The sequence below is a fragment of the Myodes glareolus genome, chromosome 2, assembly GCF_982192425.1.
Source record: "Myodes glareolus chromosome 2, mMyoGla1.1, whole genome shotgun sequence".
NCBI classification, from domain to species: Eukaryota; Metazoa; Chordata; class Mammalia; order Rodentia; family Cricetidae; genus Myodes; species Myodes glareolus.
The window spans coordinates 99,412,057-99,462,797 of NC_142027.1; the positions used below are offsets into that span (position 1 = coordinate 99,412,057).

A 50,741-nucleotide genomic window follows, 5' to 3' on the forward strand; every position below is an offset into this window, starting at 1 on the left:
GATGGAACTATACAATGGTGACAAATGTCTTCACAACACACAAAAGTTAGGATCTAAATTCCTATGCAGTTTGTCTCAGTTAACAGAACCTAGAAGCCCTGATGGAAAATATTTACTCAAGTTATAATTTCTGGTCTTTTCTTGCCAGAGACATTTTTCATTAGCTTTTCTTTAATTTTTATTGTTTTTATTGTACTATACATTTTTATCCTCTCCCCATCTACCTTCTCCCATGAAACACATGCTCCCAATTTACTCGGATGATCTTGTCTTTTTCTCTGTTCTATTTAGATCCAGGCATGTCTCTCTTAGGGTCTTCTTTGTTTTCTAGGTTCTCTGGGTTGTGGGTTCTAGACTTGTTTTCCTTTATTTCAGTATTTATTATTTAAATTTGTTTATCCTTTTACAAACAATATTTTCTCCTTTTATATATTAACCCATTTCCCACTCCCTTCTTTCCTCCCGCTGCTTCCACCATCACCCATCCACCAGACATCCTCTCTTCAGAAAGGATAAGGCTTTCCATGGGGAGTCAACAACATTTAGCACAACACTTAGAGGCAGGACCAAGCCATCTTATCTACATCTATGTTGATAAGGTATTACTCCAAATAGAATTGGCTTTAATAGGCCATTCAAGCACTAGGGATAAAACCTTGTCCCACTGCCAGTAGCCACACAGACTGTCCTAGCCACACAATTGTCACCCACATTCAGAGAGTCTAGTTTGGTTCTATGCAGGCTCCCTCACTGTCAGTCCAGAATCAGTGAGCTACCACTAGCTCAGGTCAGCTGTTCTTGTGAATAGCCCCATCATGGTCTTTACTCTTTTGTTTATATTATTGGTCCTTCCTCTCTTCAACTGGTCTTTGCTAACTCAAACCAGTGCTTCACTGTGGATCTCTGCATCTGTTTTCATCAGCTGCTGGATAAAAGTTCTATGATGGCAACTAAGCTAGCTATCAATCTGATTACAGGGGAAGAACAGTTCAAACCTCAGGAGCTGAAAATATGAGAGAGCAAATGGATTCATTAGTCAAAGAAAATGGCAAATTCAACAAATTCTTAACACAAAACATCCAGGAAAACTGGGACACCATGAAAAGACTAAGCCTAATAATATTAGGGATAGAAGAAGGAGAAAACTCCAGTTAAGGACACAGAAAATACATTCAACAAAATCAAAGCAAAAAAATTTCCCAACATAAAGAAGAAAATGCATATGAATGTATAAGAAGCTTACAGAACACAAGCGTGTTAATACCTCATACTGGTGTTTAGATTCAACAAGGACTGTAGGCCATAAAGACTAGTTAACATTTACATTTATTTCTAGGATTTCCTCCCTTTTAGAAAACTTGACAAATCCCTTTGGTTATGAAAAGTGTATCATGATTTGTAATTTACATAATGGTAATTACAATTACTTCAAACATATGGCCCAGAAACGTTAAAAAACCCAACAGTCTTCAGTAAATGTCTGATTATACTTGCCGCTCCTGAGGTGCACCTGTTCCTTTGTGTAGAAAAGAGATATACTAGGAACTGTGTTAAGGCTTGATATCCACTGGAAGGATGCTTTATGAACACGTACAGTTTAGGAGTACGTATAAGAAATCATGTTGACTTTTGTTTCAATTCATGCAGATAAGTTTATTTATTTATTATTAGATTTTTTTTAAAAAAATACCATTCCAAATTCCCACTCCCTTCTTTCCTCCCATTCCCTCCACAGACCCTCCCACTCTATCCCCTCCAGTCCTAAGAGAGGGTAAAGCACTTTGCTTTGTGGAAGATCCAAGGCCCTTCCTACTACATCTAGGCTGAGCAAGGTATACATTCAAAGAGAATAGGATCCCAAAAAAGCCAGTACATGCAGTAGAGATAAATCCCAGTGCCACTGCCAGTGTCTCCTCAGTCTGCCCCAGCCATGTAACTGTCAACCACATTCAGAGGGACAAGTTTGGTTCTATACTTGTTCCTTCCCATTCCAGCTGGAATTGGTGAGCTCCCATTAGCTCTGGTAAACTGTTTCAGTGGATGAACCCTTCATGGTCTTGACCTCTTTGTTCATATTCTCATTTCTTCTACTCTTCACCTGGACCTTGGTAGCTCAGTCCTGTGCTCTCTGCCTTTGTTTCCATCTGTTATCTGGGTCTTTGCCTTTGTTTCCATCTGTTGTTGGATGAAGGTTCTATGGTGATATTTAAGATAATCATCAGTCTGACTACAGGGCAAGGCCAGTTTCGGCACCAACTCTTCTATTGCTTAGTGTCTTAGCTGGGGTCATGTTTGTGGATTTCCGGAAATTTCTTTAGAGCCAGGTTTCTTGCTAACCCCATAATGGCTCCCTCAATCAAGATATCTCTTTCTTTACTCTCATATCTGCCCTTCCTCCATCTCAACTAGTATTCCATTTCCTCAAGTTCCCCACAACCCTCCCCTTCTCCCACCCTCTTCCTCTTCTCCCCTGCAGGTAAGTTTAAAATGTGTTTATTTTAATCCAAATAAAACTATTTTAGAAGTCAATTTTTATATCTCATAAGTTTTAAAATTACCTACAAGTGAGATTAGGGAATTTCTATTACTTTAGAAGAATAAAATAGTTCATATAAAGTAGCATGACTAATGAGTTTCTTTGAAATCATAGGAAAACAATTCTCACTGCACTGCTAGAAACTGTCTTTGCTAAACTAAAATCGTGTATTTCATTATTTCGAGGTCATGTGCTGTTGTCTGAGGTTTCTGTCCTGTCCAGTTCTTGCAGTTGTTAAGTCCCAAAGAAATCACACAGAGTTCTAGATTAGTTATAAACTGTTTGGTCTATTATCTCAGACTTCTTATTAACTCTTATAACTTATATTAGCCCGTTATTCTTGTCTGTTAGCCATGTGGCTCGGTACCTTATTTGGCAATGCAGTCACTTCTTGCTCCTTCTGTGGCTAGGTCACAATTGTGGAATAAGCTTTCCTCTCTCCAGAATTCTTGTTGCCCTGCCTCTACTTCCTGCCTGGCTACTGGCCAATCAGCATTTATTTAAAATGTAAGCGACAGGGTACAGACCATTGTCCCACAGCACTTCCCCCCTTTAAAAAAAAACAAACAAGAACTCTGAATCTAATATCCTTTGTTTAGTTTTTCTTCTGATCATTATCCATAAGAACTTTTAACCAACATTCTAAACAAAGGAAAATATCCAAAGTCTGTGTTTTGGAAATGTGAGCATAGTTTTCCAGGCTACTTTCTGCTGGTTGGGGGCACTGATAATCTTATGAGGACCTAAAGAAAATTTAGAATTATAATCAAGTCATGACTGGAGTAAGTATCCAGTGAGGTTTGATCATCTCAGGCAGTAGTCTTGAATCTGCTTTGAATGTAGAACTCAGACATCTGGGCCATCCTCTCTTATCAGAGATTTCCCAGGGGGTCTTCCTTGATCAAATCTGATTTTTCTTACCCAGGAATTAATCCACAGCTTCTCATTTTCTGTGGAAACAAAAACAAAACCTCTCCTCCAAAGTAACATATCTTTTGACTTAAATTTTGAAGTCAAGACATTTATAAAATATTTATGTTTTATTAATCCAGTAGCATTTATATTCAAATATCTCTTAGCAGCTTTTGTTCCTTCCTCAGCATTCAAACAATTCAAAGAGAACATAATAACATACAGTATCCAGACTCTCTGTGATTTTCATCTTTATGTGACTTTATTTTAAAATCTATTTCTTTTCTTTTTTAATTTTTGGCTTTTTGAGACAGTGTTTCTCTGTGTATCTTTGTACTGGAATTTATTCTGTAGACCTCATAATGAATTATGATAGATATATAGAAAAAACCATAAGATATCTAGGAGGCTATTGTAAAGAGTAGAACTACATTCACTACTGTTTTAAATATTTATATAGAAAAAGGAGAATTTCTATAGAAAAGTGTTTCATTTAGGAGATGTAATTGCAAGCCATTTACTTTATTTGTGTTCATCACAAATTTTGTCATGCCATTTTCTTTTGGAGTGTGTGTGTGTGTGTGTGTGTGTGTGTGTGTGTTGTATATAGTTATTGCCAAACACATCATTACTCTTGCCTTCATTCCATGATTTTCTTTCTAGAATTAGAATACATATAATGACACATGTACATGAAATTTTTAAGAGATGATTAAAAATAATTTTTTAAAATTACAAAGAAACTGATGTGAATATCTGGTAATGAGTTTGATGTTTGGGTTCCCAAGTTGAATATTATTCTGTCAATAATATTCTCTAAATGGGGATTGCCATTAAGGCACCACAGGATTAATACCATTGAAAATCAAAAGTTACCTGAAAAAAATTAATACTATTGAAAAGGGTAACATTAATTTGACAGAAAAAATTTAATTCATGTCAATAGGTACTGAGAAATTATCTGAAAGAATTCATACTGTTAAATTTGACAATCAAAATATGTTAAGCAGTTATGATAGGTTAGAAGATAGAATATCTCTCCTGGAAAGAAATCTGCATGCTATCCAAATAATGTCCAAGGAATAGATGTTATCTTTAAAGGAAAAACTTCATACCTTGAAATCACATGTGGAGAATGAGAACCAGAGGCTAGGTGCCTCAATGAAATAACTAAAATTATATACAGGCCAAGAGATTCAGGCTTTAGAAAACATAGTAATAAAAATATTTGAAACAATTGAGGTAATTATTGGAGCTGATGAGTAGGGAAAGAAGATACAAGGACAGGATTTAACATCGCCAGTACCTGTTAGAGATGACTTACCCAGGGTTTAGCTTTCTACACTATAATCAACTCCGAAAAAGCATAAAGTCCTAAATGCCCAAAAGGATCCAAAGGATGTAGATGGATACCTATAGGAATGAATTATCTAAAAGAAATTAAGCAAGCAGTAGTATCTTATGGCTTGCATTCAGCATTTGATAGGGAGATGGTAAATATGTGGGTTTCTAGCAATAAGGCTAGCCCACACAATTGGCTTTAATTAGTTTCAGTGGTCCTGGAAGACAGGCTACAACTACTGTGGAAATGCTATTGGTGAGAAGAGGCAAAAATTTTAGAACAACAGGGAAAAGCAAAAGGACCTGAGGCTTCCCAAGATCAAATTCTATCTTGGTGAGGGCACTAACGCTGACTCACAGGCCTAAGTTTGTTTTTGTATTCTATTTTGGCATTTTCAAAAGCCAGAGATTCAATAAGTACTTGTCTAGTTTCTGGGTCTGTGACTCCTATTTATACATCCTTAGTTAATCTTTGTAAAAAGTTACTAAAGGGTCCTCTCTGGCCATGTTTAACCCTAGTATATTAATTCAATTTGACTTCCTGGTTCTTGAATTCTGTCCCATGCATTTAAGGCTGCTGTATGGCATAGGGGCAATATTTGTTTGTAACAAAGAGCTTGAGCCTGTGGGTCAGCATACTTGCTTAAAGGTGAGACTGTCCTTCAGGGTTCTTGCTTCATGAAGGAGTCTGCCAGACATTCTGCAGACACAGAAGAAAGTGACTGACAGACTGCCAATATAGGTGGAACTATCTTAGAAATTTCCTGCTTCAGGGAACAGTCTGTCAGATACTATGGGTATGTAGGCTGAAGATTGGCTGTCCCAACAGTACAGAAGAACTTTGGGTGACTGTTCAGGCAGCGAGATGTCTCAGACAATTCTAGAATTTTGAAAGTTGCTTACAATGCTCTTCCTCTTAACTTAGAAAATATTGCATGCTTCTGGGGTCTTTGATGGAGTTGAAGAAGAGATACTTATAATTATAGGTTTCCTTAGTTATGATAAAAGATAAACTAGATATAAATATTGTAACTATAATTCTTGCTTGGTAACTGTCTTGTTACCTGTAATTTTACTATGTTAAAGTTAAAACCTTCCTTTTATCTAAACAGAAAAGGAGGTCCTTCTGTATGTGTGTTGCTTTTATTAATTAATGAATAAAAAAATCTGTTTTGGCCTGTGTTAGGGCAGAATAGAGCTAGATGAGGAAAACTAAGTTGAATGCTGGGATAAAGAAGGCAGGTTAGGGAGAAGTTATGGAACCGCCACAGACAGATGCACTGGAAAATTGCCAGTAGGCCACAGCCATGTGGTGATACACAGATTTAAAAAATGGGTTAACTAAAGATATAAGAGCTGTCTAGAAATACACTTAAGAGATTGATCAAGCAGTGATTTAAATAATATAGTTTCTGTATGATTACTTCGGGTCTTAATGGCTGAGAACGAATGAGCAGCCTTCCCCAACACTTTCTCTTTGCAGAGCAAACATGACCGTCGTTTATCCTGCAAGGACCAGGTAGGACTGGGTACAGGAACAGGTTCAGTCACCTCACAGGAAAACACAACCTCAATATTCCTTACTGTTGGATGCTTTTTCTGTGTTGTCAGGCAGCCCTGTCCAAATAAAATAGTTTTCTACTCAAATTTCTAGTCAATTGTCTTCAGTCTGTTTTGAATTGTGGTTTTCAACTCTACAATGCCCTCTCCCACCTGTTTCCTCTTTCCACAAATAGTTAATTCTGAGGTTTGTAATCAGCAGCCCCTCATGGTAGGATTTTCTTACCTGAGAGTGAAAATTCAGATAGTAAAACTTTAAAATTCTAAATTCTAGTTCTTTGTTTTATATATATATATATATATGTGTGTGTGTGTGTGTGTGTGTGTGTGTGTGTGTGTGTGTGTGTATGTGTGTAACCAAAAAGAGAAAGTACATTTTCCATCTTAGTAATCCAATTTTATATCAACATGCTATTTATAAAGTGTGTAGTCTTTCAAAAAGTGTGCCTGTTTTTAGTCTTATCTCGGAATGACATTCTTACTGTTTTTCTTTGTTGGTGTTTTGTATTGGCTGTTTCACTTGTTTGGAGGCTAAGGAACCTTTAGTCCCTGGAGTACTACTAGAGGAAGTACTTCAGTAGGAGTGGGCATTGAGGGGTTTCAATCTTGCTGCACTTGCACTTTGTTCTCTCTGCTTCACATTTGCCATTATATATGGATTATATATGCATGTAACAACGATTAATGTAAAAAGAGTCCAGGAATTTGAAAGAGATCAAGTTGTGTGTACATGAGTGTTTGGGGGTAAGGAAGGGATGGGAGAAATAGCATAATAATACTACAATACCATAAAATAAAAGAAATATCTAAAAAAGAGTGATCACACTGCACAAAACAAACAAGAAAAAAATCAAAACAATTTGATCTCTCAGCTTGTTGCTATGATTGTCTGTGTCCATACTTCTCCCACTGTTAGGGGCTCTGCCTCTGGAACCCAAATCCAAATAGACAATCCTTTCTAGAATCTGCTGTTTATCTGGGTATTTTACCATAGCAATGAATGGTAACAATTACACTATTCCAATCCTCAGGGGCCCAAGACCTGGCTCGAAGATGATGGTATCTATGTTGGCTGCTGTACTCTAAAGACCAACATGTGATACCTTTATGTTTGAATGTGCCCAAGAATGATCAACATACTTTGGACTACACAAATGCCATCCTTACTAGATAAGGTAACACTGGCAATAATCCTAGCAAATTCCAGAGGCAGCATCACTTCCTAGAGGTCATTTTGTAGTGTATGGTGAAGTCAAGGAGCACTGCTCTGAGGACTTCCATGGATCATGTGAACCTGCCAGCAGTCTTGCACAAATTCTCACACACTCATCCTTTCCTTCTCAAACCTTGGGCAGGCACCACATCCTTTCCTTCTTAAACCTTGGGCAGGCACCACAGTGGATCCAATATCCATTACCGTGATGAGGGTTATATCTACCCTCAACATGAAGGGAGAAAGATGGGCCCACTCCTGTGGTTGGATCACTACTCTGTTCAAAGCTATTTGATCTCAGTATGGCTACCAAGTACCCCTTCCTCCACCATCTGATATGATCTTGTGGCCTATGATTTGAATCAATCTAGGATGAACTGTGATCACGTTTCAATGTCTTCTGCTTGGAAATCAATTTGGAGAAAGTAAAGTTTATGGAAAAAAAAAACCCGAGAATATCATGGTGGAGGCAGATGGAGACTACATTGTGTGTGGAACCTTTACTCACCTCAGCAGCAAGGTTATTTTTAGGAAAATGAATATCTATGTCTTTTAACAGCCAGCCACTATGCCCAGGTTGTCATATGAGGTAGAATATAGTTTTTGCAGTTATAAAGACTTCAGTGAGTTATGGACCAATGGATTCAACAACCTGGAAGAGGCAGCCAAGAACTGAACTGCATTCAGACCTCCAATATTACGCTATTTTTGTTCAGTGTTCCACAAAAGGGACTAAATCAAACATTTTTTAATCTGTCATGAATTGAGTCTGAGCTGGGAAGCTCTCAGGGAAAACTGAGCGCAGAGCCTCAATACTACAGGAGTGGTATGACAAGAGTGATTTGGAGGATCTTAGACATCCTGAAATGTTTCAGATAAAATATACAAAGGGAGAAAACTGGCTTTCACTCATCCCCAATCCAATCCCAAGATGCCATCCTTAAATAATCTACTTATGTCAGACACTAAATGAACTCTGCCAGTATATGCAGCAGTAAGGTTTCTGCATTATTTTCTTCATGCTAGAGTAGCAAAATTCTTCCTGTTGTCAATACTGCACAGAACCAGCTCCAGCAAAACATGTAATATGTATAAGAGATTTCCATGTTGAAGAAGTAAAGCCTTGGGAGACTGACTGGGCAGAAGGGAAGAAGTTTTGAGGAAGTCATTGGCACTCCCATGAAGAAAGTCTCTGCCTGCAGGAGAATTGTTTACCCACTCTGCATTAAAGAAAACAGAAAGAGACCATTATGGCATTCTAAAAGTCTGAGTGGTAGGGAGAAAGTAATTGATCAAGAAATTATCAAGATTGACTTTCATTATTTAAAATTTATTGTCCGTGTGAATTGCTTTCCTGTTCATACTGTCTATGCAGTGTTGATATATAAATGTGTCAATTAAAGTGTTAGAAAATAAACACAGGCCTTGTTGCAGAGTAGGCCAGACTCCTCCCGCGCTATGCATTGGCACACTTCTACATGATAGGTGTCTTTGTTTGAATGGAAATGGCCCCCCTAGACTCATAGAGAGTGGCATTTTTGGAAGTGTGACCTTGTTGGAGTAGGTGTGGCCTTGTTAGAGGAAATGTGTCACTGAGGGTTGGGCTTTGCGGTTTCAGAAGCTCAAAGCCAGGCTAAGTGACTCAGTGCCTCTTCCAGCTTCCTGTGGGTCCAGATATAGAACTCTCTGCTATATCTCCAGCACTATGTCAACCTGCAAGCTACCATGCTTCCCACCATGTTGGTAATGGACTAAACCTTTGAACTTCCAGCCCCAATTAAACAGTTTTCTGTATAAGGAAATGTGGTGTCTCATCGCAATAATAAAACCCTAAGACAGTAGGCATTTTGTCTTGGAATAACATATTATAGTTCCAGGACAATTCTTATAAAATTAGATGGGTTTCCTTCTAGAGGCTTCCATGTTGATAAGATCCAGCTTTGAACTGAGGGCAAAGTTGTATGATTATGAGTGAAACAGAGATATAGCTTCTGATTCAAGTCCTTTGTTGGGTAGGAAGATGGACTGGACTGTGAGGAAGGCAGATTTCTCTTTGTAGGCACTGGGCATTTTCTCTCTAAAATAGAGGAACTCCAGTTAAGGACATCAGCCATGTAGGAAATCTTCTAAGATTCATGTGTGTTCTCTCAGTTCCATGCCCTTTCTCCCAGATAAACACCTTCTGCCAGATGCTCCATGGGGACTCTGGGAATCCTAAGCGAAATTCTTCCTGTTGCCTATACAGAAAGGCCTTGTAAAATAGTGCAAGTGATGTTTTAGTGTTTCTCAGATTCTAGAACATGAGAAATAAATTTCTGCAGCTTGGAAGGCATCCGGTAGGGTACATCGTGTCATAACAGTTTGGATGGCTACTTCAGAAGCTCTGCCTATTGTAACCTGAGTAAAGAGAGAAAATAGGCTTATTTGTTATGCTGAAAAGGGAAGAGTAGGCACAGCAATAGCAGATGAAGTGTGTGCCAGTAACAGTATACTTTGACATCATCAGAACAAAAAGATCAATATCTCAGAAGATTCTCCTAAATGACCAAAAGAGTGAATATGCCTAGACAAACCATTCTGCATGATGACAATACTTATATTTACTATGGTATTGGTTCCTTATGAGCTTTTCCTTTGAAATTGAAGCCTTTGAAAACAGACAGGTGCTGTTAATATTGATGATGCAGAGATTGAATGCAGGGATGCACACACAAGGATCTCATTCCATACACCTGGAATAATAATAAGACCTTTAAAGCAAGCTGGAAAATATGGTTGTGAAGTAGACAGGAGGAAGACATTTGTGAGATCATAAACTGTTCATAAAAAGAGAATGCTCTTGCCAAGTGTGGGAGCACATGCCTTCAACCCCAGGCAGAGACAAATGAACCTCTATGAGTTTGAGGCTAATCTGGTCTACATGGTGATTTTCAGGCCAGCCAGAGATACAAAGAAAGAACAAGACCCTGTCACAAACAAACAATACTGGGAACTCCCTAAAGTGCTCTGATTCCAGGCAAAGGCAGCACCTAGGTGCTCTCTGTCTCTAGTGTGGATTGAGCAGTTTTTTTAACTTCACGTGCCCTCAGTACCTACCCTCTCTCTCCGGATCCATAAGGCACATGAACATCACATTCAATCTTCCTTGACTTCACGCATTGAGTAACTGGTACATGGAGGCAACATTTGAATGGGCTTACTCTCCTCTAGTTCAGAGGAGAAGATAAGAGGCCAGGAGTGTCTCGCCACAGTTCTGAACCTAAGGAGAATTGAGTCAGCCATGGCCTGTTCTTCACCTGTCCCTGTTTTTCTGGCAAGTGTCAGGTACAGGCCTCACATGTTTAATGCCAGTCTCTTCTGTCCAGGGTACCTTGCGTTCTCACCGTGACTATATCTGTTTCCAGGTTCCATAGCATAGTCTGTGTTTAATCAATTGCCTACCCTCACTGCCTCTCCTGGAGGACCAGTCAGACTCATTTGTACTCTGAGTAGTGATTGTATTGTGGCTGGCTACTACATATCCTGGTACCAGCAGAAATCTGAGAGCTTTCCTCAGTTTCTTCTAAAATACTACTCAGACTCAGAAACATTCCAGGGCTCTGGATTCAAAGATGCCTTGAGCAATGCAAGGCTTTTATTCATTTCTGGAATTCAGTCTGAGGATGAAGCTGACTATTACTGTTAACTATATCATGGCAACTGTGACACTTACACAAAGCACCAAACCAAGGGAGAAGTGAAATCCAAAACTTTGCATTTGATTTCCTGTTCCTGCTACAATCTCTGGACTAAGTCTAAATTAAGAGACAGTTTATTATCTCATAGAGCGCTCATGATGCCTTAGTAGTTATAAGTATGAGAACATCTACTACCTCTCCTTATTTACAATGCTAGTTTGATGCATTCTTAATACATTTTCAATGTGGACATTTCCAAGTGAACATACATCAGTTTCAGGATTTATTTTCCCTCCAGGAAAATGATAGGTGAGGGCAGTGTGTCTCAGTGTGTAGGTGTGGCTCCAAGTCATCTGGGATCTTACATCTTCTTGTTATTGTGTCCATAGTGTGTCCTGATCATCACCACTGACCATTCCCAAGAGTGACCTAAATTTTCTTGTGTCTGTTATTTCCAATGTGTTAGTGGGGCATACATATCCTTCTTTAAGGAGGCTCATAAGAAGGAAGTTCCTAGTATGAAGCCATCCCCTAACTGATGCAGGTGGCAACCACCACCCCTGACCTGTGCCCTAGGAGGCTCTCCAGGTCTTGTGAAGACTTTGTTAGGACTGTGGACAGGAGATATTAAAGATGTCAAATGAAGAAGATCCATGACACAAGAATTTGAGATAAAGACCAAAAGTATTTAAAGAGTTACATCCCAAACAACTTGTGACTTTTAACAAGTCCACAGTGTAGGAAGCCTGAACTTCACTGGCTTCACTGCATGTTATAGAGTGTAAGCCAGAAGAACCTGCTTCCTGTGTGGTGGTATTATTTTTGTTGCCTATATGTATGGATACCACATATATAGGTACTAGAATTCAAGAACACTCCGGGGCTTTTAGAAAAGGCTCCTCATAAGCACCCTTAGGGTTCCAATTTTCATGTATTAGAGCAGTGTGTCGCCTGCACTCACTTCAAAGAATGGCAAAAGTGAGACAGGATAGCCTCTGTGTGACTCCCACTTTGCACACAGATTTGCCTGACCTAGAGCACGTCTGATCTGATCACATTCAATTGACCTTGCTATAAGCAATGGCATGAACAGATTGGCTTATAAATGATAGCCACAATCTCTCACTTCTCTGGAGACAAAAACGTCCTTAATCAGACCAATGTTATATTTGGTCTGGTGATTGCCTGTTTTCTGATCCTTGATAGGCAGGGCTGGTTAGCACTCTGTGGTTTCTTCTAGAAGTTAATCAGTCCCACAAGAGAAGGCTCTGCTTTCCTGATCTAATTGCTTTCCAAGAGTCTCACCATTTAGAGGTTTTGGTTTTTTGGGTTTTTTTATTTTTTTGTCTTCACAGCTTCCTTTTTCCTGATTCCCATTGTCTGTACCTTTGTGCAAGGATTACATGTATTCTTACAATTTCATGTCTGAATGAGGGGTTCCTTGAATTTAATTGACTAAAATTACAAGATTTTTCTGTCTACTATGAAATGGTAAGTAGGGCTTGACAGGGCTGTGAAACATACTGCCCAAGAAGGCCAACAGCTTTGTGCTTTGGCTGTTTTCAAAGTCGAGATTAGAAGGAAACATTGGTTACCAAGGAGCAGCAGACATCAGTCAAACATATCTTTTCTTTGCTCATTCATGTGTACTTTCTGCCCTCTACTACAGCCTAACCCTCATGTCAGTACCCTAAGACTCGAGAATGACCGGGCTCCTGTCTTCCTCTTCCCAATGTGGACATTTTTGAATAAATATCCCTTTACCGTTTTTCATTCTTAATTCATCTTTTGGACTGTCTTATTGAGGACAGGTAGCTGAACCTGGAGTGTTTGGGCTGACAGGGCCCAGGTCTGCCCCCGACACTTCTGATTATGGGCTGAGCTGGCAAGGCATTACAAGGAACGTTAAAGAGGTGATAGTGAGCGGCCAAATCTGCCTCCAGGACAGTCACAGTGTTTGTGTTCCATTCCTGCAATTTATAGAGAGACTGAGGTGCCTGCTGGATTTTTACCCTGCTGTGAGTCCACATCTAGAAACTCATCCCAAATATACACTTCTCCCATTTCCACAATTTCACTTAACTTCAGTCACGGTGGCTTGACTATGTGACATGAAACTTTCCAGAAAGGAAAACTCCCCAAGTGTGAAGTCACACACTGTTCTGCCGTCTGTCGCCACGCCACCTCTGTGAACAGCCCTTCACCTGGTGTCTGCACAGCCTAGGCTCCTGCTCATTATCCGCTCAGTCACATCCTCGGTGTTAAGTGGACTCACTGGGTGCTTCAGAACCTGTGCTCAGTTCCCTGTGTTTTACTCCTTAGTGATCCCGAAGTTGACACCCATGGATGCCACTTTTCAGGTCTGCTGAAGAGAAGGTGTAATGCTCTCCCTTCAAAGGAAAGTGGGACAGTTCACAAATAGAAAGGAAAGAAAGAAGGAACTTAAGGCTGCCAAGTAGAAAAAGTAAAACATGATTTATACCAGGCTGGGCACACTGACTTCAGACAGTTTTGGGGCGGTTCTACGTTATAGGACCTCCAAGTGTCTCCCCCTTATAAGAATACAGCATGTGCCTTTTCCCCACAGCTGTCTCTGAGACACAGAGTTGGTAAGAAACAGCCTTCCAGTGGGCTTGCACTTTTTCATTTTCTTATCATTAGCAGAATAATCTTGTAGACCTACCGTGTTGTGCACCACTCCTTTTGTACATGCATCTAGTTCGCATGGTGTGGAGCGTCTCTGGACTGAAATCCAGAAACTCTTTGGGAATTAGAAACTGGGGCTTCATTCCTTTGTTAACCCCACCAAATGACTTTTTAATCCCACCAAATACAAGCAAAAGACCATCACTCAAATTCCTTTGTTAAAGCAATCAAGTTTTATTTTCTTTCAAGATAGGGCCAATTCCCTCAAGCAAGATTTGAAAAAGATAGCATCAAACATAGGGGAAGATGGGATTCACATAGTACAGAAGAACTGCACAGCTAGGGGATTTTCAAGATTTGGGGGCACTTCCAGAGAAATTTTGGTTATGTAGGAACTCAGATGAACATTTTAAAATTATTTTTCAGAACATCTTATCAGAATATATTTAACATATGAGTCAAAATACACTGTGTGGAGAACATGTGAAATTCAGAAGCATATTAAAGCATGGTTGACTTGAATTTTGAAACAAACAGCAATTAATTTGTCCTAAACATACAACTAAATGGCTTCCATCCTCAAGATGGAGTCAGTCTGGTCCATCAACTTCTGCAATATTGTATGTGGTAACTGTCTATTCTGTTCATTTTTTTGAGGGGCTTTAATGTCCCTCCCTTTTCCATCATTATCCCGCATTCTGTCTGTTAAAATGCTCGTTTTCCTAGTGACTTCCTGTCCAGGTTCTAGAGGGAAGCCTCCCATGCCTCCTCTGTCTCCTGCAGGTGGCAAGACCAAAGCAGCTTCGTTATTAACCAATGGTATTCACAGCATAAAACTCCAAGAAAAACTTTTCTCTATTAAAAATCATAGATGCAAGGAATGTTGGTGATATGGACTAATTTTCCTGAACAGAGAGATTGCCTTTGAAAAGGGCCTAGTACTTTTACCATCACAGAACAAAAGTAAATCATAAATCAATGCATTTGATATTGTCTACTCCATGGGATCTGGACTCTCTATAGAGAACATTTTAGTTTGGCTTAACTGAGGTGGGAAGACTCATGCTAATGTGTTGTGACACCATGGCATGGACTGGAATCCTGGAATGCATGATAAAGAGAAAGCCAGTTGAGCACCAGAGTTCATTGCTCTCTGCCTCCTGGTTACAGATTACCAAATGATAATCCACTTCATGCTCTGCCACTATGCTTCCTTCACAATGATAAACTCTGAACAGTCACAGCTGAGGACTCAGTGAGTTCACTGAAATAATTGTGGGCGGCAGTAAGAAGGTCACTAAAAGAGTTCTTGACACTATGGAAAGACAGAGAGCACAGGGCAGAGCAGAGGCTCTGCAGAAGTTTAAAGCCTAGTACCAGAGACAGACAGCGTGGTGATAAGTCTGAAGAGAGGGATTTGAATCTCCATAGTAGACCCAGGCTCCCTTGTGATCAATGATTTTAAAGGAGTTTTGAGGAAGAATGGGAAGAGGGTGGTGTGGACAGAAACATCTTCTAATACATAAACTCATCTGCAGGTAAAAGAAAATCATGATTCTTGGAAATGTATTGGCTGAAGATGCATAGGCAGTGTCTCTGCAGGAGCCTGGTGAGACCTGTGAGAGGGGAAGGTCTTCAGCCAGTACTAAGGCCTTAGCAGCAGCAGCAGCAGCAGCAGCAGCAGTCAGGCATGGACTCTATCAGTACAGACTGAGCCATCAATGCAAGCCAAAATGGACCCTGCTTGTATTGCTTTCATCAGGCCTTTTGTCACATTAACAGGAAAAGTAACTTGAATATACTCCCCAAATATGTAAGTGGAACAATTAGTGGTCAAGGTGGACTTTGTGTCTATTGGTGTTTGATGTACAGCATCCTTAGCTTGGGTTGTTCTTTGATTCTGACAACATTCTTAGAGTATTTTTTTCACCAATAGAAGATGTTAGTCCAGATATCAACGTTGACAGTCAAAGGCTAGTGTCTTTGTCATGCATCTATTGCTGGGAAGAGACACCAAGACAAAGAAAACTCTTCTCAAAGAAAACACACAACTGAAATAACAAAATATGACATGCCCCACCAAAGAAACTAAATAGGGCTCATAGGTGTTCACAAAGACGGAAGGTGCAAGGGTGGGCCCTGCATAGCTCTGCACCAGGTCACTGCACGGATTATGGTTTTAAGTTTAGTGTTTCTTTGGGATTCCTAACAGGAGGAACAGGCGTTTCTCTAACTCTAGTGTCTACTCTTGAAACTTTTGTCTTCTGTTGGGTTGCCTTTTCATCCTTGATAGGAAGGCTTTTATTTTGTCTTATTGTGACTTGTTTTGTCCTGCTTGGCAGTCACCTCTTGGAAACCAGCTCTTCTCTGAGGAGGAAATGGAGGGAGATTGGATCTGGGGTAGAAGGGATGTGGGGGAGAAACTAGGACCATTTGTAGACAAAGACCAGTGGACAGCTGTATGCCAAGATTCAGTTCAGCTGAATGGAAGGAGTTTATTGTCATTGTACTCTCCTAAGGAAAGAGGGTGTGTCCTAAGCACAGTATGTCACAAACAAAAAGAAAGGCTTGTGCCTTTCCACAATGCCAGAATTTACAGAGTAACAAATTCAGAAGGTGTGGAAGCTTCAAATGCATGATTCTCTAAGACATTTGCAATTGTCTATGCTGAAGAGAACAGCTTTGTATTGCGACTTCAATTTGGAATATCAGGGATCAAACACATATCACAAAGTAAATCTATCAGTCTTTCAGTCTTTCTCTCCCCTCATTTTTCTTTTCTTTGTTTTTCCTTTTATCCTCCCTGATTCCTCGCTTGGTAGCTAGCTGTTCATGGGATACACAGTGGCTTTAAAGGCTTAAAGTTAGACTTCAGCAGACTTCAGCTTCCAATGTAGGCTATAGAATGAAAATAGAGTCTGCAGTGATAGGAGAAGAATGGAAGTCAAGCTGCAGAGGAGATGATAAAACACCTCACAGACTGGTGTCCAGCTACAGAAGAAAGAAAACAGGAGAAGGTCTAGAAGAAGGACTAGACAGACAGATGGACATCAGTTTCTACAAGGGGAAATATAGGAAGATGGCAGTGGAATAGGCTATATCAATGGCAGGGACTCAACCAAGCTGAAGCCCTAGGGACAGACATGAATATTCCAACTATCAATCCTCAAAAGCTACACAGGGTGATAAGTGGAAGTTTCATAGGAAATCTCCTACATGACATTTTATGATCTTCCTTCAATTTAGAAGTTTTGTCTCAATCCTAGCAGAGAGGCAGATCAGGTCACATGTGTGGTAATTTGAATGTAATTGGCCTCAACAAGTTAGCAGGAGGTGGGACTACTAGAAGGTGTGGCTTTGTTAGAGAAGACATGGCATTTTTGTACGAAGTGTATCAGAGTTGCATGGGCTTTGATGTTTCATATATGCCCAAACCATACCCAGTGCCTCACTTTACTTCCTGATGCCTTCTGATCAAGAGGTAGGCCTCAACATGTCTGCCTGTACTCCACCAAGCTCCCTGCCATGTTGGCAATTGACTGATCATCTGAGCTATAAGCAGCCACCTCAGTTAAAGGTTTTTTTTTAAATATTTATTCATTTATTATGCATACAATATCTGCCTACATGTGTGCCTGCAGGCCAGAGAGGGCACCAGATCTCATTACAGATGATTGTGGGCCACCATATGGTTGCTGGGAATTGAACTCAAGACCTTTGGAAGAGCAGGCAATGCTCTTAACCACTGAGCCATCTCTCCAGCCCCCCCTTTTTTTAAATAAAACTTGCCATGGTCATGTTGTCTCTTCACAGGAATAGAAACCCTATTGCTCGGATAGGGTTGGCCATGTTTCTGTTTGGAGTAATGTGGGCTTTGGTGCTTTGGGTTAAAGAAGAAATAGAATGCTTTAAGTACTGTTTAATGGGCCATAGTAGTAAGAACCTGGAAGACCGTGGTGCTAAGAGTTATTTGAACTGTCAGGGACTGGCCCCAGAGGTTTCAGAGGAGAAGAAGTTTAGTATGATGCCTAGAGATTGTTCTTTTGTTATTTTGGTAAAGAATGCAGCTGAATTTTACCATTGTCTGAAGCATCTGCCTGAGGCTAAAGTGAAGAGTTTGGATTAATTCCACTGGCAGAGGAAATCTCAAAACCTCCTTTTCTAGGCTCTGTCCTGTGGTTATTAGTGCTAACTCTAATGAAGATTTATAATGAAAAGGAGCAGGCTGAAAAGGAAAAATTATAAAATGTAAAATTTGAGGAGAAAAGGAGCACCAAAAAGGGTAATGGACCACAAGTCCTGTGTTCAAGGAGGTAAACCATTTAAAAATGGAGTAAAAGGTGTGGTGACTTCAAGGTGAGATTCTACCCAGCTAAGTTTCCAACTTGTGAAAGGGAATTTAATAAAAGTTTGGAGATGGGTATAGTGGTGCATGCTTTTAATGCTAGCACTTGGAAGGCAGAGTATGGCAGATCTCTTAGTTTGAGGTCAGCCTGGTCTACAGAAAAAGTTCCAGGACAGCAAAGAATAGGTAATGACAATATCCATTGGAAACAAAAAGCTGGTAAATACATAATTGAACAAGAATGATGATGTGTTCCAGCCATAGCAAGCAGCAGAACCTGGCATTGTTAGACACCTGTTTCTGGATTTAAAGATAGAAGAAATGAGTTATAGATTACAGCTACTAAGCCAGGCAGGGGTCAAGGGTTTCCCAGAAAGGAGGTCTAGATCTCCATTGGGTGAGCCAGTGAAGATGAAGCAGACCTGCCTCAGAGATTCCAAGATGTTAGAGATGCCAGAGCCATGGGATACATGCTGAGGAGAGCTACTAACAGGGAGTGGAAACAGCCCAAAAGAAAGAAGTGTGATGTAGTCAACAAAGCTGAAAATAAGTGGAGATTTGATGAGGGTTTTAACATCAGACATGGAGATACAGAGCTTGGGGTTTGCCCAGCTGAGCTTTGGTCTAGCTTTGGTCCAGTATTTCCTCACTATGCTTCCTTACCTAAATTTTGGAATTGTAGTGTATATCCTGTGGCATTATATATTGGAAGTATGTAATCTGCTTTTGGTTTTGATTTTACCAGGGATTTTAGATAAGGAAGTACGTAAATCTCAAAAGAGACCTTGGACTTTTAAACATTGTTGAGACTGTGATAGACTAACAGGACTTTTGAAGATGAACTAAATCCATTTTGTATTATGATATTGTTACAAGTTTTTGGGGGCTAGGGAGCAGGTTGTGGTGGTATGAATGTAATTGGTATCAAAAAGCTCGTATGAGTGGCACTATCCCGGGGTGTAGTTCTGTTACAATAGGTATGACTTTGTTGGAGAAAGTATTTCACTGTGGGTGTGAGCCCAGTTGCTAGGTCCACTTACTGTTGCCTTCACATCAAGAAGTAGGTAGTGCCAAGTCTGCCTACGTGCTGCCAAGCACATCACCATTGAGGTAACGAACTGCGAACTGCCACCTCAAAAAGATTTTTCCTTTATAAGAGTTGCTGTGGTCATGGTGTCTCTTCACAGCAATAAACACTAATGAAACTACTAAATAGGAGAATAAGCAGATTTTGAGCCAAATAATTAAAGAACTGAGTTGATTCATTCTGTTGAGTGAGTTGGGAACCATCCTTTGTCTCTTGGGAGGAGTTTGGTTCTGACTTCATTATTGTCAATAAAACAAGAAAAACATACTCACAATTTAGTAATGATATGAACAAAAGAATTTAATCAGAGGGCAAGGATATCATGGCTCCACCATGCATGACACTAGAAATAAAACATTTTGGAGTATAGTACTCTGGAATGACAAGACTTTTCCATTAATATTTCAACCAACAATCACCATCTTATAAGATACAGAGATTCTGATGAGAAATCAGATTAACGTCATATGGTACAGTTGTGATGAAGCTTCTTCATCTGAGGCCCATAGAGGTACCTTACAAAGCCTTGGTTGGATTGGAAATAGAGCATTTTGTTATAATATCCAGAGACAATGAGGGACCACATGTTTTAAACCCACAAAAGTAAGTTTAAAGCAAAAGGGATTGAACATCCTGAGTGTAGAGATTATGAGGATAATAATGTTGATACAGAATTTTAGGATATAATTCTCAAGGCCATTAAAGAACCCTACATAACTTCCTGACTAGTCAAAACCAGTCTCCATAACACAGAGAACCACAGAAACAGATATTCATCAATCTATCATTTTCTTTGCCCTTATTTATCATTACTGTTTAGGGTAAAAGGTCTTTGTCATGGACTGAATTTGATAAGTCCTCTACAGTCTTATATGCTCAATCCCTTGTGCCCCTTAGGCAGTCCTGTTTGAGTAATTAGGGAACTCAGGAATGTGTGGCCAGGCTGGAGATGATTGGTCTTGAAAACCCCTGGAAAACTATCACTGCAGTGATAACAGTTGCCTCACACTCTGCTGTCAGGGCCAGAAGCTGAACCCAACACGAAGCAGAGCCTGGTAGTCAGAAAGCATAATACAAGACAACTTCTGCCTCTCAAAGTTGTATTTTGACATAGATTTGGAGGAGCCATGAAAAGAACTAGAAAATGGTGAAGGATTTTGGCTAGCTGTGGTTGGTCCACAGCTCATATGACCTCACAAGGAGCCACTGTGAGGAAAGATGGTGCCCAACCCATGTAAGGAACCAGCTTGACCTGGACCTTGTCCTTATACTGCAGTGAAGCTGTTAGTAGGCTACAAAGCAGTGAGACTCAGAATTTTGTTCTGAGAGCATTAGTTTGTTAGTATCCATCTTTGGAATTGGACATTTGTCATCAGCACTGATCTGAACACAGTGAGTTTTCTTCCTGGGGGTTTAGTTTGGGGTCCTGAATTTTGGTTTACTGTTTGTAGTTTGGGATTTATTTTGTGACTTTACTTGAGTTTTTCTCTTTTTATTACAAAAATTTTCTATTATCTGCTCATTTATCATTGACATTTCTTCATTGGTTTATTTCTATACCTTAAACATTTTGTGAGAACATATTAGCTGTAAAAAAAAGTAGAGTTTTTCTTATCCATGCACTTGGATCCTATTCACCAGCTTTGTTACTTCCCACAGCATTTCCCTGGACTTATCAAATTCCTTAACATTCTAAGTAACTATCGCTGCCACCATTTCACTCATGAGACAAAATATGACGTTGAGAATCTTGAGGGTCAGCACATTTCCTAATGACATCACAGTTTCAAGGACAGGGTAATATCCCTGCGTAGTGTATGTTTGGTAAACTTTTACATCAATGTTGGTTTCGTTTTGTGAATTGAGCAATCTTTCTTTTAGGGTTGTCAACACTCTGGGGTACAAGGTTTCCTTGCAGTCCCTACAGTCCCCTTGGCTCCAACTTGTCTCTTTCCTGTCTCACTTAAGCATAATTACTTTCTCCCTTTTCATGTCAAGGGTTGTCAGATTTGTTCATTTTTGTCAAGGACCAGCTCTTTGTTTCTCTGACCTTTGTATAAACTACCAAGTGTCCAGTTATTTCCAGCTCTGTTCCTCTGTACACATTCTCATAAGAGTTTTGGGGTTTGGGGTGTTGTGGGTTGTAAGGAGCCGCCAGGATGTCGCCTTGGCGAGATAGTGCCAGTGGTCCTACAGCCTGGAGGTATTCATATCCTTTGATGCTGCCACGCAGGCCAGAGTGCTCGTAAGCACAGGGGCCTGTGTTTTGCATTTCAGAGCCTTGGTTCCCTGACCTGTCCTGTGGCCTTGGGCCCTAGCAGAATGACATCAACCAATCAGCATTCGAGCCTCTCACCCTAGAAAAGCAGCTGCCTTTGGGTTTTTCGTTCTCTCTCTCTCTCGTCATCCCTTTTCCCCATTCCCCTTTTCAATCAAATGCTCCAATAAATTGTGATTGAGAAGGATTCTTGATTTTGTGATCATTTCCTTCTTGCTGGACAAGGAGTGTGTGTCACAGTGGGTTGTTTTTATCCTAACCCAGTATGCATCATTAGGATGCTTGTGAGACTTTTGACTTTCATGACATACCAATTGATAGTCATAACCTTGTCTACTAGAGCTCATTAATTTTTTAAATTCTAGCATCTTGAGGTGGTGCCGTTCCTGACCTGAGAAGGTGGAGAACATGTAGAGGAACTATCTTGAAGGGATCTCAGTGATGCCAAGTTACAACAAGCATCCAGAGAAATATGGCCAGAGTGGTCCATTTCCACCCTCGTAAGCACAGTATGTTTCCTGAGACACATACAGGCAGAGGACAACTTTGAAACAAGTGGGAACAAAGAGATGTTTTGAGACCTTGGCACAAAAGGCTTTTATCAGAGAAAATATATTTACAGGAATAAAAAAGAACATCATCAAAAGAACCACTACACCAAGAGGCGTGCACATTACCCCACCCTCCCTTCATCTCCTGTGAAGAGGAGATGGAGTGAGCTGGATCTGCCAACATTTCTCAGATCAACCAAAGGAAAGAAAGGTCAAGAGGTAAATGAACAAAACTTGCAAGGGCTTCTCTAAGTCCAGCTCACTGATTTATACAACAGATCTTAACTCACATGTGAATTGTGCCCCACAGAGGTTGATTTGAAAGCAGTAAAGACATCTGAGGAGACAGAAAATGCAGCCTCTTTTTGTGAAAAATCTAAGGGGACTCATGAGGAGGCTGAGATGGAGAAGGCTGGCAGCAGTAACATCACATTTGGTGACACAGCTATGGCTGTGTTAGAGTTCTTGGAGGACACCAACTACCAAAAGGACCTCGACTAGAGGACATTCCTGACATTAGAGAGAACACCACCACCAGTGCAGACATTATCAGCCAGATGACACGGGATCTCATTAATGTTGTGTCCCTTCCGGACCCTTATCAGCATGAAAGTACCCGTTATGTAATAATAGTCCAAGTCTTGATAAGTAGGGAGTACCATCTACATCTACAAATGAGCAGCGCAGGAAGCTCCCATACCCTCCAACAAGTACAGTACAAGTGGCTGGAAGGACTTGAGAAAGAAGATCAGAAACATGTTTCAAATGTTTTGATGTCTCCCACTCTGAAGCAGAAGAGATACAACATCCAGGTAAGAGATAACAAGGAATGGAAAATGGACTTCCAAGAAATGGAGTGGGCAGGACCAAAAAATTCACATATGTATTTAATCTGTCTTTTTCCAAAGCACTTTTCCACTGACAGGCTGCAGCCCTTAAGGACAAAAACCTTAATGCGTCTGGGACCCTAGAAGGAGCTTTCCCACTGAATCCTGCTCATGAGAAGTCTGGGAAAGTTGAATCAGAAGCAGACAGCTGAGGGTGTAGGCAGAGCCTGGGAATCCAGGAAGACAGGAAGATGGATGGTTTCATGAAAGGGACAGCAGTTTAGAAAGAGAAGAAGCCTGTGGAGAGCTCTGGTGCCACAAAACAGCTCTTCTAATTGTTTTTTATTTTACTTCATGCATTTGCTTCAGTTTTTCTCTTTTTATTACCAACCATTTTTTAATTATCTGCTCATTTATCTATGACATTTTCTACATTGGTTGATTTCTATACCTTAAACTTTCTGTCAGTACATATTAGCTGTTAAAAATAAGAGTTTGTCTTCTCCATGCACTTGGATACTACTCACCAGTTTTGTTACCTCCCACAGCATTTCCTGGCTTTACCAATTCCCTTATCATTGTAAGTAATCTTCTCTCCCACCATTCCACTCGTGAGACAAAATACGACTATGGGAATCTTGAGGTACAGCCCATTTCCCAACGGCATTCCAATTTCGAGGACAGGGTAAAATCCCTATTTGGTGCATGTTTGGTAACCTCTCATATCAATGTTGGTGTTTATTTTGTAAATTGAGCCATCTCTTTCTTTTAAGGTTCTCAACATTCTGGGGTACAAGGTTTCCTTGCAGTTCCTACAGTTGCCTTGGAGCCTACTCATCTTTTCCTGTCTCACATTTCTATAATTTGTGTCTTCCATTGGGGTTTTCAAGTCAAGGGTTGTCATAATCATTCATTTTTGTTAAGGATCAGCCCTTTGTTTCTCTGACCTTTGTTTCAACTACCAAGTGTCCAGTTATTTCCAGCTCTGTTCCTCTGTACACTTCCTCATAACAATTTTGGAGTTTGTGGTGCTGTGGTTTGTTTTTTCTTATTTTTAAATCTTTAACCCCAATATGCTTCATTAGGATGCTTGTGAGATTTTTGACTTTCATGCCATACCAATTGATAACCATAACCTTGCCTACTAGAGCTCATTTATTTTTTAAATTCTAGCATCTTGTAGTGGTTCCATTCCTGACCTGAGAAGGTAGAGAACATGTAGAGGAACTATCTTGGAGGGATCTCAGTGATGCCAAGTTACAACAAGCATCCAGAGAAATATGGTCAAAGTACTCCATTTCCACTCCCGTAAGCACAATATGTTCCCTGATCCACATAGTGACAGAGGACAACTTTGAAACAAGTGGAACAAAGAGATTTTTTGAGACCTTGACACTAAAGGCCTTTATCAGAAAAAAATATATTTAGAAGGGTGAAAAAAACAATCATCAAAAGAGTTGCTACTCCAAGAGGCATGCATATCATCTCAACATCCCTCGGTTTCATTTAAGGAGGAGACAGAGTGAGCTGGCTCTGCCAACATTTCTCAGATCAACCAAAGAAAAAAAAGTTCAGGAGGTAAATGAACAAAACTTGCAAGGGCTTCTCTAAGTCCAGCTCCCCCGATTTTTACATCAGATCTTAACTCACCTGTGAATTGTGCCCCACAGAGGTTGATTTGAAAGCAGTAAAGACATCTGAGGAGACAGAAAATGCAGCCTCTTTTTGTGAAAAATCTAAGGGGACTCATGGGAGGCTGAGATGGAGAAGGCTGGCAGCAGTAACATCACATTTGGTGACACAGCTATGGCTGTGTTAGGGCTCTTGGAGGACACCAACTACCAAAAGGACCTTGACCATAGGACATTCATGACATTAAAGAGAACACCACCACCAGTGTAGGCATTATCAGCCAGATGACACGGGATCTCATAAATGCTGTGTCCCTTCCGGACCCTCATCAGTATGAAAGTACCCGTTATGCAATAATAGTCCAAGTCTTGATAAGTAGGGAGTTACCATCTACATCTACAAATGAGCAGCGCAGGAAGCTCCCATACCCTCCAACAAGCACAGTACAAGTGGCTGGAAGGGCTTGAGAAAGAAGATCAGAAAGCTTATTTCCCTGGCCTTATCAATTCCCTTATCATTGGAAGACTCTTTTTGTGCTATCATGCCACCTGTGAGACAAAATATGACTTTGAGAATCTTGAGGGACAGCCCATTTCCTATCAGCATCGCAGTTTCTCGGACATGTTTTCATCCCTAGGTGGTGCACTATTAGTAACCTCTTATATCAGTGTTGCTGTCTGGATAGTGAATTGAGCGATCTCTTTCTTTTAGGGTCATCAACACTCTGGGATACAAGGTTTCCTTGTGGACCCTACAGTTCCCATGGTTCCTACTCATCTCTTTCCTGTCTCACATAACTATAATTAGTTTTTTCCCCTGCGTGATTCATGTCAAGGGTTGTAGACTTGTTCATTTTTTTTCAAGGACCAGCTCTTTGTTTCTCTGACCCTTGTTTCAACTACCAAGTGTCCAGTTATATTCAGCTCTGTTCCTCTGTACACTTTCTCATAACTGTTTTTGGGATTGGGTTGTTGTCATTTGTTTGATTTTACATCTTTAACCCCAATATGCATCAATAGGATGCTTGTGAGACTTTTAACTTTCATGACATACCAATTGATAGCCATAACCTTGTCTAGCTTTATTTTTTTTAAATTCTAGCATCTTGAGGTGGTGCCGTTCCTGACCTGAGAAGGTGGAGAACCTGTAGAGGAACTATCTTGGAGGATTCTCAGTGACGACAAGTTACAAGCATCCAGAGAAATATTATCAAGGCTGTCCATTTCCACCCTCGTAAGCACAGTGCGTTCACTGAGACACATAGTGGCAGAGGACAACTTTGAAACAAGTGAAACAAAGAAATTTTGTAACACTTTGGCACAAAATGACTTACTATCAAAGAAAAATAGTTTTATCATTCAATGAGTAGAAGATCATCAAAAGAACCACTGCACCAAGAGGCGTGACCATTACCCCACCTTCCCTTCATCTCCTGTGAAGAGATGGAGTAAGCTGCACTGATAACATTTATGAGAGCAACAAAAGGAAAGAAAGGCCAGTAAGTAAATGAAAAAAAACTAGCAAGGGCTTCTCTAAGTCCAGCTCACTGATTTATACATCAGATCTTAACTCACCTGTGAATTCTACACCAGAGAGTGTTGATATGAAAGCAGTAAAGACATCTGAGGAGACAGAAAATGCAGCCTCTTTTTGTGAAAAATCTAAGGGGACTCATGAGGAGGCTGAGATGGAGAAGGCTGGCAGCAGTAACATCACATTTGGTGACACAGCTATGGCTGTGTTAGGGCTCTTGGAGGACACCAACTACCAAAAGGACCTCGACTAGAGGACATTCCTGACATTAGAGAGAACACCACCACCAGTGTAGACATTATCAGCCAGAAGACACAGCATCTCATAAATGCTGTGTCCCTTCCGGACCCTCATCAGCATGAAAGTACCCGTTATGCAATAATAGTCCAAGTCTTGATAAGTAGGGAGTTACCATCTACATCTACAAATGAGCAGCGCAGGAAGCTCCCATACCCTTCAACAAGCACAGTAGAAGTGGCCGGAAGGACTTGAGGAAGAAGATCAGAAAGCTATTTCAAAGGTTTTGTTTTTTTCTTCAACTCTGAAGCAGAAGAGATACAACATCCAGGTAAGAGATAACAAGGAATGGAAAATGGGAGTTCTAAGAAATGGACTGGGCGGGGCCAGAAAATTCATATATATGTTTGGTACATCTTTTTCCAAAGCACTTTCCTACTGCCAGACTGCCAGGTTGCAGTCCTTTATAGGACAAAACCCTTCATATGTTTGGGACCCTAGAAGGAGCTTTCCCACTGAATCTTGCTCATGAGAAGTCTGGGAAAGTTGAGACAGAAGCAGACAGCAGAGGGTGTTGTCAGGGTCTGGGAATGCAGGGAGGGAGGAGGGATGAGGGAGGAGGGCTTTGTGAAAGGGACAACACTTTAGGCAGAGAAGTAGTCTGTGGAGAGCTGTGGTACCACAGAACTGCTCCTCTGGTTTCTTTCTTTTCTTTTCTTTTCTTTTCTTTCCTTTTCTTTTCTTTTCTTTTTACTTTATGCATTTGCTTCAGTTTTTCTCTTTTTATTACCAGTCATTTCTATTCTCTGCTCATTTATTTTTGACCTTTCCTACATAGGTTTATTTATATACCTTAAACCTATTGTCAGTATGTATTAGCTGTAAAAAATAGTTTTTCTTATACATGCACTTGGATCCTACTCACCAGCTTTGTTACCTCCCACAGCATTTCCCTAGCCTTATCAATTCCCTTATCATTCTAAGTATTCTCTACCACCATTTCACTCATGAGACAAAATATGACTTTGGCAATCTTGAGGGACAGCACACTTCCTAATGGCATACCACTTTCAAGGACAGGGTACCATTCCTATGATTCCCATATTTGGGGGTTTACAAAAGGGGACTGAGTATCATGAATATAGAAACAAGGAGGTCTGCATCTCTCAGGTTCATTAGAAACTTTGAGAGTCTAGATGGAATCATTATTGCAGAAGCTCGTGTGCTCACTCTCCAGTGAACAGCCAAATCTCTCTCTCACTGAATCCATTCTTGGTGCTACTGCTGCTCTTGTTATAATCAAAATGCTCTCCTAAAAGTTTTAGTGACAGAGGCTCACACCATCCCATGTCTTAGAATTCCTGGCCTCTATAAGTGGAGCTGTCTGGGGAGGTTGTGAAACACCAGGGTGCTAGAAGCCAGAAGGAGAAATTAGGTCATTACAGGTAATGGAACCCGGAAACGTCATGCAAGCATGCTTGAGATCCACCTTCTTAAATCTCCATCCGTGCCTTTTCTGTGCACTGTGATCCAGAGTATACATAAGACTTATGTAACTGATGTTGCTTCTTCTCAAGGACTTAGTCACAGCCAGGGTAGAAGAAATGCAGTGCTGTAAGATACAAGGAGAAAAAAATACATTTAGTTGTGAATAGCATAACTGATTTATTGCAGTGACCTCACAGGAGCCATTGTGGGGGTATTGTAGACCCTGCCCATTGAAGGACTGACTTGTTTGAGTCTTGTACTCACACTGCAGAGAAGGTGTTGCTTTGTTGAATTCATGGAGTTTGGTCTCAGAAATTGGATCACCTAGACTTTGTTATTATTGTTCACTTGGAAATAGACATTCTAGGCGGGGCTGCTTGTTCGTTTCCCAGCTGCTCCAACTCAAAATAATTACACAGAGATTATACTAATTACAACACTGCTTGGTCAATAGCTTATTAAGTAACTCTTATTAAGTCTTATTAAGTAACTCTTACATCTTAAATTAAGCCATACCTTTGATTTTGTATTTTATCATGAGGATCGTGGTTTGCTGGAAAGGTTTTAAGGAAGGTGTCTTTCCTTTTAGGCAGCTATATGGTGTCTCTCTGAGTTGGCTTTCTTTTCTCCTCTATCTCTGCTTGGAATTTCCACCTTGTTCTATTCTGCACTACCATGGGCCCAAAGCAGGTTCTCTATTAACCAATGGTAATAAAATATATTTGCAGCATACAGAGGAGAATCCCACATCAGAACATGGTTGATCTGATTTGACCAGAAGAATTTGTACTTCTTTCCTGGTTTGTTGGTTTTGTTCTATATCTCCTGAATGGTTTTGGATTAATTTGTGCTTTTAATTTAGTTTCTTGAATTCTGTCACCATTAATTATATATACTCTTAAATGAGCTTGATACTTTGATATTTCTAAAATATTTTTCTTATTTTAAATGTTTTGCTAGTGTGAAATTATTGTAGAAAAAGGAGTTTCACAAGGGTGTGCACTGTGACTACACCCTATGTACGACTGTATTCCCCAAGGTTTAATGAGCATAAATGTTACCTCTTCTCTTATTTATCTTCCAGAATTGCCATGTCTCATCCCTAACAAAGCAAAAACATTCCATCTCAATTAGGGACATTCTACCCATTACAATGTGAAATACAGGCTACCATCTTTTAGAGCCCATCCACGAGTTTAAGAAGAAGGAATTGAATATCAGGAGTGTAGAGGAGATGATGTCTATCTCATTGAATTCTAGACAACTTTCAGTTATAGTGAAAAAACCACTGAAGCAACCTGTAGGTTCCCACTCCAATGAGTCCAGAGCCAAACCCCTACTCCAGGTCAGCTCAGAGTTCTTGAGTCTGTCCTCCTTCTATGGCACTTACCCAATACAAAAAAACAAAAAGTCCTTCCCAAGGTTTGATGTGAAAGGCCTCACACTTCCTCCTGTGTCTGAATGCTTGGTCTCTAGTATGGAGTGCTGATTAGTCTGGGAAGTCATAAAACCCTAAAGCACTGGAGAGCAGCAGGAGGAATTAGGTGACTGGAGGCAGCAAGGGCCTGCCAAAACCCTGGAACCAGCTGCTTCAGCCTCATCTTTCCCAGGCCAACTTTCCCATCTCCTCCATCTGCCATGCCTTCCCTGTCCTCTGAGCGCATGGAGAAGGGGTACTTATAGTGAGCATGGATCGTTTTCATCTGCTGTGTTCCATTGCAAAAGCTCCTGGCATGTGCTTACTGCATTCCCCTATTAACTCTGGTACCACAGAGCAGCTCTTTGCTAAGTCCTATGTCAAAGTCACTAAAACAGTACTTTGCTTCTGTCTTTTCAAGGGCTGAAGATGAGGCCCAGACCCGTGGTTCATAATCCCCAGTTCTGTGTTTAGCCTGGTTGGATCAAAACAGCTTCTGGAGCAAGCCGAGCCAAAACATGAAAGGAGGTGTACCCCAAACATCTACTGTTAGACAGCTCCAGCCACCAGGACACAAGCTTTGTACCCTCCTCTCCTACAGAGTTTGAGGGTAAACTTCATTGGTCCCCAGAAATGGTTGAACAGAAAAGCCAGTCATCATCATTGGGTGATGATGCCATATCAAGAGGCATCCATCCCACTCCACAGTCCACATGAGAAAAGTTAAGGGCTCCAGATGACTCTGGGTCCCCATCTCCATCTCCCCTCATTTCCATCAACAGAATCAATGAGCACATGTAAAGAAGTGCTTGCACACTTTCCTCTTAGGTGGTAAGGAGGCACAGGAAGAGGAGGGGGGAAGGAAGAAGGGGGAAGGAAGAGTGGGGCAAGTGGAACATGTCAAGAGATAAAAGCAGTGAGAGGGAGTAGAAGAAAAGGCATGCATCTGGACTGGGAGGAGGAGATTTATCCAGAGGAAATTCCATTCTGGCAGCAGAAAAGTAAGGAATGAATGTGTGGGGTGGTGACAGGAACCTCAGTCAATCAGGAGAGGAGCAAAATTCCCCTGAAGAGGAGATTAGGGGATAGTTGTGCATGGGTACCCCGAGAAGAAGACCATATCTTCCTCATGGGTTCCATATTGCTCCAAGCTGCAGCAGATGAGTGCTGTCTGAGAAATCTGCTTTTGTCCTGGGCTGCTCAGACAGGGTGTGGCTGAGAGAAGAGAAGCCACACGTTTTTCAGGAGCCTCTTCATTTTTCTAGTTTACCAAGACTGGATTGATCTGGTAGCGTCTGCTTATCTTCACAGCCTTCATCTTTCATGCCCCAAGGTGCTGTTGTCCCATCTAATGATTATTCAAACAGACAAATTTGATGTCCCCCACGGGGGATTCCTTGACTTTGAGTAAACAGCAAGATAGGTCTTTGTACTGGAAATAGGTAAACAGGGCCTGACAGGACTGGAAAATGTCACTGCCCAGATAAATTCAACAAACTTGGGCCCAGTGCCATCATCAGACTTTGGTTTAGAAAGAAACCTGATTGCCAAGGAGCTGCAGTTGATGGCCAGTTGTATTGTGTGCAGCCTTGTTTAGTGAGCTGCCTGGATATTACATTCGAGTCTGGCACAAGTGAGTTTCTCAAGATGACAGAGACATGAGAAGCAGTGCAGGATACTCAGCCTCCTGGGCCTTGATCCGTCTCCACACCTGCAACAGTTTTTGTCTACACTGCTGCCTTTGGACACACTTCCGCTTACATTATCTTTCATTTGTTCACATTCAATGATTCGAAATGATCATAAAATGCAAATAAAACAGACTTCAAGGCTATGATTGGTTTACTAATCCAAGTACTTTCTATTGAACCTATTGTTTGGAGTGGGCATTGTTCTCTTAAATATAGAAATATCAGCCTGTGCTTGGTGCATTTTAATAACAGAAAATGATTCTGGAAAACTCTATGCCTGAATAGACTCCTGTTTCCACATTATCATGTCTCATGTGGTTAATATATAACTAATCCCTAAGCAGGCCCTAGTACCTGCTTCATTTCCTAAGTCACAGTTTACGACCCATCTTGTACCCTGCATCATCACCTCCGTTTGCAACTCCTGTTTACTGCATCACTGCTGCACCTCCAATCTGTCCCATTTCAGCCTTTCTCTGGTACTCAGTTGTTGCATCAGCCACATGGAAATACATTCTTTTAGTATTTACTGCACAAGTTCAGCCCATAACATCTACCAGAGTAGGGTGTCTAATGTCAGAAGAAACACTGGGCAGTGTTTTGGTTACATATCTCTTGAACACATTGACATATTTGCATGAAAGCCACACATACCATCTTGGCATATTGCCTGGTTCTGCACTCTGCCTGCCAGCTGCAGACCCTGTGTTGGTATTTGATCTGCATTCTAGGCCATGCTGTGTCATCTCCTGTGACTTTTATCAAGGCCTGCTTCACTCCATGAACCCCCTTTCACACACAGCATCCTGAACAAGTGCCTCCTCCTCTAAAATAAAGACAGATCTATTCATCCTTGATCCATTAAAGGGGACTGTGTCCCCTACTCTAAAAGCTTATATTGACACACACACATTTGTCTCTGTTCAGGGTTTTTCACCCTCAGCTCCTGGGTGGGTCCCAAGCTCTCTTGTGTTGACTGCCCGTGTGCTGTCCCTGTCCACATTCATCAGGAAATGCATCAGCGATGGCTCCACTAGGACACATGGCCATGCTCCCTGTAGTTTTCCTTTCATGGGTCTGAAATGTAAATCTGAAACCCACAGCAACACTGATATAGTGAACAACTGTGGAAGTGAAGGCTGCTCTGGGACTCACAGGAGTGTGCTGAGTCTCTCTCTGGAGTTTCTGCAGGACAGGTGCCCACATGCGGTAACCCTAACAGACATGGGGCCCAAAAGCTCGCTGAGTCCTCCAATTTGTGAGGAATCAGCAGCAACTCGCTCTCCTGTGGATCTGAAAGAGGTCTTTGCACACAGGCCTGGGTGTTTTACCATCTACTTTATATTCCATGGGAGAAAGTAATTCACTTCACCTGGCTTGCTCTTTCAGGCGCCCACACTGAATCAACCACTAGGAGGAGTTAATGAGAACTCATTTGCTTGACTAGCACCTCTTCTTCTGTGAGGGCCCTGAGATAATGAGATAAGGAGACAGTCCAGACAGAAGACCCTGCCATTGCTTGGACCCTCCTCATTTTTATTTTTTCCATGTCAATGTACCGGTAGGGAAAGGCCCAAGAGTCCTGGGGAGAACTCCTAAACTCAGTCAGTCCCTTCTGGTTCAAATCCCCAAAATGCTGTACCTCAACTCTGCTGTTCACTGTGGTTTCTGCTTTGGAGGTTCCTTTTCTCAGGCTGTATTGACAGAAACACCCTCCTTCTCTGTGCCTCTTGGACCAAGAGCCAGACTCACCTGCACCCTGAGGAGAGACATCGGTATTGGCGACAACATTTACTGGGACCAGCAGATGCAGGGGAGCCCTCCCAGGGTTTACCTGTGCTGCTGCAGAAGCCTCAAAAAATATTTCATTTTGTATGTCTCTGAACTATAGATGGAGAATACAGCTCAGTACTACTGTGTTACCTGGGAAAAAAGTGTTTCTCCCAGTGATACAGGAAGATGGGAAAGTAGCCATCAATAGTAGCTTCTGCTAAAACATAATCAGTTCTGATAGAGTGCATGTGGGGGTCACAGGGAAGGAAGTGAGGAGGCTCAGCCAACATCGCCAGCCACGGCATCAGTACTGAACAGAGAGCAGAGGCCCATAGTATTGACGATGGCAGAGCAGTTGGTCATCCAGAAAGATGGCGCCACCACATGGAGGGCAAGCTGTGTGCGAGCACCCTCAGGATGACTACCATGAGGTGCACCAGATGGACCAGACACTTCTTCAGATACATCTCCAGAAGCAAGAATTGAGAGGCCATGGTGCTTATGTAATCAGGAGCACTGCTCTTTTTCAGTCAATGCCAACAGAACAGTGCAGGTTGACTTGTATGCTGGTCCTCAAACCCTGGGAGAAGGTAGAAGTATACATAGTTTATGTGTTCTTGGAAAATATAGCTAAATTGTTCAGTTTGGTGCATCCAAATTCTCAAGAGCAAGTAGCTTTTCTGTTCAGAGTCCTAAAGTAGTCAGTTTTGGTACTGGGAAACTGGGCTTCATCAGCTCTTGGCCTTCATTCTTTGGAAACTGTTGTCCTGAATGACATTGAGGGTAAAGACTGTACCAACATGCTGGACAAGTACTTCAGCACCCAAGACTTCTGAAGTGTGTTGGATATGTGTGTGGCCCAGGCTGTGCTGCTTTTTGCTGCTGGCTGTGGACTGTGACAAGCTGGCTGTGTTCATAGTTCTGTGTGAGCAGTTCCAGCCTGCCCTGCAGAGGGGCTCCGTTTACACAGTGTACCTCCACAGGGTTGGGCAGTTCTTCTTTGGTGAGCTGCCAAAGCAAACATCCTCCAATAGAGGCTCCCCTGAGAACCTGCTTAGCAGACTCATGGGCTCCTCAGAGCAGACGAAATGAGAAGAGAGCCAGGATGACAGCCGCCTCATTGAGTGCACACAAGCTGCCTCGGCAGCAAGAAGATGCCTATGGCCATCTGGAACGGATCCAGTGCTAGGCTGGGTATGAGACCTTTTACCCAACAGATACCTGATCCATAGCTGGAGGTGCCACCTCCAGAATACAGAGTCTGCCCCTATTTATGTATTGTGGTTGAGGGCTCTGTGTCCAAGACCCACAGCAAGGACCATCTCCAACTGGCCAACCATGTTCCTTCACATCTCACACAATTAAGCACAGGTCTTGTTGTGGCATCCTGTTGCCATTTTGTCTCTGGTGGAGAGTTGCAGCGGAAAAGGCAGTCTGGCATCAGTGACCAGTATCCCTGTCTAAAGCAGCCATGAAGAGTGGTGGCCATTGTTGAGATTCAGGCAGGATCCTGAATCCTGCAGATGAGATTTGTTTCTTGTTTGTTTGATTTCTGTCTGGAAATCATGGTGAGTGTCTTAGGGACAGAATATGTGCTGTGGTGTCCAAGATCCTTGGAGGTCCCATTCAGTCATTCAAGCTGTAGTCCTGCTTGAACCCCAAGCTGCTGCTGTGCATATACTATATAAGGGGCAGTAGGTTTTTGATGTGGGATTCCCCTCTGTATGCTGTGAATATCTTTTATTACAATTTGTTAACAAAGAAGATGCTTTGGCCTACAGAAGGGCAGAATAGAGTAAGGCAGAAATTCCAAACTGATGGAGGAGGAAAGAAAGCAGAGTCGGGGAGACAACATGTTGCTGCTGAAGGAGACAGACATTGGAGAACTTAATGGTAAACCATGAGCCACATAGTGATACATAGATTAATAGAAATGGGCTAATTCAAGATGTAAGAGTTAGCTAAAATATGCCTAAGCTATTGGCCAAGCAGTGTTTTAATTAATATAGTGTCTGTGTGATTATTTCAGGTCTGGGCGACTGGGAAACGAATGAATGGTCTCCGCCTACAGGTTTTCATGCCCTTCACATTGTAGTATTTATTTTTACTGGGTGAGGAATTTTGCAACCAAGTATTTTAGGACATAACCAAATTAAGAGTCCAGGATGAGCATCTGCCTCCACTACCACAGAAAAAGTTTGTGCAACCAGCCCAATTATAAAGGGAGACGCTTTAATGTTCATAACTAAAATAAATAAGAGTTGTAGATTAAGACAACTCTATCTTGCTTGACAATGAGAGAAATATACATTATTTGATGTAAAAAATGGAATTTAAAAGGGAAGTTTGTGTTACTTGCTGAATATAAATTCTTTCTACTGGAAAAACAAATCAGTTCTGATTTTTTGTTACTTTGTATACTTGTACACTATTAAAATAAAAGACAATGAAAAAGTTCATTCAAAAATTTGATTCCCATGTTTTCACAAAATAACAGACACAAAGAAACCCCGAAACTCACAATATAGTTGACAAAAAGTGCTGGCAAAAATGAAGGGGAAGACGAATGTTCATCCAGTGTCAGTGGGCTTGCAATGCATGTGCTCCTTGGGAAATCTGTGTGGAAATGTATCAAAAGAGCTTACATTAGGCATTTTATATGACTGAGCTATGCAGACTTGATATCCATCTACAGGTGTACTTGTTCAGCCTTGTATCTCATCATTCTATTCACAATAGCTAAGAAATGAAAGCAGCCTGGCTGTCCTTCAACAGGTTAATGGATGATTGGTTTAAGTATACAACTCTTCAGCTATAAAGAAAAATAAAATCTGCAAACAAAATTGATGGAACTGCAAAAGATTATAATTAGTGAGGTCACCCAGGTCCAGAAAATCAAATGCCCTCTTTTTCCCTCTTACTTGTAGATCCTAGAACCAAATCTTTTTGACTTGAATGTTTAACCTTGAGTAACCATAAAAGCTGGGAAAGTAGAAAGGGAGCATTGTGGGAGGAGGGGACATAGCTTTAAAGAGGGAAATAGGACACAGGTGCTATGAAAGGAAAAATAAATGTAGAGGGCTTGATTAGGCAAAAGGAAGCGAGTACTACATGGAAAGAGGGAAGGGGAGGGAAGAATACATAGTGAGAGGGAAGGAAGGGGGAGAGTAACGCACAGGGAGAGGGAAAGGGGCATAAGTAACACTGAGAATGTTTGAGAAACAAGAGCAAGCTTATTGTTTTATCTGTGAACTTAAAAACACATTGTGTTAGAGTAGTTGCTCCACCTGGTGGAATAATGCACCCCCTCTACCTGTAGATTAGATAAAACCACCCAGGGGTATCTATGAAAAACATTCACTTGTGTTGTTAGTATGTACCAAGGACCTCTAAAAGAAATAGAGGTTAATGCCATTGCTTTGATTACCTGCTAGAACATCCAGGGTGAGATCCTATTGCTGAAGACACCACACCCTAGGGCCATCAAAGTGTCATTGATCTGAAGTCTGCCTCCCTGAAGGATAACCCTCAGGTATTTGTGAGGTACTATGCAAGGGGAAAATGTTATCAATTGGCCTACTCAGATAAAAAGGTTGAAAACTAAACAAAAGGCAGAACAAGTCATGCCTAACAGTGCTATAAAAGCACATGCAACTTTGGGACAGCCAACACCTACTTAATTGAACCTAATGTCAACTCAACTTCAGAGAACTCATGCATTGTATCATAAACCTAGCCAAGAACCCATGGCTGGACACAAGTCATATTCCCTAAAAGAAAAACTGCTACCACCTACTACTACTGCTACCTACTAAAGAATTTTCTTTTCCTTTTTTTTTTTTTTGAGTCTTCACAAAGCCTCGTTAGTAGAATGAATCTGCCTTCGTACAGGGAGTTTGAAAGTACCCATTCCATCTCTATTCTGTTAATTTAAGAAATGTTGTTTGTAGTTCTTTAAACGTCTGTTTGAATGTTGCTGTGGATCCACCTGGATCCAAAGATTTCGTAGCTGCTTATTTTTGGTGCTGTTTCCATTTCCTTATTTCAAAGGTTGTTTTAATTTGTGGATCCTTTCTTGCTTTAATTTTTGTGATTCAGTCATATGTAGAATTTTATCAATTTCATGTAAGGGTTTCCACTTTAATAGAGTTCCAATCTTTTTTCTTTCACCTTGTGTTTTTTTTAAATATTTTTTGTGATTTTAATTATACCATTTACCAGTTGTCTTTCCTCTTCCAAAACCCTCACCTCCAAAACCCTCTTTTTTCTCTTTCAAACCATGGTCTCTTTTTTTCCTTGCTACATACATACATGTATCTATGTACATATTCATGTTTCCATAGATACAACCAGCCCTATTTATATAATTTTGTTTATATACATGTTTTCATGGTTCACTATTTAGTATTGGACAGCCAGTTAGTTTACTCTTCCATAGGATAGACTATTTCTCCCACTATCAACATTCCTTGGTTGGGGTAGTTCATTACTTAGGTTTGAGGCCTTGGACTTTCCCTAGTTCATAAATGTTGATGGGACATTATGGGAATTGCTTCAATTGTTTCTGATATTATTAAGACACTTGATCTCATAGCAAACTCCCTGATTTTCTGGCCCTCACAATCTGTCCACCTGCTCTTACTCATCCCTGAGATGTGGGAGTATTTGTAGATGCACTTATTGTGACTAGGCTACACAACTCTGAGGTTTCATTGACTTTTTCTCTCTGTAGTTGTGTCCATCTGTTGCAAAGAGAAGTTTCACTAATGGGGGGGAGAAGGGTAAACTTATCTGTGAGTATAAGGACATGTTTATAGGCTTTTGTTACACATTATGCTGATTTAATAAGTTAATAGCTGTAGATTCTCCTCTAATACCCATGATTTCACCAGCACTGAGAAGTTAGGTTTCCCTTACAAGGTATGGTATCCCTCTTACTATGTGGGTGTAAGTCCAATTAGAGAGCAGCTGGTTAACACTAAGGTATGTTTGTCAATACTGCATCCTTAGGGTTATCACACCATGCTGGTTATTGTTGGGGTTCATCTGTATCAAGCTGGGTCAAGACTGTTGACTGTCTCCTTTCTTTGAAGCTTGCATGAAACTTCTTGTGCCATGTAGGATAGACCTCAGGAAGAAAATATTCAGGTCTGTCTAGGTAACAAACTGCTCTCAGGGAACTGCTTCTGAAGTTCTTGGTGTCTTTTACAATGGAAACTTACCTCTCTAGGGTGTTATAAAGGGCAACATCAGTAGGTTGTATGTTTTAGGAGTCTCTTGACAACTCTGGCCAACAACTGAAAAGAGTGCTTCACGTGACTGGTATTGGAATTTTTGTTAGGTGGCCTTCAATTCTTGGTGGAGAACTGTCTGCAGAGATGAAAAAAAATCATTAAAACTCCATGTGTATTTTTACACTGACTTACATGTATTATACTTTTTTACATAAATAGTTAATAGTATGATCCTTTGTGAGTTTTCAGAACATCCTTATTTTTTTTGTTTTACCAACCTCCATCCTTGCCCTATGATTACCTTGCTTCCATCCTAAGAACCACCATGGTTCCTGTTTCTCCAGTGGTCTGAATGCAGGTGCAAAAGGTCCCTTTAAAAGACAAACTCCACCCATTCCTGCTCTATTCCTGCTGTTTTCTAAAGAGGCAAGCAGGTCTCTGCCTCTCTGTCTGTCTGTCTGTCTGTCTGTCTCTTTCTCTCTTTCTTACTCCCTTTCTCCATTTCCTCTACCTCAATAAATCCCTCACCTAGCTGTCTGTCTGTCTGATTGGCATATTTTTCTGTTCCTCACCTACCATGGGCTCCCACACACTGCCAAGGTCCCTTTCATGCAGAAATCATTACACTGATGACCAGCCATTCACCAAAACCCTTGGCCATTCAGGTCAAAAAACAAAAAAGGAAACAGATGATAAAGGGACAAAACACCCATCCAATAAAGACAACACAAGAATCAGCACCTATACCTATAAGTGTCCCAAACACAGAAAGGTAAACGCCAGTAGGGAAATATATTCAACAACATGAAGAGTAAAGTGGCAACACCAGAACCAAGTGGTCCAAAAACAGTAAGACCTGAACATGCCAGTGCAGGTGAAGCAGAAGAAAATGACCATAAAAATAACTTTATAAAGATGAGAGGACCTTAAACAGGAAATGAAAAATTTCCCTAAAAGAAATCAAGGAAAAGACCAAAAATAGGGGGAAAAAATCAATAAATCCCTTAAAGAAAGCCAAGAAACAGAAACAAATGTGAAGGAAACAGTTTACGGTTTGAGAATTTAAGTAGAAACAATAGAAATTGAAAACACAAACTGAGGGAATTCTGGAAATGGAAAATCTGGGTAAGTCAACAGGAGCTACAGATGCAAGTACTACCAACAGAATACAAGAGAGGGAAGTGAGAATCTCAGGCTTAATATTAATCAAAAGAGATGAAGGACATTTCATATTCATCACTGGAAAAATCCATCAAGATGATGAACTTATACCTCAAGATGAACACTTATACCTTAAATACAAGGGCAGCTACATTTGTGAAAGAAGCATTATTGAAACTTAAATCACACATTAAACCCCACGCATTAATAGTGGGAGACTTGAATACCCCACTCTTTACCAATGGACAGGTCTGTCAGACAGAAACTTAACTGAGAAATAGGGCAACTAACAGATGCCATTACTCAAATAGACTTAACAGACATCTACAGAACATTTCTCTCAAATATGGAAAAAAATATGCCTTTTCTCAGCACCACATGGAACATTCTCTAAAACTGACCACTTACTGAGTCACAAAATAAATCTCAACAGATACAAAAAACATTGGAACGATCCCCTGCATCTAATCGGATCACCACACATTGAAGTCAGAATTTAACAGCAACACAAACTACAGAAAACCTACAGCTTCATGGAAACTGAACAGCTTTCAACTGGATTACCACTGGGTCAAGGAAAAAATAAGGAAAGAAATTAGAGACTTCCTAGAATTCAATAAAAGTGAATGCAGAACATACCCAAATTTATGAGACACTAAAGAAGTGCTAAAAGGAAAGTTCATAGCTCTAAATGTCTACAAAAAGAATTTGGAGAAATTTCATATTAGCTCATAACAGCACACCTGAAAGCTCTAGAACAAAAAGAAGCAAACTCACCTAGGTGGAGTAGATGACAGGAAATAAAGTGGGGGCTGAAATCAATAAAATAGAAACAAAGAGAACAATACAAAGAATCAATGAAACAAAGAGTAGTTTCTCAGAGAAAATCAACAAGATAGACACACCCTTATCCAGACTAATAAAAAGAAACAGAGAGAATATACGAATTAACAAAATCAGGAATGAAAAGGGGGACACAACAACAGACACTGAGGAAATCCAGAGAAGCATTAGGTTATACTTCAAACACCTGTACTCCACAAAACTTGAAAATCTAAAAGAAATAGACTATTTTCTTGAGAAGTACCACATACAAAATTAAATTAAGACCAGATAAATAATTTAAATTGACATATAATCCTTAAGGAAATAGAAGTAGTCATTAAAAGTCTCCCAATGGGGGATAAAACCAGGGACAGATGGTTTCAGCACAGAATTTTACAAGATTTTCAAAGAAGAATTAATACCAGTACTCCATAAATTGTTCCACAGAAAATAAAGAAAAGGAACATTTCCAAATTCATTTTATGAAACTACAATTACCCTGATAATTAAAACACAAAGATACTACAAAGAAACAGAATTAAAGACCAATCTCCCTCATGAACATTTATGGAAATATACTCAATAAAATACTGGCAAACCAAGTCAAAGGACACACACACACAAAACAATCATCCACCATGATCAAGTAGGCTTCAGCCCAGAGCTGATAGAATAGTTCAAGATATGAAGACTATCAATGTAGTCCATCATATAAACAAACTGAAAGAACAAAAACATGTTCATAGATAGATGGGATTAACATAATAAAAATGGCAATGTTACCAAAAGCATTCTACAGATTCAGTGCAATCTCCATCAACATTCCAAAACAATTTTTCACAGACCTCAAAAAACAATACTCAGCTTCATATGTAATAAAAATACCCCTCAGTATAGGTAAGACAATACTATACAATGAAGGAACTTCAGGAGGCATCACCATTACTGGCTTTAAGCTCTACTTTAGAGCTATAGTAATAACAGCAGCTTGGTAATGGCATAAAAAGAGATACGTAGATCAATAGAATCAAATTGAAGACTTTGCCAAAAATTCACACACCTATGAACACCTCATTTTTGACAAAGAAGCCAAAACTGTACAATGGAAAAAAGAAAGACATCTTAAACAAGTGCTGCTGGCATAACTGGATGTTGGCATGTAGAAGAATGCAAATAGATCCATATTTATTGTAGTGCGCAAAACCAAAGTCCAAGTGGATAAAAGGCTTCAAAGTAAATCCAGTTACACTGAAGCTGATAGAAGAGAAAGTAAGAAGTAGCTTGAACACATTGACAAGGAGACTACTTCCTGAATATGACACTAGCAGCACAGATTCTGAGATTGACAATAAATGGGACCTCCTGACACTAAAAAGCTTCCATAAGGCAAAAGACATTGGAATTTAGTGGGAGAGTAAGGAAAGATGTGTCTTGATGGTGGCACATTTTGGTATTAAGGAGAAACCTGGTGCCAAGGAAATCCCACAGAGTCCACAAGGATAACTCCTAGGTAAGATTCCTAGCAGTAGTGGGTAGGGTTCCAGAACTGGCCATGTAGTGTAATCAGATTCGTGAGTAAACCAATTGTCATCAGAGATATTATATCTAGTAACTAATGGAAGCAGGTGCAGAGATCCATAGCCAATCACTGTGCTGAGCTTCAGAAATCTTGCTTAAGAAAGGGAGGGCTTATACAAGCCAGAGGTGTCATTATGGGGGAACCCACAAACAGCTTACCTGAACTCGTGGGAGCTCATGGAATCTGAACTAACAGCTAGAAAGCCTCTATGGGACTGAACTAGGCCCTCTGCATGTGTAGCTTCTTCTCTTTATAAGGTTCCTAGCAGTTAGGTCAGACCCCATTTCTGGCCCTTAGCTGTTCCACATGCTATGTTACCTTGACCAGCCTTGATATAAGGGAGGAGCTTTGTCCTGACTCAACTTGATGTGCCATGCTTTGTTCAAGCCCATGGGAAGCCTGACCCTTTCTGAAAGGAGACTGAGGAGGAGTGGAAGGGAGGAGGTTAGATGGGAAGCTGAGAGGGGAAGGGAAGAGGGAAGGAAAACTGTGGTCAGTATGTAAAATAAATGAAAACAGTGTTATTTAAATAAAATAAAAATAAGAAAGCAAATCAAAGTTTTATTTGTGCAAGGAGGAATATTATAAACAAGAAAGCATGATGAAAAGTAGCATTAGCCTGGAAACATATAGGTGTAGAGTTTATATGACAACAATAAACTAAAATAAACTAACCAGCACATAGTGTATAAAGATGTATGAAGAATGTGTAAAGGTACGAGTGTGCGCCTTTGACTAGGAAAAGTGAGTCCTGCAGCTTGCCTGGGCAACACAGTAGAGCTGACCCCATTGTTTATGGAGGCATGGGTGAACTTGCCCTTAGAAACTGAGTGTGAGAGACCAGACCTTTCCCTCATATACCATATGATGATATGTACAAGAGAGAGAAGCTCTGCCCATGCTCCTCCAGGCCAGTGGTAGGTGAGAGGGCCCTTCCTGAGGTCCACTAGAATAAGAGAGCTGGCCCTACCTCTCATCAACTGCAACACTAGACAGAATGGCCCCTATACCTTGCTTAGACAACACAGTAGAGCTGGCCCCGGTGTTGGTGTGAGCAAACTGAACAAAGACCATGAAAGCAGAAGGATTGTTACTGCCTCTTGCTGCTTACTACATAGGGTGAGCTAACTGGCACAGTACTGGAGAGCTTACCCTGGTATTGAGGATGAAGCAGAGCTGGCAGGCTGATCAACCAAGCAACCACCCAGACCCAGAACCAGAACTATGAGCTGGCCCATTCCATCATCCATGCCATCTGCTGGAGCACATTAAGGAGCTGATCTTGCAGACCCAAAGTTACAAGATGACACAGGACAACCACAGGATATCCGAGAAGAACCTCACTGAAGGCCTGGTATTGGTGATGTAGAAAAAAAAACCCTGAAACTTCAAACCAGACCAATGACTCACTGCAATGAACACTTGCAAGTAACTGAGGGACTGAGTGACTCACTGTGTCACACTACAGCTTCCAGAACAAGATTTTTCTTTCACTTCCCTTTTTTCTAAATTTTATCTTGTTTTATGCTAGGAAGGGTTGCAAAGGTAGAGGGTAGATGGGATCAGACAGAAAGACGAGTGAGATCAAAATGCATCACGTAAAACCTACAAAGAAGAAAAAGCTGAATTTGAAAAAGCACCATGACCAAAATCAATTTGGGGACAAAAGAGTTTAATTCATCTTGTAAGTTATGTTCCATCATCTGGAGAAGTCATGGAATGGACTCAGGCAGGAGCACAGAGGCAGGAACTGATTCATAGGCCATGGAGAAGTGCTACTTACTGGCTGTTTCCCATGGCTTGCTCAGCCTGCTCTATTATTCTATCCAGGACCAACTGTCCAGGTTTGGCACCACCCATAGTCAGCTGGGCACTCAGATATCAATCATCAATCAAAAAACGCATCACCAGCTTGCCTACAAGCCAATCTGAGGTATTTTCTCAATTGAAGTTTCTTCTTGCTAAATAACTCTACCTGATGTCATGTTAACTAAACACTAACCAACACAATCTACAAGTATGTGTGTAAGGGTGTATGTGTGTGATTATGTGTGAGTATGTTAATTTGTGTTAGGAAGTGTGTAAATGTTTGAGTCTGAGTGTGTATTAGTACAGAAGCTCTCAATTAACCTTTTACAGTCTAGTCCTTTGGACTTCCCTGGAGTCGGGGCCGTGTGTGATTAGGGCAGAATTGTATTCAGAAGGTTGAATGTAGTGACTCAGGTGAGAGTTCAGGTACCAGCCTGGCCTTCCTCCTAGGAAGGATTAAAGCCGTCTATGGGCTGAGGTGATACAATTACAGCCACAGCTGATCTCATAAAGATGACAGCTGTTTTGCAAGGCTAGAGCAGTACAACACCTGGATTTGCCTCCTGTTTGTACTCTTGGGGGTTGTGAGTAATAGGAAGTGGATCCTAGAACCACCCATTAACCCATGAAAGCCATCAGCCCCATGAGAAACTGAAGAGGCAGGACCTACAGGCACATCATGGGCACAGCTCTGCAAAAAGCCTGAGAAAATGTTCTGAAATCCTGCAAACAAGCACCCATGTGTTCCACCCTGGGAAGCAGGTGGCAGACTAGATGAACATTCATCCTGTAATGTCTGTTCCTGGAGCCAAACTCATTCCACACAGCCCACATTGGCTCTTCACAGTCACCAGCAGCTTCCTGTCACCCTGATCCTCATTTGTGACAGATGCCACATTCAACATGGAAAGCCATGTCTACAGCCTGGAGGGCCAGGACTGCAAATCCTTCCCAGGGTTTAGTCCTGAGGTCTGGACCCTGGTGACTGGCCAGAGGATCACAAAGTGTAGGTGGTGTGAAGCAATGAGGACCAGCAGATCCAGGATATCCGTGCCCAGTGCAGGGAAGAAGGAAGACAGACTGAGTACTGAATAGATGTTCTAAACTCTAGGCAATGGACAAAGTTTTCTAAGAATGGAGACTATTCTTCTCATTTATTGCTTTTTTAATTAAAACAGTTACTTTTCATCCCCTGTAATTTGATTCTGGTTTCCTCTCCCTCATCTCTTTCCTGATCCTTTCCCCTTCCCCACCTAATTAACCAAACATCATCTTTCTCTCTCTCTAACAAAGAGGCACATTGAAAAAAAAATGGTGCAAGCCTTTAATCCCAGCACTTGGTAAGCAGGGGCAGGTAAGTCTCAATGAGTTCAAGGTACTGGAACTCTCACCTGAATCACTGCATTCAGCCTTCAGAATACAATTCTGCCCTAATCACACACGGCCCTGACTCCAGGGAAGTCCACAGGACTAGACTGGATAGGCTGAAGGTTAACTGAGGGCCTACAAATTGAATTTCAGAACAACCAAGAATGTTACATAGAGAAAACATGTATCAAAAAACAAAAACAAGAAAGAAAGAAAGAAAGAAAGAAAGAAAGAAAAGAAAGAAAGAAAGAAAGAAAGAGGAAGGGATGGAGGGAAAGAGGAAGAGAAAGAAAGAAAGAAAGAAAGAAAGAAAGAAAGAAAGAAAGAAAGAAAGAAAGAGCAAATCACAATGAAACAAATTGGGGGAAAAATAAAAGAAAAAGATAAAGCCACAAGAAAGATACACAAGCAGACACAAAACCAATTAAAATACATAATTTGAAACCATGATACATACACAAATACCAGTAAGGTAGAAAAATGACCAAACAAAGCATTATGAGGCAAAACATCTCCCAGAGTGCCACAGCACAAATCTTAAATGCCCCCTCTAGTCCCCTTCCCTCTGCCTGGGCTCTCCTGAATTGACTCTTCAGATCCATTCTGCGCAGGCAGCAGTGACACCTGTCTCATGGTCTGCAGTCAAGCATTTTCCATGGTCATCACACAGGCTGACTTGCTGAATCCATTTCTATTCATTTGTGGGTTTACCTATCTTCAGAAACAGATGCGACTATCAAACCACACAACCCAGAAATAGCATCATCAAACCGCCCTTCATCAAGCCACGCTCCCAGTCTAGTGGTAAAACTACCTATGTACCACATGGGAAAGGCGCATGCTCAATACACCACCCCCATCATAGGAATAGGAGCCGTTGGGCACATGGCGCATGCTCAATACACCACCCCAGTCATAGGGACAGAAGCCGTTGGGCGCATGGCACATTGCACAGTAAAGGGGTCAGCCACCCCTTTAGGGCTAAATTTATGCATTCCAGGGTGAAGGAATGCATCTATGCATAAAAAAAAGCTCTTTAGGGACCCTTGAGAGAAGAAATAATTACATGCAATCATGATTACCAACATGAATATCAACAGGCATTTACCAAGAATCCAGGATATGCCAGGCACGGTTCTGGCACTCGTTATAAACGAGTGGTTTATAAGGGGTCTGATCTTCAGACAGTAGACAGGTTTCGATCATACTATCCCCATGCCTAGCACACTGCCCTGTGTACATAAGGCACTCAAGTACAGGTCAGTAATCAACTATATAAAGTTTCTTCCCACCCTTACCCTCGGTGCTGGAGCTGCCTGTCTGGGCTGTGGTGACCTTTCAAGGAAACAGGTGGCCAGTAGGAAGTGCTGTGAAATCTCTGGCGGCCTGGGCTCAAAGCTCCCTTTTTTCAGGCTGCACAAATGGTGGCAACTGGTAGTGGTGCTGGACTGGGAACATCCACACGCCTGAAGGATTCCACAGTGCAGAAATTGGCTCTTTGGTGGAAGAAGGTGCTGGGAACGTTGGAGACGGAGCTCTGCGAGGCTGCACGGGTTGTTGGCGCCACCATCGATCCCGATGTGTTCAAGTGAGAAGGCGAGGGTCAGGGTTTTGAGCTCATACTTTTTGCAGATAAGCCTGCTTCAGGACCCCTCTGGCCCCAATCTGCTATCCTGGAAACTCCCAAGTCTCTGTATGGGATTTCATCTCGGTGGCCCAGCTGGCGCAGTTAACGGAGCTGGTCTGCCCTGGGGCTCCCAGGTTTCACTAAGTACCGCATTTGTTTCCCCAGGATCGTGGTGGACTTGCAGAATCTGATGTGGCTCCGCTCCATGTCTTCCAGATGCTGAAGGCCATGTGAGCTGAACAGCCACTGGCGAACACCCCACGTCCATATTCCTGTCTACATCAGGAATTGGACGTTAGAGGTGCCTGTAGAGCTTCCGGTGGGGGGAGTGGTTGCAGGGATGGGGGAGGGGTGAAGAACGACAGGTTGAAAAAAAAAAAAAGAACTACAGGCTGGCTTGGCTCTGAATGCATCAGCCTGCCTGTGGATCTCCTCCTAGGGTCTGCAGACCAATTCAACTTCCAGGGACCTTAGTTGGCTCTACCGTTGGGATCACACTGCTGGATAACAGACTTGTCCAAGCAGGCGAGGGTCCTTCTGTCTGACTCCTTCCCACCTCTTCATCATGCCTTCATTCCACAGGTACTGACATTCACAGTCTCATGAAAGTACTCAGAGTACAGGGCAGGCAACTCCTTATCTATCGTTCCCAAGCCCAGGTCTAGCTCCCCTTCATCTCAGGCCAGGTCTGCATACCTCCCATCTGGGGATTATTTGGGTTGCAGGACTGAAGCGATCTGACTCCTTGAAACACAGAGTAGAAGTCTGACAGAAAGATGGAGCCATTGTTCAGGTGTGAAGGGCTCCCCCGCTCTTGTGGTCATGTTCGGGTTGGTGAATAAGCAGATGGTGGTAGCCAGAGTGTAACAGAGGGATCTCAGGTCCTTGCACCTACACATCCTATCTGGTGCATCTGTTCTCTTTGGTTGTGGGAACACTCTGAAATACATCTTGTCTTCCCGGGCAAGTGGATGGAGATACAGTGCTGAATTCATTCCTGAAAGCACCGGAAAAACCTGGTAGCCATAGAAATATGGTAAAATGTCACTTGGCCCAAGGAAGTGGGACTGTCAGACCTGGGACCCACACATGCTCACTGACCCACTGTTTTTTGTTCAGCTTGTGTCTTTCTGGCCTCTGTGACCTTCCGTTCTCTGCTAAGAAGAGAAACAAGGCCATCTAGCCTGCAGCCTCTCCAGGACCAAGTGCATGTGTCACTGACCTAAGAATACTCCTAAGATTCTGAGTCAGAAATCATAAGCTATTGGCTTTTATAACAGAACTACCTGCTCAGGTCGATACCCATGTTGTCAAATGTCATAGGCACCTGGGATTTGGCTTCTTGACCATGCTAATCTGAATAGTATAGGAAGGAGGTAAAGAGAAGCTGGCTTTGGCAGGGCAGGGAGAGACTATCATTTCCCCTCTTCACACTCCCAGGATTCCAAGTAAACAGCCACCCGTGCAGCGAATTTTGAAAATGAGGATAACTGGAACGCACGTCATGGTAGAGACACCGGACAGTTCTCCTGGGGTCACACAACCTAGTGAGAGTCAGTCACTTCCCTGTCTGTCCCTGTCATCAGAGGTCATCGATATGCAAACGTCTCCGGTCCAGGAGGTTGTGAGACCTTTCCTGTCAACATTAGCCTAGGCTCCATCTGAAAAAAATAAAGGTTTAAAAATAAATACTTTTTCATGCACGTGAAATGGGACTAAGTCAGGAAGTATCAACTGAGAGCCTGGAGAAACACTAGCAAATTTGTGGCTGGCAGTGCCATCTGGTGGCTGGAGTAGACATCGACCCTCGGCAGCTACCAGTGCTTTCCTAAAACCTGACTGTTAAAATCAGCAGCCCTGGGCGGGGGTGTGCTATACAGCAACCTGTGCTCTCTGTACAAACAAATCTTCGTATCTATCCAGATACACCAAGAGTTACTACTCTTTCCTATATTCTGGTCATTTTTTTTCTTATTGTAGGTGGTATATATCACAAAGAACATATACACTACTCTCATTGGTTGCAGTAGAAGGTAGGATATCTGAAGATGGTGAAATTGAAGGAGACTACTTCCTCCAATGGATCCACTAAACAAGCTTCTGTATATAAAGCAATTGCCTCCAGGAGAAAGGCGGAATACAGTTTACAGGCTTGCACACAATGTGCCAGAAATATGACCTGCATTTAACTGAATAGGAAACGTGAGGCTCATTCAGAACACGAACACCACTATGTCTTATATTTCAAAAGGAATCCTCAAGTCCCTGTCCCTGAAGAGAGATTTAGATCACAAACATACTACCCTAGCTTGAAGATTCCTCAGGACAGTTTTGTTTTTCATCTACATTTTTTCTGGAATCAAAGTTACTTGACATCTCTAAGTCCCTGACATCACAAAACAAACAGATAATTTTAATCAGCTACCTTACCACTGTCAGTGCCCAAATCTCTAATATAGTAGCTAATTGATTAGCTCAGATGTTCTCATAAAATCAGCATGATATTTTTCAAATTATTGAGTGAGGGACAGAATTCCAAATGGCATGAAAATGGAAACTCTGGGCTCTCCTCCTCCAGGCAGCGACATGTCTCTGTCATTTCTAGAGTTTGGAAATTGCTTATTTCTTGTTTACTTAGGTGGTATTATATCCTTCTAGAGTCTTTGATGGAGTTAAGAATGGATAGTCATAGTTATACTTTTCGTTAGTTATGATAAAAGATAAAATAGATATAAATATTGTAACTATAATTCTTGCTTGATAACTGTTTTGTTATATGTAATTTTACTATGTTAAAGTGAAAATCTTTCTTTTTTGTTTAAACAGAAAAAGGGGAAATGGAGTAGGAGGGCCTTCTGTCTATTTGTTACTTTCATTAGTCAAATAAATAAGCTGCTTTGGCCTTTTGATAGGACAGCAGCTTAGATAGATGGAGTAGACCAAACAGAATGCAGGGAGAAAGAAAGCAGAGTCAGGCAGATGCCATGGCTCTTCTCTCCAAGACGGATGTGGGTTAGACTCATCCCAGTAAGCCACAGTCACGTGGTGTTATACATATTATTAGAAATGGGTTAATTAAGATGTGAGAGTTAGCCAATAAGAGGTTAAAACTAATGGGCCAGGCAGTGTTTAAATGAATACAGTTTCCATGTAATTATTTCGGGTAAAGCTAGCCGGGAGCCGGGCGGCCGAAAGCAGCCCGCCACTCCTTTTACTACAACAAATAATATAAAATATCTTGTGGTAACTCTAACCAAACATGTGAAATATCAAGATGACAATAACTTTAGGTCTTAGAAGAAAGAAACTGAAGAAGATACCAGAAAATGGAAAGATCTCCCATGTGTATGAATAGGTAGGATGAACATATTTTGATAAAATGGTAATTTTACCAAAAACAATCTGCAGATTCAGTAGAATCCCCATTGAAACCCTAATGCAATTCTTCAGAGACCTCAAAAGAACAATACTCAATTTAATATGGACAAACAAAAAAGATAGAACAGGTCAAACAATCCTGTATATTCAAGGAACTTCCAGAGGTATCACCATCCGTGACTTCAATCTCTGCTACAGAACTCTAGTAATAAAAACAGCTTGATATTAGCATAAAAACAGATACATAGATAAATAGAATTGAATTGAAGACCCTGACATAAATCAACATGCCTATGAACACCTAATTTTTACAAAGAGACTGAAATTGTACAATGAAAAAATAAAACATGTTCAGCAAATGGTGCTGGTGTAACTGGATGTTGACATATAGAAAAATGCAAATAGATTCATACCTCTCACCATGCACAAAACTCAAGACCAAGTAGATCAAGACCTTAACACAAATCAAGTTCCACTGAACCTGATAGAAAATAAAGTGGGAAGTATTCTTGAACACATTAACACTGGAGATTACTTCCTGAATACAACAGCAGTAACACAGACACTGAGATAGTCAATTGCTAAATGGAACCTCATGTGCATTACTTATGACATTTTATGTTGAAGAGGATGTAGAACAAGGAAAAAGTTCCTTCATTGCTGGTGGGAGGGGAAATTGTACCACTACTTTGAAAATCAATATAGTCATTCATCAGGAAAATCAAACTACCTCCAAGACTCAACTATACCACTCTTGGGCATATAACCAAAGAATGCTCAATCATACCACAAGGACACTTGCTCAACCATGTTCATAGCATTAATATTCATAACAGTCAGAACCTGGAAACAAACTAGATGCCCCTCAACCAAAGAAAATGTCTTGTATATACTCAACAGAGTATTATTCAGCAGTAAAAAGCAATGACCTCTTGAAATTTGCAGGCAAGTGGATGGAACTAGAAAAAATCCCCAGTGAAGTAACCTAAATCTAGAAAGACAAACACTGTATGTAC

General features: G+C 41.1%; 1 long non-coding RNA gene and 1 pseudogene across 1 annotated transcript; one reads left to right on the forward strand and one right to left on the reverse strand.

Annotated features, from left to right (window-relative positions):
- Window positions 1-19,602: 19,602 nt before the first annotated feature.
- LOC148123084 (uncharacterized) lies at window positions 19,603-46,614 on the reverse strand. The gene is made up of 4 exons (XR_015737258.1): window positions 46,019-46,614; window positions 37,967-38,114; window positions 35,266-35,360; window positions 19,603-27,987 (listed from the first exon to the last, which is right to left on the reverse strand). It is a non-coding gene; the product is annotated as an uncharacterized LOC148123084 (long non-coding RNA).
- On the forward strand, window positions 33,116-33,944 carry LOC148123085 (Golgi to ER traffic protein 4 homolog pseudogene; annotated as a pseudogene).
- Window positions 46,615-50,741: the final 4,127 nt, after the last annotated feature.